This window comes from Haemaphysalis longicornis, unplaced genomic scaffold (assembly GCF_048455015.1).
Source record: "Haemaphysalis longicornis isolate Haplotype H1 unplaced genomic scaffold, Haemaphysalis longicornis Haplotype H1 scaffold_2, whole genome shotgun sequence".
NCBI classification, from domain to species: Eukaryota; Metazoa; Arthropoda; class Arachnida; order Ixodida; family Ixodidae; genus Haemaphysalis; species Haemaphysalis longicornis.
This window is the reverse complement of record NW_027526295.1, coordinates 258,081,249-258,153,337: the sequence shown is the minus strand read 5'-3', so window position 1 is coordinate 258,153,337 and position 72,089 is coordinate 258,081,249. Positions and strand designations below refer to the sequence as shown.

At 48.0% G+C, this 72,089-nt stretch overlaps 1 protein-coding gene across 1 annotated transcript; it reads left to right on the top strand.

Moving 5' to 3' along the window:
• The first annotated feature begins 30,567 nt into the window (after positions 1 to 30,567).
• Positions 30,568 to 31,509, top strand: LOC144167755 (uncharacterized). The gene has a single exon (XM_077696937.1). The coding sequence runs from the start codon at positions 30,568 to 30,570 to the stop codon at positions 31,507 to 31,509; it is 942 nt and encodes a 313-aa protein (XP_077553063.1).
• The last annotated feature ends 40,580 nt before the right edge of the window (positions 31,510 to 72,089 follow it).

Here is a 72,089-nt window from a genome sequence, read left to right as displayed (position 1 = left end):
CCGCAAAGATGGGGCTGCAGACTATGGGCTTGAGAGTCTGTTCAATGAAGCCGAACTGCTCTTGTATGTTGCGGAAGGACGTGGTGATCAACTCCTCCAGTCGCGCAAGTCGTTGGTCGGTGACGGCAGCCGTGCTGGCGTACGTGTTACCGATCGCTTCAATTTTTGCTTCGAGCTTAGTTTCCAATTCGGTCAGTTCTGTGTGGTTTTGTGATGACGTGCGTGCTCGTTTCTTGGGAGTTGGATCAGTGGTCTTCTCTTCCTGGGGCGCGTCTTGGGCTGTGTCCATTGATTGTGTGCCTTGGTCTGATGGCGTGCAGGTGCTCTGCTCGTTGGTAACGGCGGGTGTAGGTGTCTCGTTAGACTGTCGTGGGGCAGTGATTGGCTGGGCTTGTTGGGCTTGGAGTTCTTTCTTGACCTCGGCTAGCTCTTGGGCAAGCCGACGCGTGGTTTTTACCAGCGTTGCGTTGGTCGCGCGGAGTTGTTCAAGTTCCTTGTAGTAGGGGCTGGTAGTCCACGCCTGCCAGCTGCTCGGAGTGCTTCGGCTAGTAGTGGCGCTGTTGGAGCTAACGCTGCTACTTTTAACTTTGCCCCTTGCTGCGTCCGCCCAGCTGACTCTGTCAGATGAGTCACGGCCGCGGGATGCGCTGCGCGATGCACTACGGGAAGCGTGGCGTGACGCATGGCGCGATGCGCTGCGTGAGGCGCGGCGTGATTCGCTACGGGAAGCACTGCGCGAGCGGGAACGTCCAAGGCGTGGAAACGAGCTTGATTCGAGTGCTTGTTTTTGCCGTTCTTCGGCGTTACGGCGTTCCCATCGCCTTCGCCGCACGACGTATGGAACCTTGTATTTGGCTCGGCAGAAGCGATCCCCGGTGGGGTGTTCTCCGCCGCACAGCTTGCATTTGGGGACACACTTGTGGCCCTCTTTTGGATTACAAACGCCACATGTAAGGCAACCACGTACGCTTGGTGTGGGGCACACGTCGCGCCTGTGACCGACCTTGCCGCATACTTTGCAAACTTCTATTTGCTTCCTGTAAAGACTGCACGGGTAGAGCGTGGATCCGTAACGCACATACCTGGGAACCTTGGTACCATTGAACACAACGATTACTGTCGTCGTGTTCCCGATACGCTTCGCCCCTGCGGCAAGGGGGTTGTACTTAGTAACGATCTGCTGCATTATTTCGGCTTCGCTGTCCTCAAGCCCTATGCCCCTAATCACGCCCTTGACTGTGTCGCGGGCGGTCGTTCCGTAAGCGCTCACTTCGTATATTTTGCCTTGGACGTTGATAGCTTGAATTCGAGCATACTTCTCCGCTCGCTCGACGCTCGGAGTGCTGAGCACCATAATGTTCTGCTGGGTGTTGGGACACGCCATACCCTCAGCGTGATCTGCCTTCTCAATTCCTGCTGCGGCCATGATGGCGGTTGCCACGCACGCAGCTCCTGCCTTGAAAATATCGAGTCCTCCGCGGGGCTGCACGACGATCTTAATTTCGTCTGCAGGCATGGCTGGCATGCGAGCTGCCCGAATCACTGCGGTCCGAAAGTTTTTGTTGAACTTCGGCTTCTGCTGAGAGCTCGGAGTATCGGTACGAGAAGTCGACTCACCCTGCGTTGCTTGCCGGCATGGTCGGCTCTTGTGCCCGCCGATGTGCAGCCATCCGGGCGAGCGCTGAAATTCCTCGGGTGTAATTTCTTCTCCGTCTACTTGCACGCACATTTGGGAAACCTGGGAACCATGCGTCGAAGCGGCGGCGGAGCCCTCCATGTTGTGCGTCGAAGCGGCGGCGGAGCCCTCCATGTTGTCGTGGCAGAAGAACGGCTGGCTAGGTCTAGCGAGCCCTGGGTTCGCTTAGGCTTAGCGGCTCCTCGTGGCGATGAACTAGGAAAAGTCCGATAAATCGATGAAAAACACACCTTCGATGGAAAGACGGGTATCGGGTGATAGCGGATGCCTTCACGAACACATTGGTAATCAAATCTTCGGGATCCAAACTAATTAGCACTGCGAAAGCGGGCATTAAAGCCGATATGAACACGTCTGTTCACCACGGCGACCGCAGCGCCCCCCACATTTTCGTGTTAATTTCCTTCGTTTGAAGTTAATTCTCAGTGCGTCAAGCGCAGTTCGACCTAATGGTGACTGTATAACCGTATCAACTGTGGTATATTATCCGCAAAGACCATGAGCGTGGTGGTGTATTACGCATGCGACCGAAGCGTAAGCAGCGGCTTGTTTCCCCGAACAACAATGTGGACTACGACGATCGCCGATTGAAGTTTCTAGATTTCCCTTGTTTGCAAGAAATGTATAAAGCAGGAAATCGTGAAGCATTAACTGCTCGCAGAAGCACACGCACCCGCCGTGCCTGCCCGCACGGCCGACGGTGCGGCTCGAGCTGACGCAGGTTGCGGCAGCAACAACTTGTCGCCGCTTTTTAAAATCACACAAGTCGTGGAAAAGAAGTTCCAGATTGGTGAAAGTGGATGTTTGCGTGATGAAAAATTCTGATAGGTAGTGTCATCAGCTGTGGTTTTCAAAGCGATGCTCAAATATCTGCCGCGGTTTACGCCGACCGGCCGCGGAGGTCGGTCCCGGCAGCGCCGGCCCGTTCACGCACGGTACGGCGAGCGGCCGAAGGATGCTATGCTTGCGCGCAAGAATCGACCGAGGCCGTGCAGGTATCTTGATCGTCGATCGCTTCAACGGAAATCACCGCGCTTACAGAGTTCCCAGCGCGGTGAAACGTTCTGTTAGGGACTGTCACTCGCAACTCTAACGGCGATGAAATATCTGCTGCGACGCCAAGCCTAAAGTTCCCAAGATCCGATTACGTGCATCCGAAGCCGGCTGCGAGCTGTTGGCGAAGGCCCTCCCGTCGCGCACGCGCGTGTTGCGTTTGGGTTCCTCTATCTTCTTGGGGGCCCTCAACGCTCGGTTCTCCTATTCTAAATATCCCCATTACCCGAAATCATTAACGACGTGTTTCGCCTCGTACGCAGCATCGCCTTCTGTGAAAAGCCGTGAGTTTCGAAATTGATGCTTGAGAAATGCCGGCTTACTGTAAACATACAAAACACGCTGCAATTATAAATTACCACGCCGAGCACCTAATGAAAACTAAGTATAGCCTTGTCCGAACCCGCTCGAAGACGTTAAAAACTCGCGTTCATACCGTTCATACATTGCGGACAAGTCGCGAAAAGTAAACATCAGCCGTGCAGAGTACAGGCTACGGCAGTGATCGTTAATCAAATCCGGGCATGACTATAAAAACATCGTAGGGGAAATAGGCACTGATTAAGCCAAATTGCAGACCATAACAATACTTTTAAGCATGTGCGGCGAAGCAATCTGATCATTGTTCTCGCGTCATTCATTTACCAGGAAATACGAGCAGTTCGCGCGGTGAGATCATAAGTGAGCGACGCGTGTCCGTCGCTGTTACAAGGTGTTTGCTTGCACACACATGTCCCGTCACAAGTGTTTCATAATGAATTTACAGCGTACTTTTCTCGGCATCAGTTGCATCGTCCTTGGCGTTAGCTTGCTGGCTACGTATGTAAAAGCTGTGGGTCGCGATGGTAGCAACTACCTAAACGCGGCGGTGTCGCCGGGAACAAGCGAGTCGCTCATTGCTTGCCCGAATTATTTGGTTTACAGACAACTTTTTGGTAATTTGCATCAAATCCACAAGGAGCGGGCGAGACGGTGGCCACAACAAGAAAACACGCTTCCGCATACGCACGGAAAATGTGTTGTAGCAGACGACAGCACGATTCGGCGTCCTACAAGTGACGTCACTCGTAGGTGGCGCCACGGTATGTCCTCGAGGCCAATAGAGCCGAGAATATACTATTCTAGGCACTATACCTCTGGAAGCGGGAAACTCAGCTGTCCCGCGCCCTCCCATTGCCGGCGCCTGATTCGGACAGCCGGACCTCTTTTTCATCGAGCTACCGTGGCCGCGCATACCTAAGTGCCACCAACGGCGCAGACCTACTCCGTGCTCAGCTCTTCGAATACACTGCTTCTACTATAGCTCCTTCGTCGCGTCATCTGCGTCTAGAACAAAACTTCAGCAATAAATGGTGATAAAGTCGGCTGGAGCGAGCCCACATAATCAACAGAGCGTGGTCAAAGACAAGTAGTGACCTAACCGCGACAGATTTGCTGACGTTGCATCGGTGGCGTCTGCTACGTTCACACGCTTCGGTCCCGCAAACGCGTTGCTCAGTCCAGTCCACGGAGCAAGGTCCCGTTTTACCGCGGTGTGCGATTTTCCGCTCGGCGATGAAAAGACGCTCGTACACTTTATTGAAGCGAATCTTCCTATATCACACTTGTGGCGGTGTCGGAAAAACCGTATTGCAGGCAAGCCAACTTTACTCATTGGGTTTCCACAAGGGGCACACCAATCACGAACCGCACAAACAATGGGATGCCTTTACATGCATAACTGCTTCCATTTTGGTATACGAATGCAATTTAGCGCCATACGGCATAGCGCTGATGGTGAAAGCATTCCTTTACAGGCGCGCAGACGGCACGTTGATCACGCCACACGTATAACATAGATTGAAGACCAAATCAACGACAACGCTGAGCTAACCAAATCAGAACATTCGAATGACCCAATCACAAACTAATGATACAAAATCGTAGCATCACATCCGGTTAGTTCAGCGTTGCCATAGATTTATAATTTGGATGATTGGATTGTAGACTTTGCGTTTGTATAGGAGAAAGCTTCGCGTTTCAACCATATTTCTTCCAGAAAGGGGCGCTAGATTTTTAAATTTATCTTTTAGTTTTTAAGGTAGCGTAAAACTAAGAAAACCCAACATTTGGATGTCTCTAACAATGCACTATAACCCCGCTGCTTAAATGTAATAGTAGTACATTAGCCTCCATGTAATAACTAAAGGTAACACGAAGACAAAATACAGGTTCGTTTTGTTTGAAAGATTGGTGTTTTACAGTGCCCTAACGCTTGTCCGGCAGACGATGGCCTACGGAGGACCCACCTGTCAACATTCCTATGGGACTTTCTACTTTATGACCCACGGGTTTAAAAAGAATCGTGTACTAACCAAAAAAGGTTTACAAATGGGGAGTGTTCACTTGACGTCACCGCAGCGCGAAAGTATGCTGACAACATGGCCCGTGCAAGGCGGCGGCCATCACGTTGGCGGTGGTCGTACTTGGTTGGGCGCACTGGGAGACGGCATCGCTGCGTGAGTGTTGTTGTTATCGTCCGTAGCGTTGACGGTAATCAGACACGTGGTGGTGGTTCCTCGTTGTGTTTGAGCGCTTCTGCTTCAATTTGGGTGAAGTCGCTTGAAAGCGCTATGAAGAAAAAAACTCCCCCCACCTCCCCGAAGGGGATCGTGCGGAAATGCGAATGCATTGGATGCACCGATCAGTGCGCTGCGGCAAGCAGTCACGGAGAGAGGCGCGTGCTCCACTGCATTTATATATATATTTTCCGAGCCCAGCGAGCGGACAGAGGGTACGCGGAGAGGAGAGAGAGACCCGCGCAACACGCCCGCCCCGCGCGCGAGCTCTCTCCGCCGAGCTCCGCGATGCGAGCGCCCTCACACACCCGAGAGCGCTCCTCCTCTCCACTCACTCTCCGCTACTCCGCCCGAGCTCCGCGATGCGAGCGCCCTCACACGCCACGCGCGCTCCTCCTCTCCCCTTGCCCTCCGCTACTCCCGCCCCAGCTACCAGGTACTCCGGTTGCTAGGCGCGCCACAGCTGTTGCTAGGCGCACGCGGGCCAACGCACGACAACCCCCGACTAAGAAATGCATTCGCATTTAAAAGCAGCGGTGTGTGGTGGCGTCGATGTGTCACTGTTCGGAAACCGGCGCTGCTGCTTTTGTCTGGAGTGGAAGGCTCGGACAGAGAGAGAAGATTATCTTGTCCGTACGATTAGTTCCGTGGAGCATGAACCTCTTCAAGCCATTAAGTCGCTAGCTGAGCACAACCATTTGACTTATGGCTGATCGTCCAGCTGCCGCAACTGAGGCAAGTTGGCGACGACGTCATTGTTCGCAGAAAGGTGAGCACTTCCTATTTCGTTCGGGATTAGTCGCGGTGACTGTTTTTATAATTTCGTACGACGGAAACGCCGGTTCACGAAACTCGTTATCGCATTTTCGCGATCATGCGCGACTGCGCGAGGACGGGGCGAGGCAAGGAGGCGAGAAACGACAGCGCGCTTTTCCTGTATCGTTTGCTTCGTCATGTTTTTAGCTATGTTTCACGCGTTATGCTACGTATCGATGAGCTTCAACAAGCGCGTTCTCCCGCCAGCGGCTCTAAATGCACAAATGTGCTCCATCACGAGGCCTGTGTTTTCATGGCGCGTTTCGTGCTTGACAGAGCGCTGAACTCAAACGGGAACGCTCGCTAAACAGCTCCCGACCATGCAATTCTTATCACGGGAAATTGCAAGCACGTAGCGGAGAAAATTCATGGAGAGGGCAGTCAGGTGAATCAATTGCTTGGCCGCACCTCCTTAGGCAGTTTTGAACACCTCGTAAGGTATTCAAAACTATACAATAGTCCAAAAACTATAGTTACAATAGTAAATACTATACAAAAAATAGTCCCCGTAAGGACTATTTTGATTCGGCCTTGCCTTTTTCTCCTTCGCTTCAAGATACTTAATTCCCCGGTTCAGTCCAGCAATTAATATAATTATGATTGACTGGAGTAGCCTCTACACATGGGTTGTTATTAATGGCTACTAGTGATGTTTACATTTGTTTCCACTGTGCCCAATGCATACTTCATCACTCTTTAGCAACGTCATTTACATCAATTGGCGGGCGAATAATTCCCAGACACAGGTGATGGAGCCACTGGGCCCATGGCTGCTGCTGAACAGATGGCAGTTGGCTGCTGAACTGATGGTAGAGGAGGCAGTTGCAGTGTTTACTACGGAGTTACCACTGGACATCTTCAAATGAAGGCTGTACCCCAAACGTGTCTTGTGGTTCACTTTATTCGCCCTCATTGCTTATGTTTGCAAATGTGGGTGTGTAGCTTTAATTTCGTTTTAAATCTAAGTTGCCACATTATTTTGCACATATTGAAGCAACCCGTTCAGTGCGTCTTTTTACTTGTAAAATAGAAGAGCAAATGTATGCACACGCGTCTCAATGAAAAGACGAGATGGTCAGTCTGTGATCCCTAAAGTAGCTCAGCTCATGATACATGTGAAACGCTCACACTTTCCCATATTACGCTATTGCCAGGTTGAAAGCTGTCGAGAGAGAGAGAATAGTCTTTAGTGATAGTGGTGAGGTTAGCCTGGCCAAGGCGCCTAGCTTGCTACACCAGATGTATATAAAAAAATGAATTCGATGAAGAGATGATGATAATGACTGTGATGAAGATGACGCGCTCATTAAGAGAGTCGTAAACCACTGTACTGTGTCACCTTCCTGCCCTACCTCCTCAGCTTTCCAAAATAAAACTTGTGCCTCCCTTTCGGGCAACCCCAATTAGAAACATGGCAGTATTGTGATTCTTGTAGAGAGACCATGTCCTTGCTCTCGGAAGTACTGAAGACAGCATGTCGATAAATACTTAAAAACAACTTAGGTGCAACCACCATCAAAGTTCCGAATGCCTGTCCAATTTGATTGAACAACTTTTACTAAGCTTCAAGTAAAGAATGGTGCGCGCAGGCACCAGATAGGGTGGTTCTCTATTCGCGGGACCCATATGTGTCCAGTAATTCTTCTCCTAGAGCCACCAGCTGTTGCTGAATGGCGAGGTCAGAGCTGGACAGTAAGGTCTCCCATCGCTCGGGCGGGTTGGAGTTGGGGAAGAGGGGAAGGGCGTAGGGGGGTGTCTTGAGTTTTTTGCACTCCCCAATTATGTGCGCGAGAGTGTCGTCTCCCCGGCAGAACGGACATGTGTTCTGCAGGGTACATTTTGTGCAGAAGCGCCGGGTGTGCGAGCGGCCCTGCCGGTAAGCGGCGCAATATCGTCTGCTGCCGTCTGCTTAGTTGCTTGTGCGGCTTCGGAAGCCTCGTTCCCAACGCACGATGGCCAGAATCCTTCACCAACACTTGGGAAGCACAAAGTAATTTTCTTCAAATCATAGAACGCCATCTCGAGTAGAGTAGGATTTGTTCTTCGCGGCTGGAAGGGTTGAAAAGCAATAAAGAGCTACTTGGAATTCTTCTTCGGTTTCGAGTCTTGTAATATATGCAGGTATACTATTTATTACGTTAGTTACCGAGTATATCATGCTTTCAACACCGTAATCATGTCATCATTGTTCGAGTTGAGAGTCAGTTCGTTATGATAACGATATAATTACGATAGAAATTCGGAGCACAAAAGCCGCCATCGAGTGCTGTGGACACGTTGTTTAGGGCGCGATTGCGGTGGCGTAGCACAAACTTTCTCATTGTATTTGCATGTGAATAAACATAGCACGTTGCAGATATGCACCTTTTTTCACGCAGCCGTAATGAAAGCCAATTTGTGAAGAAGGGAATGTATGCCATACATAATGAAGGAAATATCCACACGAACTTTGTGAGGCTCCCAAACATCCCGAAAACTCCTAATAAGAAGTTGGTGACGGCGCAGAAAAATTAATGCGTTGGGCAGAAAAAAAAAGCAAGAAACATTAATCCGATACAAGAGAACAACGAAAGAAACAGCAGAAAGCCGCTTTATTTCCTGCTGTGCGATGATGCTGTGCGATGAGCGTGTAGAGACCGCTGCTTGGTACGTAGTATTAGACTGTTGAGTCTTCATAGGAGCATCTCAAAAATACTGCAGGGAAGCCTACGCATTTTGAATACTTATCGAGAAGCTCTGATCGCTGATCCTCGCGAATAAGCAAGAAAGGACGAGTGACATACGATCTTCTGACCGATACTCTGAAGAAAGTTGCTCTCTATCTCTTCGTGTGTTGCAAACTTGTGGGGGATACAGCTTCAAATTATTCAGATGCGTCAGAAGCTGGCAAAATAACTGAGTCGCTAGAAATACGCTTTTTAACGCACTAAAGCAAAGAAGCAGGCGATTTCTAGCCCAGGAACTGTTGCCCCTCACAAGCGGAGTGTAGCAGACGACAGCGGCGCGAATCCCTAAGCCGACGTCAGAGCCAGGGGGCGCCACTCAAAGATCTTACCGCCAATAGCCGGGTTGCCTCGCCGATGCCACGCCGGCTGGGACATTGCGCAATGCCGCCGCTGCGACGCCATTGCTGGCTGGCGAGCCACGCAGCTTCAGTACCGGCTTTATCGTAGGCGCCAGCTAATAGCAAAGTAAGAATTAGCTGCTCTTTCCGAACAAATGTCGCACCGGTGTCGCTTTATGTTGCTTCTCGGTGCCGATGTACTGTGCTCTTAGGCAGCGCGAATATCGTCAGGGAGGGCAAAAGACTTAGTTATTCCGTCCGGGAAACGCGACGCAGAAAGGAGAAAAGTTTGGTTGCATAGATTTGAACGGGCATACTTCAGGCCGACGCTGCCATCACTCTTTTGCGAGGTAAGTTTATGAATGCTTGTTCTTGCTCTGTTAAATTCTGCGCGAGCTTGAGCGGTCACTTACGAAGAAATGCGTTTTCCCTCCGCGACCGTCGTCCACCCTTTGTTCTGCGTAGGCATTGCACGCAGCGCCGAGTTCGTCCCTCCGTAAGCTTTGCTTTGGATAAGAGGCCGTGTATTTGTCATGTGTGCGCTTAACTTCCAGCATCATTATCAGCGGCGTAGCATGTTCAGTCGGTTGTCGTAAGGTTTTCGTGACGCGAGAATTGTTCTCCTGAATTCGTGCTTGTTCTGGCCGACGGCAGCTTGCGTCTGACCATGTAGCGTGTGCGTTCCTAGTGCGTGTACGCTCTTTTTGGCGTGAAGTCATGTTTTGTGTGTTAGCGACCCGGGTGGTATTATAATCCCGTTGTTACGACATTGGAGAGATTTGCTGCGTAATATGGGCTTGGTCGGTGCGGCGCAAATTGAGGCTGTTGCGAGAAAAAAAAAATGCTGCTAGGTAAAACAATTTAAGGCCAGCTAATATAGTGACCGCGCCCTTGACGTACGTTTGATTCGCAATTTATGTTATCGCTTTGTTAAATTCGCGCACTTTTGATTGGGCACTTCAAATGCATATTCGCACCGTAACGGCTGTACGCCCTTTCTTCCGTGTATGCACAAAGGAACGTTAATTACATCTTACGTTTGCATTACACGTGATGCCGTACATTTGCAGTGTGCGCGCTTACTTTATCTTAGTAGTCAACGGCGCAGCGTATCCAGTCATTGCGATTTGAACAAAAACTCACTGGGCGACTATATTATTTTCAGCAGACCTATTTTCGTCCAGCAAAGCGCTTGCTAAACGGGTTTAGTCTAAGCAAGTTGAGCGGACGCGGCACTGAGCAGATGCGCGAACACAAATTTGACCATGCTACGGTAGAACGGCCACTAACTCTCTTCTGCAATGCATTATTGCCTATATTTGCGGAGTGTTTGTGGCGCATCTCAAACTCGGTGGCGACATTTTTTTCCCTTCTCAATAGGATTATTTCACGGATCAATTTGAGCAACGGATATTGGAGAAGCTTGGCGTTAAAAAAACTAAACCCAAATGCCACTCCCAACATTTTTTCTTACAGGAAGCCACGTCAGCAGCACAAGCCACCTGCACGACGTCATTACGGACGTTTGTTCTAAGAAAATATCTATTTGGTGGCTCCAATTCATTTTTGTGATTTATTGTATTCTCTTGATAATCATCGCGACATTGGTTCTCTTTCGAATTTCTTTCGGGGATTATTCCTGTGTTAGTGCAATGTACAAATATGCCAGAATATATCCCAGCATAAAACAATTCTGTCCAGGCGCCTCCATTAATAACGGCTGTAAACGACCGCGCCCATGTGAAAAACGTATTGCATGATTAATTAACTGCAGTAACTAGTTCCATAATTTGTACCTAGAGGGACTCTATCTCTGGTTTGTATGAGAAATAGGAGGCCACAAATCTGTAATTCCAGTTTACCCGATCGATTGATCGCAGTCTTCTCTGGCGCGTATTCCCAGAATTGCACGCCTGCGTTTTTCCCTCGGTTCGCACATGAACGTGCGGCCGCGAGTGCAGTTTAGTGTATCCGGCTGCGAAATCGGGGAAGCAGGGACTTTTCACGTCGCTGTACGTGCACATACGCACAACAGCATGTGTATATTTTTTTAATCTATTCACAGCAGCCTATAACGACATGAAGGTGAAAAACATTTCTACAAAAACGGCAAAGCACTCTAAACTGCGCGGAATTAAGGTAGGCTGTAGGTCGTTAGTAAAAGTGGGCGCAGAGTGAACGCCGCTGAGGATTCACAACCATCGCAAGAAAGGCGAGTGCAAGGACGCCAGCGCAGCGCTCGAACGACGGCATTTGCGAATGAAGCGCTCTGTATACTGCCCCGAACCGTGCGCAAGACCTCTGTGCAGTGATTGCACGACCACAGTCACGCGAATGCAAGACCGGAACTACCGTAACAGAGCAGTTTGAAATGTCCACGCTCGATCCTTTCGCATTCACGAGCTATCCTGAGATGTTACAGAATGCCGCACACGTAAACAAAAACCGCGCTGTGCGTATGCGCCAGCGGCATCCGCCCCGCAAATATCCCCTTGTAGACAAAAATATAAAACAAAACACCCTCATTCAGTGCGTGTTGGTAAACCGGGGCTCTATAAATCCCATGAATGCCACCAAAGAGCGATTGCGGCGCGAAAATAAGAGCAAACTGCACGAAAAACTGCAGCGAGCGGCCCGAAGCGCTGCGAGGGCGTCTGCTCTGAAGCAGCCAACAAAAATGGCGGCACCTCCGCGGAGTTAAAGGGCCGCGGCGCCGAGGGTAGGGGAAAGAAAAAAGAGGAGGGCGCGGAGGAGGTAGCAGTTGGCGCTACCTTAGGGGGCCTGGATGTTCCTCCTCGCCGCCCGCCTGGATGTTCCTCCTCGCCCACCCGTAGGGGCGGCGAGGAGGAACATCCAGGCTTCCTAAAAGCGCTGGAACGCGTTTTGTGCGCCGACGGTTGAACAGTAGGGTCAATGGTGCGCGCAGCCGATTTCGCGACATCGTGTGCGCGCGCTCTTGTGACTCGTGCCCTTCCGATGGGACACAGTAATGTTCTAGTAATGCACGGTCGCGCTTATTTGAATAAAACGAGCGTCTGCACGAAGGAGCAGCGAACTTTATTCCGGGATGTAAACTTAAAAAAAAAAAAGGAAAGACGCCTTTCCAGGCACGTTCGCGTGTGGTGCGGTGCATTAGTACTTCGTCGGCTCTCCTATTTTTTTTTTTTAGTTTATATCATTGAATAAAGTTGGCTGTTCCTTCGTGCAGACGCTCGTTTTATTCAGATAAGCGTGACCGGGCCTTACATGCCCATTATCTGTGTCGCATCGAAAGGACACGCGTAACAAGAGCGCGCGAGCGGACGATGCGAAATTGGCTGCGCGGACCGCCGGGTGGCTACCACCGGCGCACAAACGCGCTCCTGCGCTCAGGCTCGCAGCGCACTGCTGTCGCTGCGGGGAACCACAGCCCCGCTTATTGGCAACCGGAAGCAGTAAGCCTACGGTCAACACACTCTCATCCTCGTGGTATACCACAATGCAACAGCTAGCTTCCACGGGCGTCCACGGGCGGCGCTGCATGTACCGGCGGCCAGGCGCTCGTAGTGCCGCGTTTCAATCCGTGAGCACTGTATGTGCGGAACTGTAAATAGGCTTACCAGAAACGAAATAATCACAGTAAACTTTGGTGTGTATCTTGTTTGTTGATGCCCCCGCGGTTTGCACGACGAAACCACTACCGAGTGCACTGGGCGCGACGCATCGTCGACATCTCTTTCGTCTTGCTGCATTGCCGGTGGACAGCGTCAGGCGCCGAAAAGAAGCTCACCAGCTGATCGTCTTCACATCCTCTTGTTCGCACCGACGTGTTGCGGCAGTGTACATAGTACTGAAGCATGATATACCGCCACCCACAAGCTTCAAACCGACAAGCACTCCCACAGCTGACACCAACGTTGCGGCGGATCGCCAAATCGCCCTTCCCATAACGCCTTGCGGCAGCGCGGCTGGGCCACCAGTGAATACTCCCTATAGGCACGTTGCACTGGACAGAGGTCGCTGTGAGCGCAGAATTTTTCCTACTAAAGTTGTCTGTAGCGCACGCTAGGGCATCGATCAAGGAGTGGAGGATTCTCGAGCAGTTATCACCCACTGCCTGCAGCATGCCATGCGAACGATCTATGGGGGTTGACACTGAGACACGGTGTGAAGAAAGACGGCTGTGATGAATGCATCGGTCCCCCTACCATTTGTATAATCTGCAATCTGTACTTCTCGGCTACAATATCAACAACTAGCGTATTTTCGTCTGCACCACTTAAACCGTTTTTCTCGGCCTTGTTATCATGACGTTACCTTATTTGTCATCTTTGTATGGGCGCCCGTGCTTGATTCGTGATAATCCCGGCTGTTGGTGCCTCAGACAGGGTGCCGAAACGTACGTAATATGAATGCTACAAACCGAGCCCGTGATATACGTGGTATCTTGCCTACATAAAATGACCGCCCGAACCACTAGGATATATAAAACGGCGCTGCTGCTTGCGAGGCAAACATCAGAGCAACGTGCCTATCATTAAAAGGTTTTTAAATACGTGACTTATGTCCTGAAATAAAAAAAAATTAAACTCTCTCTTGGTAGGCCGCTAGCGCCATCTGATGAAAAATATATACACCAAAATGCACTTATCAGTTATTTTGTATTTCAGTAAAGATCTGCTATATTTCTTTAAGAATTAGTGCCCTTCCACTCTGTGAAGAAGTATCACCTGCGAAGCGGAACACAGCACACAAAATGCACGAAACAAACACGTTTGTAATTTGCGATCGAGCAATTACCACTTAGCCCAACGAAACTTTAAATGGATTCGAGATTTACTCTAGTGGACAAACATGGAGCTTTCGGCTTCCCTCCAGCGTCGGAGGCATCTTACTGTCCGCGTAACACACCAGCCCAATCCGCCCGACGACTGAAAACACCGGAAAGTTCGCATTAGGGTGGTGGACGTACAATTTGAATACCCGTGTTACACGGGCACTTGCAACGACCGTTAACGCAAACGGTCGTTGAATGCTGTAACGACCCTGGGAGCTGAACGTTGCTGGCTGCGCTCACCCGGCACTTGCGATGTTCAGTTCCGCTTGGATGATTTCTCACGTGACTCTTGAAATTTCACCCGCGAACTCCAAAAATATTTTTCTTTAATTATTTTCTTCGCTACTTTACCCAGCGCTTTTTGTAACAGTTCTAGATAACCTTATTTATACGATCCCATCCGATCCATGGCGTTGCAAATGACTGCGTTTGTTGTGGCATTGATGTGGTGAAACGTCTCAATTCCCGATCCATGGTGTCTACTTACCGTAGCACCGCAGTCCGATCACAAGTTAATTAGAAAGTGCGTCAGCGATGGTGTTCACAAGAAGCGTTTTTTTGCGGCAGCGCGTTCTCCTCAAGCGGAGACACGCTGTTGCTGGGCGCAGCCAAGACCACCTACGCAGCTATCTTGCCTATTTGCCGGGCCGAACGGAGGGGCACTGGCGGAACGGAGACCGGTTGGCGCTCGCGCTGCCGTGTAACTCCGCCTAACGGCAGTTAGGGCTAACTGACATTATCGTTAACGCCGTTAAGGTGCCTGTGTAACACGGGTATAAACCCCCTGCCAGCACAACGGACATGTCATCAGTACTGGCATGGAACCTACATCTGCGCGTGTGCGCCTCCACTTCCCTCCACTCCAAACTCGTGTCTGATAAACCGATAAACCGGCAGTCAGTTATGTGCCCGTGCCTATAAGTGAAAGGCACCGCCAGAATTGTCGCTCTGAAAGCCCTTAAAGCTGAATAATAAATATTGGCTCACGTTGACGTTGCTGTTCATCCGGGAGAGATTCCCAGCTACTCGGCGAGCTGTAACTTACAGTGGAAACGGCGGCGGCAGCGGCTTGCTGTTGTTTTCGCAACAATTCGCGCTTCTGTTCCGGCAGACGCTCCTTCGATTCCCGCTGTTCTTCCTCCAAGCGAGCGACAGGCGTCTGTCCATAAGGAGTTAAAACCTGGAAGGACTCGAGCTTTATTCTAATGGACAAACATGTGGCTGTCCGTTACCACACAACTCGACAATTGAGGGCAGGTGATCGGTTGCATTCAGCCGCGAGACTTCCACATTTGAATTTCCCGTCAGCACAACGCTCATGTCATCGGTAGCGCCATGACTAAACTCGGTTACAACCATGGTCCATGGTTACAACTCAAGAACGGCACCACCTCATGTAGTGTATCACTCCGCCAAAGCGCCGGACCCGTGACGTCAGTGCGCGCGCGTTTTCAAAGGGGTTTCCAATGAATGCGTGATATCGTCTGCCTTGTCTCACGCAGTTTGTTTGTCGTCACTGGAGTCGTTTATAAGCATATTAAGTCCAAAAAATCACGGGAACGGCTCACGCCATGCTCAAAATATTCCCAGTAACGCCCTACTTGCGCCGCGCGGAGAAACATCCGGCTACGGTGATAAGGCACAGCGGCAACTTCCGGAGACAAAGGAGACAAAGCCAGTATTGATTCATACAGACCACTCACAGTAACATCAGTGGTGTATAGATTCGTAATGCAGGCGATAAAATCAGAAATTCAAGCATGGATGGAAGAAAATGAAATACTTGGGGAACTGCAGAATGGATTTAGACAAGACAGGCGACTGGATGACAATCTGTTCGTGATAACGCAATGCATTGAAATTGCGAAAGCACAGAATAGACCACTATGGATTACGTTCTTGGACATAAAAGGGGCATATGACAACGTAAACAGAGAGCGGCTGTGGAGAATGCTGAAACTCCAGGGATTAGATGACGAGTTAGTACAGTTCCTTATAGCAATCTATAAAGACAATAGAGTGTACCTTACTTGGGAAGGGCAGAAATGCGCCCAGCAGGTCAACATCCATCGGGGACTGAAACAAGGATGCCCTTTGAGCCCAATACTGTTCATGCTTTACATGGCAGGGTTAGAAAAGAAACTGGAAGAAAGTCAAGTAGGGTTTAGCCTAACCCATATGCTGCAAGGCGAAGTGGTACAACAGCATATTCCGGGAATGTTATACGCAGACGACATTGTTCTTTTAGCTGATAACCAAACCGATATGCAGCGGCTAATAAATATTTGCGGCCAGGAAGCCACTGACCTCGGGTTAAATTTCAGTGCAGAAAAATCAGGAATAATGGTTTTCAATGACGCTACCACCGACGTAGTGTCTATCCAGCAAGGCGAATTACCTAGAGTGAAGGAATATAAATATTTGGGAGTGTGGATAAACGAAGGGGATAACTACTTAAGTACTCACGAGGAGCAACTTAAGGTTAAGGGAAAGCGAAACGCAGCTATAATGAAGCATAGAGCTCTGTGGGGGTATAACAAATATGAAGTAGTAAGAGGAATGTGGAAAGGAGTAATGGTTCCAGGCCTCACGTTTGCGAATGCTGTACTCTGCTTAAAATCAGACGTTCTATCAGGCCTTGAAGTAAACCAGAGAACGGTAGGACGTTTGGCCTTAGGCGCGCATGGAAAAACAACTAACGAAGCAGTTCAGGGAGATATGGGCTGGGCGTTGTTTGAAGTTAGAGAAGCTCAAAGTAAAATATGCTTTGAGATGAGGTTGAGGGCAATGGATCAACGAAGGTGGGCAGCTAAGGTTTTTAGGTACCTATACTTGAAAAGCGTGGACACGCAGTGGTTAAGGAAGACTAGACGGCTAACGATGAAATACGGAAAGAACAGTGGGGAATCCAAAACAGCCAAGGTAACCAAAAAAGAGGCAAGGCAGATTGAAACGAATAAATGGAGGGAAAAAATGGAAGCTAAAATGTCGTTAGAGATGTACAGTGCTGAGAAGATGAACATCAGAAAGGAAAATTTCTACGATAATTCCCAGGGTAGTGCTTTGCTTTTTGAGGCTAGAGCAGGGTGCCTGCGAACTAAGAGTTTTGTGGGGAAGTATTCACAAAATGATGGGGTATGTGTGGTCTGCGGAAAAGAAACAGAAACTATGCGGCACATAGTGTTAGAATGTGAGGGTATTCATCCAAATCTACATGAGAATATTGGGCTTTCAGAAGCCCTAGGATTTAAGGGTATCAGTGAGGAAGTTAACTTCAAGGCTGTCGAGGGGACGAAAAGAATATTAGAATGCTGGTGGATGAAAAGCAGAGAGGGGAATATTGCCTAGGACAGTTACCACCTGTAACAGGGAAAAGAAAGTATTTCGGGCCTAATAAGCCTTAGGGCCTGCCATAAGCAGCGCTAGTATTAAACCAAGAGTGTAAAACATGGTTATATTAGTTCTTTTTGGTAAGATGACATGTCATCACCCCGCTTCAAAGGGGAAACCAATAGGAATCATCATCATCATCATCATCGGTGCCGTTCTTAAGTTGTCACCGAGTATAGCTGAGCATGCACGCTCTCCTGCTTTCCCCTCAAAACCAGTGCACGCATAAATCAGCAATCGTTTTTTTTTGTGTGCTCACTGGTGAAAAATACACGTGCGAAAATGTTGTGCAGAAAGGCTTTCATGCTGAAGAAGTATTATGGGCTCACGTCGGCGTTTAAAGCTGGCATGTTTGTCTCGTAACGCCTGATAAGGGCGCTACCGCCGTTATCAGCCGATTATGCAGCTTGTGAAAGAGACATCGTTGGTGGTGAGGGGAATAACAGTTGTGAAAGCGATGACGGCGGTGGCGAGGAGGAGCGCCGCCGCGGCGCTGAGTAAATAGGCTTCACCGTAATGAAAACTGGGGGGAGGGGGAGGGGGAGGGGGGTAGACATATCCTGCGTCGCAGTAAAAGGTGCGCGAGATTAACTCCATGCTCTATACAACCCAGGAAAGCCTAAATTAGAGCTAGAAACGAAAGAAAATGCCCCAATCAAAAGTAAAACCGAACGTATGGCCGCTAATTAGAAGAAGGTTCGGCGCCACGCGTCCAATTTACAAAACCTAAAAATAGGTTAGCATGTGATCTCAGGAAACAGTCACGTAAGAATAATCGGCATGGCCCTACAGAGCCACGGCAGAGCCGGTCACACAATCGCCAAAATACAGGAAATATTCAAACATTCCCCCAACATTGTAAAATGCCGATACAGGGAAGAGCAATAATAACAGAGGAAACGACAAAACTAATATGTAGGCTTGTCAATGCCTGAATGTGGGCCAGTTGGTTGGAGCAATGAAACATGATAAAAACAGCACAGCTAGAGACGGGTTTAAAGGAAGAGCGACACAGGACAAGCACTGGACAACTACTGAATAATTTTTACCACACACTAAAAGTTATACATAGACAGCGCATGAACGAACATGAGCGAAATAATCAGGAAAATGTTTCGTGATGATATGAGGTGGCTCTCTTTTTACGCACGTGGCAAGTGCTCATTGAGGTAATCTATTTCTTTTGTTGACAACGCCATTGATGCCGGGCTAACACAGTTGTCACCTGCATTTACAATACACCACGCTTGAAACAATTCACGCCTGGCCTGATCTTTGAAACTGCGCTAAACTTGGGTTTTTTCGAAAAGTGGGACGCAGCATGGGACGCACAGTTAGCGGGGGCAATGGTCAGCTAAATTCCCCCCCCCCCCCCCCCGGCGCGACCGCTTAAACAGCTGTGCGGTGCTATCGGAGCCTGTTATTAATGCCTTTACATTTCTTCCCTATATAGCACTTTCCACACGACAAAGGCACTTTATACACGACACCTTCTTTGCAACTTGCAAACTGTGTGGCATGCCTCTTAGCGCAGCGGTTGCTTTTTTTCTCGCTGTTCATAGGAGAGCACAGTCGGGCTAGTTTTTCCGGGGCGGGAAACACGACATCGGCGCCACACTTCCCAGCCACCTTTTTAAGGCGGTGGGAGAAATTGTGAACGTAGGGGACGGTCTCCTTTCTTGCCGAACTTCATCTCACACCTGTCGTCGTGTGTGTGACTTAACGTCACGCAATAGGCTTTCTACCACCGACGCTATTACTTCCCGAGGGAAGCCAGCGGGCAACTTGGTTCTTCACGCTGTGGGCGACTTGATGCTGACAGGACTACTCGAGGGCACCGCGAAGACAGCTAACGACAATACCCCTTTTCACTATCTTCGAATGAGCTGAAGTATAGTCTCAAATTGCCTTTTTTGAACGCGGTCTACACGCCCAGCACACGTGCTCGCCACTAAAAGTGAAACAAACATTCAGGAACTGCAAGCACCTTCAGTCGGTAATTCATGAGTGGATTTAAGGCCCTCGCCACTAAAAGTGAAACAAACATTCGGGAACTGCAAGCACCTTCAGTCGGTAATTAGTGAGTGAATTTCAGGTCCTCCAAACCCACCACAAAAATCTCCTTAACCGCCTTGACTAAAAGGCTTTCGTCTTCCGGCCTTACCAGCCTTGTGACCACCAGGTAGTCATCAACGTATCTAAAAATCTTTGCTATGTTAGCGGTGTCAATATGCGTCGCAATACTCATGTCACACATTGCTAAAAACAAGTTACTTAAAACGGGAACAATACACGACCCGATGCAGACGCCTTCTTTCTGGATAAAAACGTCTTCGTTAAAAGTGACAAATGTGGTAGAAAGATAAAAATGATAGCAATTCTAAAAAAATATATCTACAGTTAAGCCAGCCCGATTCTAAAAAGCTACTGGCCCTGACTCTTCAATTGCATCTCTAACTGCAACCAGAAGCCCCGTCTGAAGAATTGAATAAGAGAGGTCCTGTACGTCGATAGTAAAGACAGACAAGGCAGACAAGGCAGCAAGGAGGCCACTGGTCGTCTCCTACGTTCCCAATTTCTCCCACCGCCTTAAAAAGGTGGCTGGGAAGTGTGGCGCCGACGTCATGTTTCCCGCCCGGAAAAACTAGCCCGAATGTGATCTGCTATGAACAGCGAGAAAAAGAGCAACCGCTGCGCTAAGAGGCATTTTAAACAGTTTGTAAGTTGCAAACAAGGAGTCGTGTACTAAGTGCCTCTGTCGCGTGGAAAGTGCTATACAGGGCAGAGAGGTAGGGGCATTGATAACAGGCTCCGATTGCACCATACAGCTGTTCAAGCGCTCACGGCGGGGGGCCATTTACCTGACCATTGCTGCCGCTGCCTGTGCGTCCCAATCTGCGTCCCACTTTTCAAAAAAAAAAAAAAAACAAGTTTAGCGCCGTTTTATAGATCAGGCCAGCCGTAAACTGTTTGAAGCGTCGTGCATTGTAAATGCAGGTGACAACTGCGTTAGCCCGGCATCAATGGCGTTGTCAATAAAAAAGAAATAGATTATCTCAATGCGACTTGCCACTTGCGTAAAAAGAGAGCCACCTCATATTCTCACGAAACATTTTCCTGATTACTTCGCTCGTGTTCGAGCATGCGCTGTCTATGTCTACCCATCTGTGTTTGGAAAAAATGTATTCAGTTAATACCAGCGCTTGTCCTGCGTCGCTCTTCCTTTTTTGCGCCCTGTCTGTAGCTGCGCTGTTTCTACCATGTTTCGTTATATGTAGGCACTGATCATGACCCGGATATCCGCCACCCTGCCGTACCAGAAACATACCGGCACTGAAGACAGTCAAAGAAGCACCGTTATCGCACAAGCAGATGGGGCAACCCTACCTCTCAATTCTCATGATCACCGCAAAAGTACTAATGGTCTCTTATAATATTAATACACACAAAATGAGCCCCTGGAGGAAAAAATTCCGACCAGCCATACTATGAAATAAATGCCGTACCTCTAGAGAGAAAACGTCTGGACGCCATGATGGATATGTCATCGATCAAGGCGCTCTTTATAAAAGCCCTGCCACTACCGGAAAACATAGACCCAAACCGACCCAAGTTTTAAATTCCGTCGAAGAAAGCTCCAAACAATGAAAACACAGTGCCGACGCCTGGACGTTCGAAAAGACGAAGGCAATAATTGTCGTAGAGGAGTACCGCGGCAATCGCTGCGGCTTCACTACCCTCCCACACACAGGAACGGAGGAGCCGAAATCCTTTTTGGTGATCCGCTTAGCGGAACTATAAAATAGATGCTCAGACACCGTTAGCCTCCTACTCACAGGAGCGGAAAAGCGGAAATCCTCTAGGCGATCCGCTTAGCGGAACTATAAAATAGATGCTTAAACATCGTTACACACGCCCAAAAGGTCATTAGTCTCTTGGCTGTAGGCATGGTATCTAAACGCTTGAGGAGGATTCTTAAACCAGAATGATGATGAAAGTTCACATCACGTAATCACCCGAACCGAAGGGTCTGGGAGGGAACGACGCAGCCGACGAAGATCCACGAAAACTCGCATACCGTGCTCCGGTTTGACAATGACACTCCCCCTTCTCTCCCGGAAAATATTGAGAACTCCTCCTAAACCTGCGCCCGAGAACACAATCCTTCCCCGTGCCACACGGGGATCTCAACGGCCAATAATCGCCACCTATGCGCAGGGCACGAACCAACACATATCTACACATCTAGATGGGCGAAGATGCTAAGCAGAAAATGTGAGAGATTGACCTTATACTATGCTAAATACGGGGAAACAACCACTGTCTTTACGCAACCTGGCCATATTGAAGGATATGCTCAGGGGTCAACAACTCAAACATTGCGTATTACACTTACATCGACACATACAAGGCTGTCCTGGCCGGCTTGTCGCCTCAAGATCAGCGTCAGCTGATGCTGTGGCCTTGGTCCTCGAATTCCACCCTTGGGGTCTACCTTCTTGTCACACCCTATTCCCGAATTTCCATTAAATCTTACTCAATAAAGGTCTCTCTCTCTCTCTCTCTCTCTCTCTGTCTCTCTCTCTCTCTCTCTCTGCGCGCGTGTGTTATAAAAATCCAATACGTTCAGTCAGGCCACGACGCTAGAGAATAAACACTTTAAAACACTGACACTCACCTTCTTGCTCAAACTGATCAACAGCCCGCCTCTGCAACCATTCACGCCCACATCTTAAGCCACAAAAGCGCGAATGCCTCTGCCTACCCTGTGCCGCAGCGGTTAAAAATCGTTGCGGCCATTCTAGCTCTTGTCGCTGAACTGCATTACTTGGAAAGAATAAAGGGTAAATGCAGTAACTCCAATCCAAAACGCTCGCTCGACGCCGGTGTAACTCTATTGCGTCGTACATCTTAACACCTCAACGTGGATCTCACCTGTAACCCTTTTCGTTTATTTCAGTGAAGCTCACGCTTAAAGTGGGGTCAGTGTCGTTCTAACAAGACAATGTCTCGAATGAATCAAACTTGCATTTTTTTAAAGTAGCCTGGGGACCTCAACATCTATCCTCCTCACCTTTATTAGGTACTCGGCCTTTGCATATATTGAGATCATTCTCGTATATGCCGCACACACGCATACATTTGCGAACAAGGACTTCTCTCATTACCAATGCAAATTTGGGAGCGATTCAGTGGTTTGACGTGCCTGGAGCAAAATTTGTTTTTCATGCGTGAGTACGAATTCAGCTCAGGTTGCTGCAAAACATCACAGTTTTACTCCGCAGAAAAAAAAAAACATGAAACTAGCAATATTTGCTATCCCTTTTCCTAGGAAATTCTTGAAATATATCGTTCCGAGGCAAACCTGACCTTAATAACCACGGACTGTACGTGCACACTTCACAGAATCCCTCCGTGTAAATTTACCCCGTTCGACCGAGACGCCATCGCTGCAAGGCGTAGCAGATAAGGGCGAAAAGCGTAGCAGAAGCTGAAACTCCTGCAGACGTTTCTTGTGAATTTAGATTATTCGACTAACTCACGTTCTTTGGGAGGAGGATTTCATTTTTGTTTGGGATCTCCGTCTGGTTAGAAGGAAGTTTCAACAAACCTGCTCATGTTCCGATGCATTGTAATAGCCTTCGTCGTGGCCGTATCCTTACTGACCTGAAGAACAGAACTAGGATGGTAAGAGGCGGCCACCCCGTTCGTCTCCTTGACGCGGATGGTGGGGCCCTCTCTTCCTGAGATGCAGCGAGGAGTGGGTAGAGTACAGATGGACAGGCCCCTCTCGAGAAGTGGGATGGTAATCCATGTCCTAAAAGGGGCAATTGCGTACCATTCTCTCCTCGCGTCACGATCGGGTTGAAGGGAGAGTTTAGATGCGCTCGTGTTTACGCATTTTTTACAATACCTGCCTCACATTCTCTCCTCTTGCCTCTTCGTTTGTAAGAAGGAATTATCCCGACACGAAGAAAGACAAAGGTTTGCGCGATACAGAAGCGCCGCCTGCTCCTTTTCACCTTAACTAGAAACGAAGACAGAAAGTATAGTCACCAACTATGCACAAAATACCAAGTTTAAAAATATACACAAATTTGCCCTAAGACTTTACCAAATAGTACATGACTATGTACGTTTAATCTAACCAAGGATACGGACAGGGATTGTACGCAGACGATCACAGAGCAGTAATATAATCGAAACACACCTTAAACAATACGCAAATATACACAGAACGCTCAATAAACAACGCACAAAACACACTATGTCGACACCGATACCAAGTTTGCAAAATAACAAAGCACCATTTGCCACTAGTAAGAGCCTGAAATGTGACTTCCTCCGAATAGAACGGCCTAAGTGCAACAATTCCATTCTTTCGTATAGTCTTGGTTCTGGCGATGGGCCAAGCAAGATCTTTGCGAAGCTCAACGGTCTGTCATATGAAGACACGAGTTCACTTTGTAAACGCTGCTCTGCAGCCCCATGGCAGGGACGCTCTAAAATGAGGCGAACTATGTCTTTATCACCACTGCCGCAGGAACAGCGTATATTATGAGCTCGGCTGATTTTCCGCAGGAAATGGCTTGTGTGAGTGTGAGCTGTGCCCATTTAATGGGTTCTATAGTGCTTCTGTTTCTTTTCCTTTTATGGCTGCCCACAAAAGGAGTATTGTTTCTCTTTATGCGACGCATATTTTCTATTGTCTCCACTTCGTATCATGCAGGCAGAATCACTCATTTTGATACCTTCCCGTCGTGCGAATGTGGTTGCAAAGTCTGATGACTAGTTTTATCCCGGCTTCTGGCAATCAGAATGCAAAAATAGCATCCTAGGATCGTGATTACCGTACTCAAGCAGGCTTGCAGTCCGTAAAATTCTTGTATATAACACGGCTTTTCTTTTTTTTTTTTACTTCCGGCCTTCCGCGGTGTAGGCCTAGAATAATTTAGAAAAAAAATTAGTTCCCCACTCTGAAGTCTACGCCGACCACTTCAGTCCCCAACACTTCTTTGAAGAGTATCTGTTAGCACTTTCCAGACATAACCAGTTGAAGTGGAAATCGCTGTTATAGACAAGCGTTTTACCGAATGCACAAAAAATAGCAGCGCACTAAAGGCGATGTCTTTAGTTTGTACTGCAGTATTTTATACGCTGTTCCGGATGCGTTTTCGTTTCCTTTTTATTGGCACTGTCGATGCTGCTGCCTACTGTCATACGTGGTAAAAGCCAGAAATAATCTTTTTAGTTCGAAAAACAGAACCAGGGGAACGGTACAGAAGGGAGGTTAGAAATAATAACGACATACGAGTTCCGACTCCCAATTGTTTTAAGTGCGAATGCACTTTATAAGCGACCCTGAATTCCGTTGACCGCCGTCCGTCCACATAGCAACAGCTGCGGGTGCGCGCGCTCCTCGTCTTCCTTGGAAACGGGGGGAGATGGCACATACCCACGTGGGAGATTGGCCAGGAATCTCCTCGTCTTCCTTGGCAACGGGGGGAGATGGGCGCGCGCTGCCTGGCCGCTGACATGGCACATACCCACGTGGGGGATTGGCCAGGAATCGGGCGTGAGAAGGGCTAATGCACCCGCTTAAAAGAGTAGTGTGCGTACCTCTTGACTCACCCACTACCATCAACGGTGGATTCGTCGACCTGGCCTTTGCGAGGAACTGTCAGATACGCGCCGTCATAGAACAACCTCTAACGGTTCATTTCAGCGGCCATAAAGCGCTGATCGTGGCGGTCGAGTACATCGATAACACCGGCAGGTGCTGATGTGTAAATAAATACTGTGGCACTTTACTTGCGTGTTTGTGTGTGTGTGTGTGTGTGTGTGTGTGTGCGCGCGCGCGTGTGTGCGTGAGTGCGTGTGTGCGTGTGTGTGTGTGCGCGCGCGTGTGTGTGTGTGTGTGTGTGTGTGTGTGTGTGTGTGTGTGTGTGTGTGTGATTTCATTCCCTCGCAAACATACACTTTAATTCACCAAGATTTCCAGAGAGGGACTAACGGGGTGTGTGAATCCCCACTTGATCACGCGGGGTGTTAAATGCAACTAACGGGCGAATGCCAACACAGTTCAACATAACTCTCCCTCATAGCATCACCCGTGCATTCGCACTTCCCCATGCTCCCCTTCGGGGAAATGCGGGTGAATTTTTTAAAGCAAACTTTTTCCTAGTGGGACCGATGGCGTTCTGTCAAAAAAACTAATGCTTTTCCCCATAGACCGGTTGGGGGACCGAAAAGCTCTGATAAGATCCCTGGTCACACGGCGCATGCGTGAAATCGGCCTTCCATTCTGCCAGAACGGTTACTTAAAAAAATTACGTCCACCTCCCCTCACGGGAACCCTGGTGTGATGCGACGCTGAGGGGGGTTCAAGCGCAAGCGGAGAGCAACCGTCGACCGAAAGGCCGCCGGAGAGCAGCACACCGGTTATATGCGCAGCGCGCCCGAAGTAGAGGAGACCGCGGAGAGAGAGAGTGCCGCGGCTATGACGCAACACAATCCAACACAATCCACTTTAATCCAATCCAAACCAAGCCAAGCCAAGCCAATCGAATCCAATCCAATGCCCCTCGCGAGAGAGTGTTCGCTATCGGAGAGGAGAAGGGGAGAGTGGCTGCGGACAACAACAACGGACGCACGCAGGAAGGACAGGGCCGCCGGCAAGAGATGCTCTCAGCGTCGCATCTAAAATCGCGGGAAGGAACGGACGACAATACACCCATCGGTCACGAAAGAAGGAGTGCAATTGTATGACTTTATCTCACAAACCACGAATCGGAATACGTTTAGATCGTTCGTAGACGCGTTTACTTAATGCGAAAAAAAAAAACGTCGCATGGGTTCGTTCTTTCTTTGCGATTTAAGTCTTTGAAGGTTTGACAGTCGATTGGACACTTCCAGCGAAGAAGGTTGGACGCACTCTTAACTTTTTCGCTTGTTCTTTAGGAAGGGATGGTAAATTTTTGCTTAACTTAGAAAACAGAATAAGAATAGAAAGACATCAGTAGCAACACGTAATGCACAGGTCAGGCTAGGTCGCAAGTCACGCCCCAAAAAAACACACTAAAAAACATAATATTAGACGCAACAAAACGTTTTTCACTGAGAGTACTATCTTGATCACACTTAGGGTGAACACGGCCCCTCGCTTCATTCTGTGCGCGGGAGCCGCCTGTCGGCGTTCCGGGTACCTTCGCACGCGCATAACGTAGCCTCGTTGCAAACCATGGAGGAAATGTTGCAAACGAACCGTGCAAGGGTGCGAAGTTTCCCGGAACGCCGACAGGCGGCTCCCGCGGACGGAATGAAGCGCGCGGCCGTGTTCACCCTAAGTGTGATCAAGATAGTACATGCACAAAACGCAATCCTTCGAATCGATGGAGACGTATTCGTTGACCGAGAAATAAACGCGAGGTTGGGTAATACAGTTATTTATTATTTAGTCCTTATTTTTTCGTATTTCGAATGCTTAATATATTCCACGTGTAAATGTACGTCTGCGCTTAAGCAGAAGGAAAATTCATGAGCCGTGCCACTCTGTGGAGGTGGATGACAAGCGAAGTTTTGTAGCACACCACAAAGAAGAGACACAGAACTTAGGTGAAAGGCATGAGCAGCTATTTTTCTTGGGCACTGACGGCGGTCGTCGCTAAGAAAGACCCATGCATACAAGCGCACACTCCTATGTGTACTCTACTGATCATGAAATGGTACCTATCGAAAACTAATCTATTCAAAACGCACGTCCGAGAAATCACACCTAAAAGCTTAACGTCTAAGTCACGTTATATCTTCAAAATGTTGCCTATTGTTAGCAAATCTACTCAAAATGCATGCCCATGTAATGAGACGAATAAGTTTGCGATAAAAATCATGTTCTGACATATAAGGGAGGCTATGGTTCTGAACGGATGTCGTGCGACTTTTATCCCTGGTGCTTTTATTTTCCAACGCATATCGAGATTCAAAGAGACGTGGAGACTCCGCAGGTTTTGTTCGCAGGCAAAAAATACGCGAAAAATATGATCTTCGCTTAGGAATTCGGTCGTTCAAACGGGTACTGGAAAGTGCATTGCTAGGAGCTCCTTTGATTAGGGAACCAACTCGGGTCGGAAACATCTTCGGGATGAATCCTACCTGCTTTTTTCTTTTGAGAGCATAGAATTCGTCGCGGCTGTCTTTGTTGAAAGGCCTCAGAGTGCGCACGTGCGTAGTGAATCGCAGTTTAGTTTTCGGTTTTTTCTGTTGTGCGTGTTATTTTTCTCCCACCTTTTGTTTGTTTCTAACTGCATACAAGTTTCATGAAAATAAATAAACGTTTGTTAGTAGCGGCTCGTATTGCAAGTTTCGCTTTGCTACCCCTGTTCTCCGTCAATATCTGGGTCTTCACAAAATACAAATTAGCGTCCTTTTCCGAATTCTCAAGAAAAGGGTGGATCGTGTCGCAAACGCTTTAATCTGTCTTTCGATTTTTCATTTTTTTCATCCGGTTTACGGTGTTTCCTTTCCCCTCTTTGGCTCTTGTGCTGTTATTTATCAAACCTATCTTGGAGCCAGCAGGTCTGTAGATGCCGAGGAGGGACACCAGACACGAACCCGAGGCCCAGACGCGGACCAGATGGGAAAGGGGGGATTATTATACGCTTTTTTTTATTTCGGTATTTTCAGTGAACAGCCATCAGAACATCGGGAGCATACGTGACCGGCGTCTAACCCTGACTCCGCCGGTACGAGAACAGGAAAGACGTCCTATGCAGTCTCCGCGTCTACCAGTGGGAACACGTAAATCAAGTCAAAGTCGCCACTCCACCATATATCAAGCCACCCGTCCTTCGATTGCACGTCGAGTGGAATACTACACACTTGTGCAGGACAGATAACCTGTTCTCTCTTTTTTTTAATTTTTGTAGCTCAGTTTGCGCTGTATTACGTTTTATCTCATTCTAACGGACTAATACCGTCTATGACACTCCCCTGGGTGTCATAGACGGTAGATTTCTCTCCCCTTCAGTTCTGCACTCTGAACTGCGTGTACTTGTCTCCCTTTTTACCCACCTCTTTTTTGCAGCCTTAGCTAGGGCTAAGACGACGCCTCTTTCTCTGTTTGCCTGTTTTTCACTTCTCATGTTTATATTACTTTTTTTTGTTCTTCCTCTTTCCGGATTGTATTTTTTTCTATCGTACTTTTATTAACTCTGTAGCAACCGCAGGATAGTCTTCTTACGTCTTTAATGAAAGCGCGCCATGGGGTCATCAATGGTCACCCGAGAGCGAGCCTTGGTACGCTTTAGTTTACCGAAAACATCTACAAACACCATGAAATACTAATAAAGTCGTGTGGGATGCGTTGCATTAAAATTGGCGCAGAACCCATTGTTGTGGTGATAATTATCTCTGTAATTGGGATTAGCATCGTATACGATCTTGGGTAACCAAGGGTAACCAAGTTGACCGCAATTGACCACAGTGGGAAGGCCAGTTGACCACAGGATGTAGCCACCACACTACCTGCAGTGTTCAAGCACGGGCAATAACGAACTGATACCACACGAGAGCCACTGTGAGCACGCATCGGGGTGATGTTGGGACAATTATTCCGATTTGATGCAGTGGAGACTGCGCCGGCACCGCGATTCTGGTTGCGTGACAGCTTTGCGTAGATGAGTTCAATTCAGCCTGCCTCCTTCGCTCTCCTCTCCTCCCCTTTGCATCGAACCACCCCGTCTCGCCACTCGGTGTTCTCTACTTTCCAGGCTTCACACAGAGATGACTCGGTGCAAGAGGCTGGACAGGGAAAGGCACGCCACAAAAATGGTTAAAGGCAGTCCAAGAAATGCGATCGCATTACGCCGCCGGGTTACCAATGCCTCTGCGCATTTAATTGCAAGCAGTATTACATCCCGCCCTTTCTCGGGAGACACCAACGCCTGCGTTACGATGACATTGAACACGAACGTCAGTTACCCTCTCTGACCCGCCGCGGTGGCTCAGTGGCTAAGGCGTTGCGCTGCTGAGCACAAGGTCGCGGGTTCGATTCCCGGCCGCGGCGGCCGCTTTTCTGATGGAGGCGAAAAGCAAAAACGCCCGTGTGTACGAGATTTCGGCGCACGTTAAAGATCCCCAGGTGGTCAAAATTAATCCGGAGCCCTCCACTACGGCGCGCCTCATCGCCTGCGTTGCGTCGGCGCGTTAGACGCTACAATCAATCAAATCAGTTACCCTCTCTGAACGTCTGCTTCCATGATAAGTGGCCCGTTTTAGTGCATAAGACGTGGGTTCGATTCCCACTATTCTTTTTTATGGCTCCGCCTCAACTTTGGCTGCTTCACGAAAACGGAAGGGACACCGTAATGGCATGGAGAATTCGTAAGGAATGCCTCGCACATTTAAGTGTTGTGCTGTCTTTATGTGCTTTCATAGTAAAGGTACTGGCAACGAGTACGCATCCTGCATAGGGCCGCAATTGGGTTAGACTAACAAACTTGCGCGCTTTCACTATAATCGCTATTTGAAGTCTCATGGAGAGACTGAATTAACGCACTTCGCAGAATTTGAGACATAAAACCTGCAGACATTCATAGAATTGTGTACTGATGAGTAGCATTCTTATGCTACTTGTATAGAGCGTGACTTCATTACAGCCAATTTTTTCGGTTTTTCTAGATTCTGTTCGACTTATTATCTCAACGTACGCTATTAGAACGATTACCGGTGGAACTTCCACCAAATAGTCACATTCGCACAGCGGTGGTGGCAGCGAAAGCATCGGCCCGTCAGTAACTCCTGCCTTCCAACATTGCAGGCTAAACGTGTTCCTGCTATCAGCGGCTGCGGTGCCTACCATCGTCACCGAAGATTGCTCCGAAGACTGCGCCGACTGCGCTGCGTTCTGCGCGTGGAATACGTCACCACAGCCGATTTAAAGGACGGGGCCCATCCAGCAACTGTCACATTCGCACAGCGGTGGTGGCAGCGAAAGCATCGGCCCGTCAGTAACTCCTGCCTTCCAACATTGCAGGTTGGTGCCAATTGCATAGCTGTATACTCTTGTAGTTGCTATCGTCTGCCACCACTGCTGCAAGTGTTTCTTAGGGTTATATTGTCTTCTGGAAGTGCTTCTTATGCCAGCTGCTCTGCAATTGTTGTCCCCTTTTTCCAAATGTCCGAGTCTGATACGTGCCTCGCTTGCAATGAGCCGCTTCCTGGTAATGGTCTATACCCAACATGCTGTGAATGCAGTTATGGATACCACATCGGTACATGTTCAGGCGTGAACAAATCATCCTTTAAATCCAGTGATGATGAGGCCAGAAAAACTTGGAAGTGCCAAACATGCAGTATCATGGCAGCTCGAGGCGCTCATTGCAGTAAAGCGAAAACCAGGGAAGGAACGGCCTTTGAAAAAATTCTTGCTGAAATCAACGCCAAGCTGGCACAGATCCCTGAAATTCAAAGCAAGGTGGATGCTTTAATGCTAATGAAAGAAACAGTTGACAAAGTAGAGCACTCGGTTCAGCATTTGTCAGACCAATATGACGCGGTGCTTGCAGGCCTCAAACAGCAGTCGTCTGATATTACCGCCTTGAAACAAAGGGTTGAAAAAATTGAGTCACGCAACGATAGCCAGGAGGTTCATGAGTTGAAGCTGCAGTTGAATCGACTAGAGCAGTACAGCCGACAGCAGAATATAGAAATTCATGGGCTACCTCTAACAGAAAACGAGAATCTACTAGAAAAGCTAAACAAAATTGCAGCTGACCTTGATCTTGCTGAACTGACCCCGTCTGACGTTGAAGGCCTACACAGGCTACCCCCCAAACCGGATAAAGCACCGGCTGTGCTGGTTCGCTTTGTGTCACGCGTAACAAGGAACGAGTGGATGGCAAAGAAGGCAGAACTAAGGGCGGCAAACACAGCAGTACATTTCCTCGACAATCTGACGTCACACAATAAAGCTCTGCTCTGGATGATGAAGTCGAAGGCCCAAGAAAAGCATTATCAGTTTGCATGGCAGAAGGATGGGAAGTTGTTTGTGCGCAAGGCAACTGGCGCACGCGTGGTTCAAATTGAATGTGAGGCAGATCTTGACAAGATTCGCTGAGCCCTCGGTGTTCTTTTAAGATTTTTTTTTTTTTTTCAATGTTCGATACCCACGAACCAACGTATTATGACTGTACGTCATTTAACTCTGCTGTACACAATCGCCGTTTAAATGCCAGTAACAATATGTCAATATTCCACGTTAATGCAAGAAGTTTGAAAAACAAAGTGTTTGATTTTGAAACTGCTTTAGATTCGCTAACTCACTCGTTCGATTTCCTGGCTTTCACAGAGACTTGGTTTTTAAATAAACATGATGCTGTCAAACTACAAGGCTATAAGTCGGAAGGGGTTTATAGAAATAATCGTAAGGGTGGTGGGTCTTCAATTTATGTTAAGGCTGGTATTTCTTATGAAGTGTTGTCTGAATTCTCTTGTGTTAGCGTTCACTTTGAGTCCATCACTATTAAATGTGGCGCAGTACTTATCGCTTCAATCTATCGCCCTCCGTCTGGCGACGTTAAGGAATTTGTTGAGCATGTAAGCACTATTCTCGAGTATGTGTCCTTGTTAAATCTACACATTGTTCTTGTTGGCGACTTCAATATAGATGTTCTAACGCCTAGTACTCAACGTCAACAACTTTTGGATCTAATTGAATCTTTTTCGTGTTCAAATGTTATTTGCTCACCTACAAGGATTACTCCACAAAGTGCTACCCTAATTGATCTATGTGTCACAAACTTCGAGAATAACTCAATTTTTTCAGGAATCATGGCCTTTGATCTAAGCGATCACCTACCAGTATTTTGTTTCTTTCCTCAAGTTAACAAGCAGACCAGGAACGGCAACGACACTGTAGTTCCTTGTCGAAACTACAGCGAGGATGCCATTCATGATTTCCATGCCTTAATAGAAAGTGTAACCTGGGATGACGTTTACAGCGAAGCTAACCCAAATCAATCGTACAATATATTTTTGTGTAAAGTGAAGCAGTGCTATGACATTGCATTTCCATTACGACTTGTAAAGAAGTACAAAAAATCCAGGAAACCGTGGGTTACGCACATAGGCGTGCGCACAGGGGGGGCAGGGGGGGCGGCCGCCCCTCCTAATCATCTGAAGGGGGCGCCAAATTTGCCCCATGCCTTGCCGATGTAACACATGAAAGTAAAATTTCTGCTCAGAAATATTTTGTGTGTGTTGCAATTCCATCACATTGAAATAAAAATTTTATAACCATCCCTCTTTGCACTGCGTTCGCACCGCAAGGCCTTCAGTGAGAAGAGGTCGGGAGTTGCTCGGGGGGGGGGGGGGGGGGGGGGGGGGGGGGGAGGGGCGCAGCGGTAAGACTTTGCCCCCCCAAATTGAGAACTCTGCGCACGCCTATGGTTACGCACGAACTATACAAGAAAATCAAAGCTCGTGATAAGTTATATCACAGGTTTATTCAGGTTAAAGATTTAGCTTTATTTAGGCAATACAAAAACTTGAGAAATAAATTAAACTCTGAACTTAGGAAAGCAAGAATTACTTATCATACCAACAAGTTTGCTACTATATCTAACAATCCAAAAAAAATCTGGTGCGCATTGCATTCTCTTATCGGGAAGCCTAACGATAAAATCCCCAGTACACTTACTTTTGAAGGTACTGAATACAGTGGTGAGTCACTAGCAGATAAGTTTAATTCATATTTCTTGAGTTCTGGCGCATGCCCTCTATCACATGGACCAAGAAAAGAACTAGAACAGTACCTTTTTACACAGCCAGTCGGTTCTATCTTTCTTACCCCATTGACTGAGCTTGAAATATTATCGTTCATTAAATCATTGAACAAAAATTGTGCTGCTGGAGATGATGACATAAAAGCTGTACCAGTTATAGCTGTTGCTGATCTCTTATGTGCTCCCTTACAGCATATCTGTAATAATGCATTAACTACAGGTATTTTTCCAGACAAAATGAAAATTGCGAGAGTTGTCGTTTTACATAAGGGTGGTTCTCTTGCTAACATAAATAATTTTAGACCAATATCTGTACTTCCTCTATTTTCTAAAGTTATGGAATATGCCATGAAAACACGACTTACAAAGTTTCTGGACGGCCAACAATTACTTGTAAAACAACAATTCGGATTCAGGGAAAAAAGGTCGACAGAAATGGCACTATTGCGAATAAAAGATAAGATATGCTCAAATATTGACTCAAAGCAGTACACTATGGGGCTTTTCCTCGATTTTAGAAAAGCATTCGATTCTATTAAACATGATGTATTGTTTCGCAAGCTTCCCTACTACGGAATCCGAGGTTTGACCCTAGACTTGATACGTAGCTACTTAACTGACAGATAACAATACTGTTGTCTAGATGGGCACAAGTCTCAACTTCAACAGATAACATATGGGGTACCACAGGGTTCAATCTTGGGACCGTTATTTTTTATAATTTATATAAATGATCTTGTTTCCATACCGGAAACTCCTGAGGCAATACTATATGCTGATGATACTAGCTTATTTTTTTTCAGGTGATAATCTCGGCACTCTTGAAGCGGCCGCTAATAATTGGTTGGTGCAGTTATCAAAGTGGTTGGATTTGAATGAGCTCCAATTAAATGTAGGGAAAACTAAATATGTTGTTTTCAGGAGCAGAAGCAAACCAGACAATTATCATGTCAACATTAAATTTCAGAATAATGCGATTGAGCAAATATGTACATACAAGTTTCTGGGCGTTCTCTTTAATGAAAACTTAAGCTGGACACCCCATGTGAACAAGATCCACGCAAGCATATCGAGATCAATCGCAGTTCTGTACAGAATAAGAAATTTAGTGCCAAACTGGCTGAAAGTACAACTGTACTACTCTTTAGTTCAGTCACATCTCCATTACTGTTTATTAATATGGGGTACTACAACTAAGTACAATTTAGAAAGACTACTGGTTTTACAAAAGCGAGCTGTACGCTGCATAGAAAACCTACAACGAATGGATCACACAGCGCCATTTTTCTACAAACATAACCTTCTTACAGTTAGTCAACTTTTTCACCTTAAACTTGCCATGCATATACGAAATGAGGCTATATTGAGTCGCGCTACCAGTTTTGAATCATTATTCGTAGCAAACACCCAGTATGATTTACGACACAGCCGTTTTAGGACACCAGCCATTCGAACAAACTATGGAACACAGACACTAGCCTACTTGATACCCGATTTTTTAAATGCACATCCTGGTATATTCGATTGGATTAAAAATTGCCGTTCTGATTACAAATGTAAAAGTAACGTTAAAATGTACTTGTTATCACTCGCTCATAATTAATTTTAAAAAAGCGGACCGTGCAGCGTCTTCCGGTAACAAATATATGGTTTACTTATGTGCTCTTGTAACTTCTCTTTTTGTTCTAATAAATGCGTGTGTGTGTTGTTAAACTTGTATGCCTTATGTATAAAATGTTCGAAATGGTATAATTATCTGCTAAACATTATGTCAAACACATCCGCATGCGTCATTGTTTTACTGCCTCGTTATTTGTCGCTATTTATTGTATAATGAACCGCTAGCTTGCCTCGTAACGCTTGAATTATCGTGCTTGTGTTGCTTTTCTTGCCAGTGAACCTGTCATTTCGCTGCTTATTACTCCTGTGCAATGTACTTTGGGTGTCAGGGCCCTAGTCAGGCAGCTTTTGCCTTTAGCCCTCTCATCCTGGACAATGTATGTCTGAACGAAATCGGAAATAAAAAAAAAAATCTGTATTTTTGTGGAAATGCAAGCCGTTACACAGTTCGCCACTTTTCGCTATTTTAGGAGCAAAGCAAAGCCCCTTAGGGGCTCGGGCTGTCAGCGTTTCCTGTCGTAGTCGTCGTCGTTTCATGTAGTCACGGTACTAAATCACCGGGATACTCGTTTTCCAATTGAACGCTTCGTGCTCCATATACACGAGACGTTTACAGCAAAGCTGTATACCCCTACCCTCCCAACGGTTTCATCTTTGTGGGCGAAAAAGCCAAGGCGCCGAAAGTACACATACACTGCATGCTTCGCCCCTCCCCAGGTTTCACGTTAGTGAAGATGTCCCGTTTTTTTTTCTATTTTTCTTATTTTGTTGGTTTTTCAAAATTCTGCTCGACCAATTAACACCATTTACACTATTCTAACGATTACAGGTGGAACTTCCACCAGATCTGCACGTTTTTCTAAAGATGGGCGGCGCTACATGGTTCGCCATATTTCGCCGATTTTTGTTATTTTTGTTAGTTTTATGGTTCTCAAAATTTTCTTCAACCAATTATATCCATAACGATTACACGCGGAACTTCCGCTAAATCTGCATTCTTGTGGAAATGCACGGCGTTACGCGGTTCGCCACTATTCGCTGTTTTGTCTATTTGTCCTAGTTTTGGTTTTTCAAAATATATTGTTCAACCAATTACTCTATTTACGCTATTATAATAATGGAAGGTTTCCCGCCAAATCTGCATTTTTCTGGAAATGCAGGACGTTACACGGTTCGCCACATTTCGTCAATTTTTTTTTGTAAGGGGGGTGGGGGGGCTTCAAACTTATCTCTATTTACGCTATTTATAACGATTACAGGTAACACTTCCGCCAAATCTGGATTTTTGTGGAAATGCACGGCGTCACACGGTTCGCCCCTTTTCGCCATTTTCGTCTATAAACAGCGAAGCTGTTCGTCAAATCGTTTTTGTATAGTGTACGCAGTTAAAAATACCAAAAATATGCCGAGCGCTTGCGCACCCCGCGAAGGGTTGCCAACCGTCCCGGGTTTTGCTGGGCTGTCCCGACTTTTCACACACTATCACAAGTCCCGCGCCGTCCCTGTCGGGACAGCTATATGTCCCAGATTTGTTCTTAACCGTCCAGTTAAAAATTGGTATGCGATCCAACGCACGCTCAACGAGGCGCGTCACACTACGCAACACAAAATTAGCACTAAATTGTCCTGGAAGAGCCTCATTTAGAGCTGAACTTCCGCGTGAAGTGCGACAACATTTACGAGTACATTCTCCAGCAAGAACAATTGTGAGCAGCATTTAGCCAGATTAAGTACCACTTCAAGAGGCGGCAACAACGAAGAAGCAGTGGATTTGTTTGGGAGATACCGCAACAAATAAAACTGATTTCGTTGCCTCTCTATGTTAGAGTAAGCTACGCCCATCTCCTCCTTGCCCGTCCCAACTTCCTTCACTGAAGAGTCGGTAACCCTATGCACGCGTACCTCGAACGCACGGTCGTGAAGCCAAAAAGAAGAGAAAGAAAAACACCAGCGTTCACCGCATTCCTCGAGGGCACGTTCAAGCCAGGCATACCCACTTAGGATGATTGGCCTACATTAGCCACGAAAAAACAAATAAACCCAGCGTTCGCCGTATCGAGGGCAACACTTGCTCGGAACGAGAAAGACACGTCGTAGCGCACGCCTCTCGTTCATTCGTCCTCGTGTCGTCGAGCGCATGTGCTCTGTACCGTAAAAGAGCCGCGACTTGAATGTCGAAGCTGCTGTCGGCGATCATTGGCTCCACATGGCCCGGCCGCGGATAGTTCGCATGGCCGGGGTCAAGAGGCCGCGCTTCGAGAGGCTCGGCGTGCGAAGCATTCGCTAGAGACCATAAGTCGCGCTCGCAGAGTGCCGTACGAAAAGGTCGACCGAAACGACAAGCTCACTCTGGCCTTGCTCACCATACGTTCATTGAAATGCCATGCCGCCAACGTCAACCACAACACCACAACGATATTAAAACTCAACTTTGTGCCCTCAATGACCACCTACAACATCTTCGCCGTTCATGTCTTGTGCGTGAGTGAAAGCTTCCCAGAGTTTTTTTTTTCTGTATATTTTGGTTTTTCAAAATTCTCTTCGACAAATTATCTACAATTACGGTACTGTAACGATTACAGGTGGAACTTCCGCAAATCTGCATTTTTGTGGAAGCAGGACGTCACACGGTCCTGGCTGTGGGTTTGCTCGGCAAAGAATGCTACGCGATAAAATCATAATCTGTGTTAATTGAACCCATGCTACCGTGACTGCGAAGTCAAGAAGCTATGTACTGCCTCGGCGAGGCGGTCGTGCCTGCACCCCAAAAATACTTAAACAAGTGCACCAACAGCCCTGGGCGACGTAACGCTGGAAACCATTCCGTTTTAACATTTCCAAATGCTAGACGGAGGATTTCCCATTTAGACTGGTGAACCAGTCCGAGCTGACTTTATTAGCATTATTTAAGCGACTGCATTATTTAAAGTGGGCGGCGCACTTTAGCCGCACACAAAGCAAAAGCTTCGCCAAATTCTGTAAGCCTCCCCGGTTACATTGATTGGGAATAAAAGCCCCTTACTTATAATTCAGGAACAATTAGCTCCGCAAAAAATACGCTCCTGATTTCATTTATTTTTCACTTAAAGATTGGAACTGAATATTTCATGCGAACGTTCTTTGCGAGAACTTCTTAGGAATAATTTTTGTCTGAATATTTTACAAATTACCGCGGGTTAATTGGAACGTCTTAAAGGGGCACTGACACAAAAATTTTGCATCTTGTTTTTTTTGTTGCGATAAGTTTCTAGTGACCTACTGATAACCTGTAGAAACCTCATTTGCTTCAGCGTGCGATGGTTGTTTAATTATAGGCATTTTCAATGCGGCCAGTCGCAGTTTCGGTTTCGGCGAGTGCCGCGAAACGATGGATTTTGTGTGAACAAAGTTGACCACGTGACCGTCGGAGGGATATCACAGAGCAGAGCCGCCGTAGCACTGTTGAATCCGCATCGACGGCAGTTTCTGCGCATGCCCCCACGTACTGATCTCGTGAGGCGCTTAATTAAAAAGCGACCGCGGATGTGACGCAGGCGCTGCGAGTGCTAATGCTACCGCGGCTAAAGAACGGCGCGCGACGCCCGAGACGGTGGGTGGCAAGACGCGCGCTGGGAGCAGCCGGCCGGTCTGCCTACAGGTCCGCCTACAGATGTGCTCGGCTTAGCACTGCGGCGGATATTCGAGTGCCGCTCTCGTAAGCGGTGCAGATGACAATTTTTAATGCAACCCGCCATCGCATCATTAACTCCTTTCTCATGTAAGCCACCATGGTCGGGACTTGGGGACAATTTCGTGCAGCGGTAACAAGCTATCACTCGAGCTACCCGCGCCGGCCTGGGCCACTTCGCGGCCGTGGCCGCCGCCTGCACAGCGACCGTGCGGCTAGCTCAGTGGGCTTTTCGTACCTCCACCGCGTTTTCGCATCCAATGGTAATAAACAGTAATAGAAACAGAGTGCCTGGAATCGCTGTAAAACATTGGTCGCGCCCAGCTGCCCGATGAGCTGACGAAATCACGGCGCCTCCGCCGCCAACGATCGGGTCGTTCGTTCTCGAGAGCAGAAGCTCCGCCCTCCGGCCCTCCGATTGGAGCGGCGAGCCGGCACAAAACGCCGGCAGTGCGGAAGCGGCAAACACAAACTCGTGACGTGTTTGTATGTTGTTTATTTACACATTATCCTCGGGATGTCGATTGCGCGCGTGGTCCTCTGCTGGCTGCTCGGTTGCGTTTCGCACACTTTAAAATTGATTTTAAATATGTTCTAGGCTGTATTCGCCGCTGATATTTTGCAGATGATGTATATGTGTTCCCACCAATCTATCTCCGAAGTTATCTGGCCTTCAAAATTTTGTGTCAGTGCCCCTTTAAGGAGCCGTATTTATAATTACAGAGTCAACTGCAGTTTCACTCTGCTTTAAATTCACCCCTGTAAAGGCGTGAAGGCGCATGATACGAAAACGTTCGACATCTGGAGAAAGCCATGGACGAGCCGGTCGATAAAAGTCGGCGCATTTATCATGAAACACGGAAAAAAAGCAAATCAGGGAAGCTTGCACACGCGCGCAAGACTTGAATGGCGAAGCTGTTGTAGGTGATCAGTGACGGACAAAGAGTTGAGTTTTAGTATCACTGTGGTGTCGTGGTTGACGTCGGCGGCATAGACCTTATGTTGAGCAAGGCTGAAGTGAGCTCGTCGTTTTGGTCGACGTTTTCGTACGCCACTCTGAAAGCGCGACTTATCGTCTCTAGTGGATGCTTTGCACGCCAAGCTTCTCGAAGCGCGGCCTCTTCCTCGGCCGTAGGCCATGTGGAGTCACTCATCACTTAGAGCAGCTTCGACATTAAAGCCATGGCTCTCATCCGGTACAGGGCGCATGCGCACGACGACACGAAGATGAACGAACGAGGAGCGTACGCTACGACGTGTCTTTCTCGTTCCGAGCAAGTGTTGCCACGACACGGCGAACGCTGGAGTTTTTTGGCAGCCAGTGTTGGCCAATCTCCTCAAGTAGGTATGCTTGGCTTGACGAACGTGCGCTTGAGGCACGCGTGCACAAGCGCTCGGCCTTTACTTGGTATTTTTAACTGCGGACACCATACACCAACTATTTGATCAACAGCTTCGCCGTTAAAAATCCCCTTCTCAAAATAAACTTACCAGAAGCGGATGTATTTGGTACTTCTGCGGGCGTTGAAAACTTCTGAAATTAGAACAATTTTCGCTACCGCTGCCTAATGATATGCTCATTATTTGCACGTTTTTAGCTTCTTTATTCCGGCGTACTTCCCGCGTAAACCGTGAAGACTCAGTTGGGGCAGGGGAGGTTGTTCCGCGTCTAGTTCCCTACTGCGTGATTCCGGTTCGGCGAATTCCTTTCCCTCGCCAAGGGAAGTTTTGAAAGGCAGTTTTTTTTTATTTGTAAAAAAAAGATCCTATTTAGATTTCAGGGAATGATACCCCGCATTGAATACAAGGGCCATACACGAATATATTTTATAAGACATGACAAACATAAAAATCACTAGTCGTTTTATGTCCACAACAGGATGTATGCCTAATTGACTTCAAACCACTCATGTCACGCGCTGCAGGAATTCCATTCCTTGACCTCACATTTTCTGACCTCATCCTTACATTCAGCCATCAGGCTTTCCCTACATCTGGCACCGCCTCTAGGTAGCCATACTGCTACAGTGGTGGCCCACCAGTTGTGGCTTCTCCGCATTGCCTTCCCCGCCAAGGATATTCCCACTTCCACTCTTCATTGGAAATAAATCTGCCGCCGGAATCTCTTTCCTAAGCCACTGGCGCTCGTTTCCTACCCTAAGAATTACTCCTACCATTTTTCTTTTCATGACCCGTCGGGATGTCCTACTTTGCTTTTGAACGACTTAATACGATCCCACGTTTCTGCCACATAAATATACGCAGCCGGTAATACGCGTTGGTTGTATTCCACTATTAATGCGTACCATTCTTTGCTGAGTACCTCACAGCCAGGACTAGGTAACTCCCTGCATTTCCACAAAAACTTACAGATTTGGTGGGAGTAACGCCTTTAATCGTTGCAATCGCGTAAGTGAAGATAATTGTTCGGACAGAATTTTGAAAAAACCCCAGAAATAAGAAACACAGAAAAAAGGAAATTTTCACAAAATATTATCTTCTGACAAAATAAAAAAATATGCACCTTAAACATTCCCCTCTAAAATAGAAGAATAAACAAAAAAATCAGCAAAGGAATGTTGGAAATATAAATATAGCTAAATGGACCAACTCTGCAGTACGCTTTGCTCCTTATGAAAAAAAAATACAGAATTAGCGAAGTAAAGGCACTTCATCGCTATAATGGTATACAGTAGAATTTCGATAAACGAAAATCGCTTAAACGGAATTGCCGCTTAAACGGAACAGTAGCTTGCGAGTTTGTTGGTTTTGTATTCAGATAACGTAAAAAAAAAAAAACCTTTGGTGATCGGAACTAAAATATCCGCGTCACCGTGTAAACAGAACCGAAAATGGTACTTATTGTCAGACCCATTTGCCATTAGCATCAGCTTTTTCCGGTTTCGGCAGTGTCTTATTTTTTTTATCCACGTAAGCCTTGTCTCGTTAATAGCAGTTAGTCTCGTTAGTTAGCACTGTTGCAACCCATGGATCAGGGAATTATTCAAGCCCTCATAGCCCACTTCCGGAAGCAAGGGTCTCCTGCCGAAGATGCTGGTGTGCATGAGCCAGAATAAGGAGTACAAGGTGGACATTCTTGGCGCCATTCACCTTGTTGCCGATTCCTGATGGCAGCTGACTCATAACACTGCAGGAAATTGATTCAGGCATGCACGGTTCTCTTTCAAGTGACCAGACATTCGCCGTGGAGGATTTTCCTGAATGTGTCAGTAAAGATGCCATTGAGAGGCAGGAGGTTGTAGAGCAGCGCGCTTTAAAGGAAATCCCACTGGACTGTGATGAGTATGTGCACATCGACAGCAATGTTGCGACTTGCCCTGAGAACACAGCGGGGAACATTGTTGCAGAGGTGTGCGATGAAGAGGAGGACAGGGAGGATGAGCCAGAAGATGAATATGAAGAGATAGCTACCGTAGAACATATCACACTTCAAGGGGCGCAGTCATCTGGGCAGTATCTAAGAAAGTTTTGTCATAAAGAATCAGGATCTGAAACGTTTGTCCAAAACTTAAGTACCATGAAAAAAAAAAAAAAAAACGATCCTGAAGGTGCAGTTGCAAGGACTAAAAAAATTGATGCATTTTTTCGTGCACAGTGACTAATTGTTGCCAAATAAACTTTGTGAATGCTGTGACTAAACTTCTTGTAGTTTCTTGCTTTCTGAAACACTATCAGCTACATTCATTTTCTAGTGGTTAGAGTTACGTGAAATGGTACTGTAAGAGTGCGTGCGCACATAAATTTGCACTTTTGCACATCTCTCCCAGTAAACAAAACTCGTGTTAAATGAAGCTATTTTTTTCGGTCCCTTGAAGTTCCGTTTATCGAGAGTCTACTGTATATTGATATCACTGGCGAAAAGAAACAAAAGAAAAATTTAGAGGAATAAAGTAATCCATCGTTTTTCGCTACTCAGCCATATTTGGCTGTAAAGAACTGACGCTCTAAACAAGCGGCAAAAGAATGCTGCTCATTAGTAGACAATTCTCTGAATTTCCGCAGATTTTTTTTTGTCGTGCAGCGTACCGTTCGTTTCTTAGCAGTAATTGCGGAATGCATCCCAGCCGTATTCATCTCGCGCATGATTTCCTTGCCGTGTCTTTCATCAGCATTATCCGAGGCGAATGTATTTATCCACCAGCTGTAGTGTTTCATTACCAAGATAGATTGGGAAGCTCTCTGTGCATGTCTGTTTGCTTTACTCTGGATTTTCGTCTATTTACTGTCGATTGTTCATGAAGGTGAACAAAAGCAGGTATAAAAATGCTCGACCGTTTGGATATCACGGGCGCATCTCGTGAAGCATCCGAAGGAGCACAAGGTCAGCAAGGGCAGGGAAAAGCCAAGGTTTTCAATCAGCGTTATGGCTTGTGCTCATGCCAGAAAACGCCATCGGAAATTGTGCCCAATACTGCTTGCCCAGCACAGCTTTGCGCGTGCAGCGAATGTTGTGGCTGGGGCCGGAAGCGCTGGTTCTTATTGCAATCGCACGAAACGACGTTCAACTTTTGTGAACGTCGCATTTTTAAAATTTGTAATGGTCAATTGTTGGATAGCTCAGCAGCTCTGTCGCACACTTAGCTCGCATGGTTAGTGTTGAAGGGAAAACATTGCTTAGCGTTTAATATCACGCTTACGGGGAGAAACTAGCTTGCTCACGAGAGGTGGAAGCCATCCTGCAAGTACTTCTGACCATGCAAAAAAGTTTAGGGATTTGAGAAAACTCGTCTGGCTAAGTTAGCATTCAAGGTAAAATCCCGCTGTATCCAAAGCTTACTTTTGAAACGCCACTACCAGGTTTCTGAGATTACCACGCAATCAGCGTAAAAGCTGAGTATCGCACGACACACTTTTTTGAGTGGCCTTGCCATGTTTCCGCGCTGGCGCACGCGTTTCAAATAGAAGAAAGAAACTTTGCAAGCCGTGCAAAGCTAAACGAAAGTCGTCGACAGCGAAACGAGAAAATGGGAGAAGGAGATCAGATTCCGAAAAAAAGAAAACGTTTTTGGTAGTGGGAAACGCCGCGACGGAAGTGATAACGAAAAAAAAAGGGGTTGTAACACCGATTGTAGAAGGAGAAATAATTCCCTATTGATTTTTACTCAGAGTAGTTGCGCCATGGTTCCGAAGGCAACTCTTGAAAACAGTTTCGTTTTTTCTCTGGATATTAAAGAGAATCAACAAAAGTCGCTGGTGCATTGGTATGGAGATCGCGAAATTTTTCATGCACGATTCGCCCTACGAATACTTGGCCCTAATAGCTCAACGGTTTTTTTTTTAAATGCACTCGGAAAGAAATGAAGCCCAATCCCATCAAGTTCAGCCGTGCGCGCGGCTTGTTGCTTCGTCGATATGCATATAAGACAAGGTACACAGGGTGTTTTTGTAGGCGGAATGAGATAGCGGAGTCAGAAAGATTGCCGAAATCCTCTGGTGCCCTATATTCTCAAATTTCTTTTTCCATAAAACACAGTGGTATGCATGTTTACGTAGAAAGCGACATCGCGTGCCTGGCAAAGCAATGACTACTGCGCGTCGCTGCCCATAAAGGATATCAGAGACACTCTCCTCTAGAATGAATTCCCGTTTTTCTCTGTGGCTGAAGAAAAAAAAAGGTACCACTCTTCGCTAGAAGAATATGGAGTGAATGCACCAGAGGTTACAAAGTGAATGCAACATCAGAATGATGAGGTGGTAGATGATGGTGAAGACCTACCCATGGCCACAATTTCCCCGTCCCATAGGGGTGATTTCCCGTGCAATCCGGGTCATCGTGTAGTCTTGCACAAGGGCCGACCGCCAGCCCGGGGAGTGCCTGTACCTACTGTACCGGTAGGTGCCCGGCGCCACCAAGGCACACGAATGCACATGGTGACCTCCGCAGCCACGGTGAAAGCTCAACTTGGTGGCCGCCTGTGGCAGGACACAGCCGCCAGACTTTTTCACCCCCTCGGCACTCCGCAGTGAGATGTTGTAGATGGCCAGGGGGGCCCGCCTGCCAGGCAAGGGTAAAGGCAGCCTTCCATGCGCTGGCCCCCTTCAAGGGTGCGCGCTCGGCCAAGGACGCCCGTCGAAGCTGGTGGGTGCCCGGCCGTACGCGTATTCGAACAAGGTACCTCCCGTATACGAGGCGAGGGCCGCACCTCTGTGCCGTCGCTGCGGTAACCTACCCCATAACCTACCGGAATATGGCCTACCATATATACTCTGAAAATATAAATGCATTGCTGAATTCTCAGCAAAGCAATGATCGATGTTTTTTTTTTTTAAGTGAAGCTTATTACTACAGGTACAAATCAAGGAAACGTCTGGTAGCGTCTTTCTGTACTTCAAGGTTAGCCAAGGCCAAGAAAGCGCTTTGCGCGATTTCGCGGCGCCGATGAAAGCGCCATCGACCTCGCCCAGGCCCCCGACAGAACCAATACGCGACGTCGACGTACCGTGCTTGCACGATTCGAACGCGCCCCCAATTGTAACGCGCAGGTAAGTTTACGCTGGAAAATATGAAAAAATAACATCCCGACAGTTATACCGTGCAGACGTAATAAAAGACATGACACCAAGTACCCGACGGAAGACATGTTATTTGAAGCATGCAACAGTGGCAGCAAAAATCCCTTGTGATTCATGAACTTGCTATACAGTCCTTCTGGAAACAAAACTGGAGTAGGCAACATTGAAAGTGTTCGCGTTTTTGTGTGCCTTGAACTTCATAATTTTAGACGTGACATGCTAATTGCAGCAGCAGAAAAATGTGCAACAGCTGGCTGAGGTATGCCCATTGAGGAATGGGTGGGCCAAAATTTACTCTCGCCATGTTCACGGATTGTTTTTCATTGGTTTGCGTAGGATTTTGGGAGGGGATTGTGTCCATGACAGTACACTGCTGGTCGCTTTAAAGCTTCTTTCTGTTCTGAGCCCTGTCCCAACGCACACACAAACTTGAAAACCACTTTTAGCCAAAAAGAGTGCACATTGGAATCGTGCAAATACGGTAAGCACAACCGACCGCGTTTCCGTCCACGGCTGAACGAATTCGCAGCGACGACGGAGGCGCCACCGACGGCGCTTTAGCCATCACCTTGAGCCGAGTTTGGTGTGTTTTAAAGGTGGCCAAAGAGTGTACAGTGGAGGACAAACACATTTAATAGGTTTGTATATGCGCAGGAGGTTGTTCTTAGGACCTACACCCAGTGAGAGGCATCCTTAGTCCAAGATGCCTCGGTGCTGGCTGGCCGTCCGGGACCATTCCACCAGTCGAGGCTGGTCACGGGGCTAGGTTCTGGTCAGCTGCTCCACCCACTGCTCATAGGAAGGGTTTGTATTAGGGGTTAGAGTAGGGGTCCGTCCGTTGCAAATCCTATACCATGTGGTATATGGTGCCAGCAACAGGGCAGAAGTTAACGGTGGCAGGGTATTGGGTGGGGTACAAAGCGTAAAGTAGGGTGTTATAGGGATATAAATTGGTTTGTAGGTGCTGGAAAGCGGTTCCTTCGTCACGTGTTAGTTGTAAATGAGGTGGTGGGTAGCGACGGAGGCCGTTTTTGGGGTGGGCTAAAATTTTGGTGCATGTGTGGAGTGGTGCCGGCTTTGAGGTGGCCCGGTCATGGTGTTGTCCACTTTCTGGGAAGCGGCCTGCTGTGTATCGGCGCGGGCAGTGGCGTTGGCCGCCTTGTTCCCTTCGAGGGACTCGTAACCTGGTGACGAGATTATAAGAGGCTCTGGTAATGGTTTTACTTGTTGCACAATGCTCAGTGCCGGTTGGGAGATGCGGCCATCTAGAAAGATCCTGCATGCGGTGTCAAAGTCAGTGATGATGTCCAGTAATTCCTCCCCCTTGTGACAGCTGGAGCAATGGAACAAGCGCAAGCTTGCGCGTAGCCCCATGAATCAGATCGTCTCCGGTGACGTCAGTCTTGTCGTCGGCGGAGAGAAATACTTCGAAAAGCACCTTGTGAGGAACGAATTCGGAACTGCACGCAGTTGAAGCTTCACTCCACCTCGATTCCAACCTATGAGTTGGATTCGTCAATTTTTTTATTATAAAGTAGAGCTTATATACAGCACATCATTTCCTGCTACCTGCAGTATTTCGCACAGACAGGCAAAACATTTTGGAGGGTATTTTTTGGACGACACTGCACCAAGCAGAACCCCACGTGACTGATGAAACAAACATTTGATGTGTCACGGGACACAAATTTATTTGTTTGAGGCAACATATACAATTTCGCTGCACACTTACGTTAATTATTTCCTGATAATTTTTCGTTCATTAGACTCATTAGAGTTCATTGAATTCTGACGCTGCTCAGAATTGTTGCATCGAAAAGGGCGCGCAGGCGCCGCCTAGCTCTTTATATTCAGCTGCTATTCCATAAACACCTCCGAAGTGTGTTTTCTAAAAAAAAAATGGTATGAAAAATTATTGACGCGAATTGAGCCCATTTTTTTCTTCTTTTGATTTGGACAGCTTAGCACGGGGTTTGATTTTTTTTCCCTGAAAATCACTAGAGAGGCATTCACGCTGAAATCATCCATTTACCCGCCAGGCGTTGCCAAAACGGGCGGTTTCATTACATAAAGGAATGCGGATCTGGATGCTGATATCGCAAGTTAATATATATGCAGTTTAAGTATCGTCACCCTTCGTACACAACAAGTGCCAGAGTCTGCCTTGAGCATGATCGAATTCAGTTACGTCTGCGGAACTTTCTCGTGAGCGCACACTTACGTCAAACGAAAAAAAAAAAAAACATTGCGACGATTTCCGCCCCGGGATATTCTGAAAGTTACCCCACCCGCGCGCATAGTCATTCGCTCCGGTAATGAAATGTATGGAGGACGAACCGTCACAAAAAAAAAAAAAAAAAGCTTCCTTGTGCCGTTCAAAGCAAAGGTGTTTACTTAAGATAATGAGGAGAGAATCGTGCTGCCAGCATTCACTTATTACTTGTCGCGAACTAATTGTTTCAACTTGTCTGCTCTCGCTCCCTTCGGCTCTGAGTCTGCGACGGAACCACGGTGCAATGGCGAAGTTACAAACGGACCGCTTTTGCATAACTTCACAGGACAGACTTGATGCACATTTTGCGTCTTCCGTAAGATCGCCGCACGTGCCTCGAATGCTTGCTGTAGGGCCGTGCGTAAAGCTCAGTTTTAAAAACGACACAATTGTAAACTACAGAGGATGGGTTCCGAGAACTTCCGACTAATGGAACTTTACTGATGAGCAAAAACTACCTTGTACGCTTTGAAGTCGATGGCAGCAGAGGGGAATTCATGCTGTTTAAGGCAAAGAATTAGAATAGCAGAAGCGCAATAAAAAGTGGCACAAATATTCAGCAATAAAAAGGGAGAGAGAGAAAGAATGAGAGAATACGAATAATAAAATAGAAATTTGCCAGAGTAATGACTTGAGTGTGCAATAAGTTACGATGGCTGAACTGACATGTAGTGGACATACCCGTGCTATTGTTTTTTTTTTGGGGGGGGGGGGGGGGTGGCGGGGGGGGGGGGTTACACATATAAAAAATAAGCTGTAGTAAGTACACGAAAATGAATTATAGTGCTCCTGAGTACGCCGTGTTAGCAAAAATATTAGAAAAAAATGCAGGTTATCATTAAAGGCAACTCTTCCGAGGAGAAGAGGATTCCATTCGCAGGATTTGCGGAACCGACCGACCAGCAAGCCAGCCCTAGTCCGCGGTTCCCGGAATTGTTGACGGGGCCATCTCTGTGCGTTCAAACAGTTGTCCTTTGCACTTGATTGATTGATTTTAGGGTTCAACGCACCGACGCAACGCAGGCGATGAGGCGAACCGTAGTGGAGCGCTCCGAATTAATTTTGACCACCTGGGGATTTTTAACGTGCACCGAAATCTCGTACACACGGGCGTTTTTGCTTTACGCCTCCATCGAAAGCGGCCGCCGCGGCCGGGAATCGAACCCGCGTCCTCGTGCTCAGCGGCGCAACGGCTTAGCCACTGAGCCACCGCGGCGGGTTGTCCTTTGCACTTCCGCAATCAAGTCGGCTAGACTCCTTTCCCATGTGGGGGGTAGGATTGTGGTGGGAGGCAGCTTGAGGTTCTGTATGCACGCGTCTACGCAGTTCGGGCACTTGGCGGTCCCCGGTAATCACTGGAATCGGTGTATAAGGGGCACCGTGGGTAGCGAGTTTGTCTGAATCTGTCTTAGAACAGCCACAAAGGACGTTGGTACGGCGGACTGTCGGCATGTGGGCGTTTTGGGCGGTGTTGGGCACTTCGATCTGTATATTTTGGCGGGCTGTCCGTAGCAGATCTCTGGTGTCAACTGGTTGATTTCCTTACTGCTTCCAACAAGCCCTTGAATGCGGCATTAATTGCTAAGGCGCCCGGTGGTTTAACGCTCGCAACAGTGGGTGTGCGGTCTTATTTCCTGGCATGCCATCGGGCGCAGGCACCCATTTCACCTCGTAGCATTTCTTACTTGTAGCGAAGATCTTATAGCATGTTTTCGGGATTACTGTGTGCTTGGTTGCACAGAAGTTGTCTGCATGCGACCTGTGAGTGTGTTCATGCAGACTGTACTGGTGTCCGGCGCAGAGCTGCAAGATGATCATTATGATGATGATGAGATCGGTTTAATTCATAATTAAAGCCGTAGTGAACTGTGCTGCAAAAGAAGCATTCTCGCTCATGTTTATATATCGCAAAACCGCCGCTCGTAGCTAACGTGTAATACAAATGACCTTTAAAAATATTTTGCCTTACGTGACCATACAGAGCTGCTTCTCCGGTGTAAAGCGGTTGGTTAATGTAGACACAATAAAATTTCTCAGCTGTTCACTGCTGCGGTTCGGGCACGAAGCGGGATGCTCGCTCCTTCGCGTCGCCAAATATTTATTTTACGAGTCGAGGACAGCCCCGTGGTGTCTTCGACGCAGGCTCCCCTAACCCGGCAATGATTGGTGAGCGCACCGACGGTCTTTAAAATCATTCGAACAAAGAATTTCGCCACACCAAGAGCCGCCTGGCGAGGTTTCCGAAGGCTTCCATCAGGGTGCAGGCACTTATTCGTTTCACTTTACTGCGATGCACGCTGCACCTAACTTGCCCGAAAATTTTACTCATATAAGAGAAAAACACTAGTTTTAAGAAAGCCTTGGGCTGCTCAATATCGCCGCCCCTCAGGCGGCCAGCGCTTGTGTTGCTTGTGTGAGGGTATTAGCCAACGAAGGAAATCCGCCAACGTGTGCAGGCGAATGCTTCAGTTCTGAGTGCGTTTGCGTTCCCGATAACGCCTGAATACTCGCGCAAACACACTCGGTGTGCTCACAGATGCACGAAAGGGGAGAAAAGAAAACAGGCTCAACAGTTTCTTTGGCGAGATGAATAAAACGCGAGAAGCGCCCACAATTTTCGCCAGGACTGCTCCCTATTGGGCTTGACAGAATGCCATTGCTACGCTCCGTACCGCTCAGGCATCGCGACTTGTTAATAGGAATGTGCGGTGCGATGGGCGTCACCTACGACACTCACTCGTAAGGGTATAGTAAATGATGATAATAGCTTTGTACAAGCTGTGATGACAAAAGGGGCCATGAAGACAAAAAATACTTTGTTCAGCTTGAAATAACTAGACTTTTGTAACTCACTCAGCCCCATTCCAACTAGGAAAGACGCTTTCTAACCCCTCCCCCCCCCCTCCCGCCCACGTGAAAAAACGGAAGTAATAGTAAAGGATTTTCAAATTTCGCGCCACAGTGATGTAATATGGGCAGGAGTGGCGTAATAGAGACCAGAACTAAAACATTTTGAGTTCGGAGCACTGTAGAGACGCAGGATGTCGTCCATCTAATATCGTTATGCCTTTCCACAAATCAAAGGACGCATGCACACTTAGGGCAGACTGCCCAAGGAGAATTTGTTTTAGTCAGGAAAACCAGTTAGGTAAGGCAAAATAGGGGAGCAGAAGAAATGGTTTTCTCACTAAGTTCAAGAAAGAGAAAAGAGGAAGATGAGTGGGAAGACAAAATAAAAGTGAAACGGATCCGAATAGTCCTATCACGGCAGACGAGCCGTGATAGAATGAGCCTCAACGAATGAGTGGACGGCGTGACAGGCACACCTACAGTTGTGAAGGGGTTAACAGCGCACAAAGACGACGACTTCCTTGTGTGTCGTCGTCTTTGTGCGCTGTTAATCCCTTAATGATGCCCCACCAACCTGCCCACCAAGCCGTCCTCGTGAACTACAGCTGTGGCCCAGCTTTTTTGAGCCCCCGAAAAACAAAACCATTCGAAGATACCTCCATCAGCCTTCTCCGATGACTGATGCTGTTCTTCGCTTCGCGGCGCATACCCGTGCGGAAGACCGGCCAGAAATCGGGCGATTTGAGGGGTCATCGCGCCCGAGTTGGTTAAAACAAACAAACAAAAGCAAAAAACAGAAAAAGAAAACCTAAACACAGAAAAAGAACAAGCAACACACACAAAAAGAAAACAAGACACAAAAAAGCAAAGCATAGAAAACCAAAAGCAAAACATAGAAAAGCTGAAGATAAACACAAGGTAACAAACAATAACAGAAAAGAAACACTGGCGAATAATTTTGCTCCGCACTTCCGACAGCTGTCACGTTGAGTGGAACTGCATCAATTTTTTTTTATCGGTGGGGTAGCTGCGGGTTAGCATTCAAGTGACTCGATAAGTTGCACGCAATGTGAAATCTGTCGGAAGTGCAAAGCAGTTATTCGCCATAATGGGGTGCAGCGCCGTTATCCGCTCACTGCTGCCACTCAATGCATTTCAAATTTCACGCCTTCTCAGTGCTCGCGCGCGCCCCGTTTGGAACTGCGCCATCAGATGATCTGTTCTTTTAAAGCAAAGCTTTTTACCTCTACCCCCCCAGGTTTCTTTCGCGACCGTTGGTGTCACCAGAAAACTCCAGCGAACAAATAAAAGAATTTATTGGCACCGCCGGGAATCGAACCTGGAACTAATAGACCAACAAAGTGAGAGCCCATTGTCTTACCGATTTAGCAACGGGCCCACGCGAAGACGGGGCAGACAGGTGGTGTACTCACCAAGCACATCTACGAGTTTACCCCCTGCGTTCTCGCTGCATGCCACGTGAAAGCGTCACGCGGCCCGGTGCGCACCTTGCTCATGTGCTAAGAGTTACAAAAATTAAAAGAAGCTCACACCAATGCATGGCATCTCACTTCTAGTACGCCAATGTGCTAAAGCCTGTGACCTCCAGTGTTCACGTATAAAAAATCACAGCTCCTTGTCGTCCGCCCTCACGCCAAATCAAGAAATACATTCAAATACTCCTTGATGACCAGTCCATCACTCCAAGCCCCAGCATCAAGATCCTGGGCCTACATCTCGAGGCTAACACCAAGTGTGACGTCTCCTTGCAGCGCCTAAAACAGCATTAATCAAATCATACACATGATCAGGCGAGTTGCCACCAAGAAGCGAGGCCTAAAGGAATCCGATATCGTTCGAATAATTGAAGCTTTTGCCCTCTCGAGAGTCACTTACGTCAACCCCCTGTCTTCTTCTCGACAAGGAAGACATAGAGATGCTTTATATAATGATTACAAAGGCGGTTGAACAGGCCATTGGTCTTCTCATGAGTGCGTCCACACAGAGGCTGCTTAGCACGGGGCTCCACAACACGGTGGAAGAGCTGATAGAAGGCCATCTTTCTAACCAGAAGGTCCGACTCAGAACTGCGGTGGGTAACCGCATGCTTCACCAGATTGGCTGGGCAGCCCAGAATGTCACTCCCCTTGATGTATTTCCGGACTCTTGGCGACAAGAACTAACTATGCTCCCATTGCTTAAAAATGTGAACCCCTCACGCCACGAGGGTCGCCGACAAGCACGGGCTCAAGCGGTCAACACCACCCTCGGTGGGGATCATGCAGTTATCTACACAGACGCCTCCAAACATCGAGAGCAGCAATACGCCATCATCGTGGCTACATCCAGAAACAACCTCCTTGCGTGTTCCTCACTCAAGACCCAAGACATGACGGCAGCAGACGAGGTAGCCATCGCCTTGGCACTCACTCAACCAGGGGTTTGGGAGGTAGTCACCTATTCCTAACAAGCCTACCGGAATTACCAGTCGGGTTGCGTGTCCCGACCTGCACTGCGTGTGCTAAAAAACCACTCACCAAACGGTTCCATTCAGCTCATCTGGACACACGCTCACGCTTCCATGGAGGGCTACGAATACGTCCAGCAACAAGCCTGCGCGCTTTTACCCCCCGTGCTGTGGAGCTGCACGATGACAGTCACCCACTGATCTCGATCATGGAGATAACCCAGCATTATCGCCCTCAGAGACAGACCCTACCTTCACCTTAAACTGGCCTTTCCAGAGAACAACAAACTACCCTACGGCTCATGCAATCGGGGCTCCTTCCCACAGCCTAGGCGTCTTCACTTAATGCATCCGAATCGCTACGCCGCTGAATGTAAATTTTGCTCAGAAGTAGGAATACTCCACCCCGTAATCGGGGTGTGTGACTTTAGCCCTGAGCACCCTCCTCTCTTTCCGTCAACTACCCAACAAGAGCAATGGGAGATGCTGCTGTCCAGGCCATCTCTACCTACCCAGCTTGAGCGGGTGGACAGAACACAGGCCGCGCCGACTGCATATGGGCCCCACAGAAGAAGAGATTACTCCCCAGGGCTGCACTCTGGGCCGATCAGAGATCTGAACACAAGTATTTCTTCCTCCTCCTCCTTCTCTGCCGCAAATCTATTCGCCCCCGTCCGCGACGCAGAGACGGAGAAGACAGATCGTCTAACAGCGGGTTGGAGCTTACTTTAATTTTATAAAAAAAGTGTCCACTCTTGTGCTACACCAATACAACTCAACCAAACACCATTCATGCTTCTTGCATTGATTTAACCTTAACAAGAACATCTCTTTGAAGTAATAACTGGTGTGGTTAAGTGCATTTCACTTCTCTCTGGTTTTGCTATTTGTAGAGCGATGTGAGGGAATTTAAGTGACGTCGCAAGGGTAATCGTTATGGGTGCCCTTACAGCTTTGCTTTCCAACCACATTCACGGGGTGGATTGGCGCGATTTTTTTTTTTGTGCTTGCTTTAATTTCGTATGCCTCATTTGCATCATTTCGACCGCGTAATTTTTTTCTTGAGCGGCTGGAGCTTTTCTGCGTCATTTTGAACGCGCCGTTTCTTTCTTTCACGGGAGCGTTTTTCGCTTAGTATCGTAAAAACCAACACAACGAGCGTCCCTAACTAAATGAACGCGGTGGCTTCCGGTTATATACGCAGATTTTGCCTGAAATGTACCAGCAGTTTTCTTTGCGTTAAACAACGGGGAGATGTGTGGCAAGCACCAGCGGTTCACGAGGTTCAAGCGGTATAAGACTATTTAAACCGCGTGGTTTTCGAAGCCTCAGCGTGACTCCCTGACGACGGTACACAAGGCTATACTTGGGTCCGTTATGTCGCTGCGGCGCCTGATTCCGGCAGTCGCATCGACCGTTAGCCAGCTACGACGACAAGGCGAGCCCATGAAGTGCTCTGCACTTACTAAAACAATCGTCCAGTCGTGTTTCTTGGCGGCGGCTGAGGCCGGCGGCCGCCGATCGCGCAAACAAGATTTCGGGAGGTCTTAGCGAAATCGCGGGAGAGTGGATGGCGAGTCGCTACTGTTTCGGTTCTTTTCTTTAATACCTTCATTGGTCGTTTGAACTTTTCAAGAAATTATTATGATTATTTCCTGTATATTTTGTGTATGTTTGTGTGTATTTTGCGGCGAAGGTAACTTCTGTAAATTATTTTACTCCCACCATGCCAAGATCTTGTACCAAGATCGCAGTACAAACAAACACACAAAAATAAATAAATAAATAAATAAATAAATAAATAAATAAATAAATAAATAAATAAATAAATAAATAAATAAATGAATAAATAAATAAATAAATAAATAACAATGTTGAATGACCCTAACTTGTATTTTGTCTTCATGGCTCAGAAAGCAAAGCGTAAAAAGAGAATTAGAGATTTGGGGAAAAGCTCGAAGGTATTGAACATGTCACTGAATTGAGACTGGCCTTATTGGTGATATTATAATCTCTATCCTCATTAAATATGTCGCGAACATTTAATCCGATTTGTACGTGAATGTGACCTTATACTTGAAAAACGATATTATATATTTTTGTTCCAAATGAAAGCCTTCTCAAGTAGAGAAATTGTGTGTCTTTGGCAATACCTTCTCCAACCATTCCTCTGGCTGCGAGAGTACACTGCGTTCATGGTAATTATAGTTGTCTTTGTTCCATCGCCACTCGCTGTGGGGGAATTGGGTGTCGCTCCATTTCTTCAGGCGTAAGTTTGTTTTAACAGAGCCGAACGCATGAAAGCAGCGACTCAAATGCAGCGATTTGGAGTGCCGAAGGAAGCATCCAATTTTAGAACATCGAGTTTGCATTAAGTTGGCGCTGTGTGGGAAATCGTAAACAGATGACAATGCGACGAGTTTGAAAAAAAGAACAGTGTGAACTTCTCCTTGAAAACACGTGGCAGTGAGCCCCGGACTTTAAGAACCGCGAAGAAACTCTCAGTAATTGGGATATTTTCGCTGGAAAATTACTCGCTCTTGAAGGCGAACTTCTGTACGCCACATCCCCCACACAAAAAGTTTTATTTTGCACTTAAGCACCACAGAACCCCATTTGTTCAGCTGCGCTCGCGTCTACGACTGTGTCAAAGTATGGCGACACTCTTTTTCGTCACGCTGAAAACCTGATCTTTGTGGATGCCCTAGCATATAATTGCTAGCGAATGGGGTGGAAGCCAGAACCATAACAACACATTTCAGGGGAGCTTTAAACTTTTAAAGTGTTCTCTTTTTATGCTACACAGCGGCAGTTATCCTTCCTCTTTGAGAACGGCCACACGTGTTTATCTCAGAGATGTTACCGAAATTTGAAACTAGCTTTTTTCTATGAGGTGTGACTGTGTGAGCACTACTGCTTGTGTCGGGAAAGCATGTCTGTGGGTCAGTATGCTGAGGTCGCTGCCAATGGGAGTCGGGGTATTGGCCATGAATCTCTTAGCGCTACTCAAACATGTGATTTTTCAAACGTTTTTCAAACATATCCTAAAAGTGTCGCGGCATGCACACTGGAAAACTGAAAGGTTTCTTGGTTACGGCAAAAGGCGTTGCGTGGACTACTTGGTAAGAAACGAAGAAAGTGTAAGGACGCGCAGATATCACGTTTGATCGACGGCTCAAGTGCAGTATGTGTTTCAGTGTTGAACGTATAAATCGCAGACTGCACCAAGACGTTCCTCCCCTGATCGGGCTCACGAGCCGTTACCGTACCGGCGTTTACGTGAATAGACTGGTCACCAACGGGTGCCGACAGGGCAGCCAAAATCCTCGATTTGAATACTGCGAAACCTGCTCGCATCAGTTCGGTCTTCAACGGGGCCTTTGGTGTTCCTGTCACAAGGCGCATTTCGCTCTGCTACATTTACCCATTTACCACTACAAAATGCTTGGAGGGACAGAAACGAAAGGATAAGAACGCTGGTTCCGCTAATTAGGTCGCGTATTTTTGAAGAAAAAGCTTTCATAGTGGAACGGATGGCGTCCTGTAAAAAAAAAACTATAGACCCCATAGACCTGTTGGTAACCGAAAAGCTCTGATAAGATCTCTGAACAGACGACGTGTGCGTGAAACCGGTCTTCCATTGTGTCAAAATGGTCATTTTAAAAACGCGAAAAATGGAACTGTTCTAGATAATAGAATACACGCATCGATCATGAAGAAGTAGTACAATAGTATGAGGGTAATAATACGAGGGCGTACTTTATCTCATAAACTGCGTATCTGTATACATGTAGATCGTTCGTAGGTATACGGTTGCCACCTTCCCCGTTTTTGACCGGCTTCACCGGTTTTTTAGACAGCCGGCCGGTGGCCGGTTCGTACCTAAAACCGGCCGTCATCGATTCGCCGGTTTTCTGGTCATCGTGCCGCGATTATTTTCTTTTGTACGTATTATAAGTGCTAGTTCAACAGCTACGACGATGAATGTGTGTCGACAAGCTGCGAAGACACGCGATAAGAGAAAATACGTGGGCGAGCGCGCTACCTGTGATGTAGAAGAGGAGGAACAACGCAACGAAATGGCGCCGCGGTGGTCCAGTTGCAAAGAATAACTTTTATTGGAAGAAATATGCGCGGCTGCTTTTCAGTGCAGCACCACATTCAGAGCAATAACCGAAACCCCAGTCACTTGTAGTGCATTGCATGACAAAAAAAAAAAAAACGCCGTTTTTTTGGCGAAATTCAACATTCTGTACCCCACGTCCCCCTCCTTCCCTTCCCTTCCCTTCCCTTCCCCCCCCCCCCCCCCCCCCCCGGAAGGGCCGGTATTTTTTTTTTTCGGGGGAAGGTGGCAACCCTATTCGAAGATGCGTTTACTTATTGCGCAAAAAATCGTTCCATGGGATCGTACTTTGTTTGTGGTTTGGGTCTTTGAGGGTTTTACGGCTCATTGGGCGCACTTTTAGCGAAGGTGTTGACGCAATTTTGACACAGTTTGGATGTCAGAAACTCGCGCTTCTCTCAATTTGTTTGGAGAATAGATGGTAAAGTTTTTGTTCTTCGTAAATAAACACCCCGCACGGCGACCGCAGGGTAATACCACCGGAAGATCGAAAACCCATGGTGTTAAAAATAGTTCTTGGAGAATCGTCATTAGGTAGTGCAGGGACGTAGCACCTGCGTGCGCCCGCGTATACGGTAATTACAGTGCATGCAGTGAGCGCGCGTCGAACACCGATAGTGACGTCAGTGCGTCATGTGCTTGTGCGTGTGTGTGCGATAAATAGTTAGCGGACAAGGAACGCGTGTGATGCGTACCGAGCCCGGAACATGCGCACAACGGCCCCGTCTGGCTTAAAGGCTGCTTTCACGGGTGCGGTAGGGGGGATTTGGACGGAACAGCTCGGCGGCAGCAGAACCAGGATGGGAGCAGCGAGGGGCAGACAACCAGACCGACGACCCCTGGCCAGCTCGGACTTACCAGCACATGTGGTGGGCGCACACGGAGTGGCTTGGTACCAGGACCCGAACGTTGTCGTGAGTGTTGAGCGAAGCATTGTATTATTTTTCTGCACAACTGGTGCAGTGCGTTATTTCAGTGCCGCGTTGTTTATTTACATGACCGTATGTCTTACGAGCTGTTGTTTCTATTCATGTAATTTTAGATGCGGAGCATCTCTTGCTCGGGGGTATGTCCCACGGCGTCGGCGTCCGCACTCACACTACGCATGCGCAACTCTCCTCCTTCCCGCTCTCCAACAGCTGCGCGTTACTTTCTCCACTTCTCTCCTACCACCTGCTTGCGCTTCTCCTGCGTTCTCGCTTCTGCTCTCGCGGCGCATGCGCTACTCTCCTCCTCTAGTCTCCTCTCCTTCAAGTGTGAATATAAAGCGGGTAGAGCGCTGCGCGCGTTCAGTGCAGCGCTTGCTTCGGTTGACTCCGTTGATGCTTCCGATGAAGTGTGATGGAAGCAACAGTCCCGTCAGTGAGTGGGCTGACGCAAGCACGCGTCAGCATCAGCCCAAACACTAATAGCAACGTTACGTCTCCTCAAGACTAAGCTGCGAAGCGAAGGGCACGCTACGCTAAACGCAAACGCTTGAAGCGAGCGGCGGACCCTGAACTTCGTCAGCGCGAAGCAGCTTCGAAGCGTCAACGTCGAGCAGCTGATCCTGAGCTTCGGCAACGTCAAGCAGCGTCGGTTCGAGAACGTTGAGCGACGGCACCGGAACTTCGACAACGTGAAGTGGAACGCAAACGTACGAAGCGAGCGGCGGAACCGAACCTTCGAGAACGGGAAGCCGTTTGTAAACGTCAGCAACGTCTACATTCCCATCGGGGGTTCCGTTGCGTTCCGTTGTGTAGTTGGGTTTGGGGGAAATGTAGGTGAACCCCGCGATGCTCCGCATCCTACTCAGGGTTCCCCTCGGGAAGATGGGGTAATTTTTGTTTTGCCGTCCCGGAATAAACCGGTGATTTCTGTTTCTTTCGTGTCGGCATCACTTCGTCGGGCGGAGCCAGGGTCTCGAACCCTTCGCACATGAACGAGGTTCCTTGAGTATTTGCAAGTGGGTGCGCGAAGAACAAGTTCTGCTAGGCGAATCAGTATGGGGTGACCTCTGCATATTTTGTTTACTTTAATTTTATTTATTTATTTATTTATTTATTTATTTATTTATTTATTTATTTATTTATTTATTTATTTATTTATTTATTTATTTATTTATTTTGCACCAGGAGCGGTTTCTATTTTTTTAGAAAAACGGGCACAGCAATCCACGATGACGCGAACACAAAATAACTCTGACAAGCACGATGAAAATACAGGAAAGGCAACGGTGGAAATTACTACTATTGTCCCCCTTCCTACGTAGCGGTCTGCGTCTAAGTTGCTGGGTTACTTGGGGCCCACAAAACAATTTTCCGGACGTTCCCGTACTCAATAATGAAAAGGGCAAAACATTACGTGCTAACGTTTTAACAGGAGGCTGTAGCTGCATAGTTATTAGAAGGCGCGTCCCTGCTTCTTTAGGGATTACAATGAAGATGGGTGACTCGCTTCTCCTGCCAGATATTTTTATTCGCTGCTTTCCTCCGTGAAGCCTTAGCTCTCGCGGTCTACAGACCAAAGCGCAATTAGAGGAAACGTAGCGGCCGACGCTTAAGGCAGATTGGCGCCACACTCAGAAATTGCCGACAGTACTGCGCCGCTGGCTTTCTGGTCTCAATCCTACCATCATATAGTCAGCGCCCCCATGGGATCTCGTAGCTTGGGTGTTCAGAACTCCTGTATACGATGGCTTAAGCACACGCGCGTACTTCCGGCAAGAGTTTTCACCTGGAGATTAGACTGTGCTTGGAGGACATCCTTCTTCGCTTGGGCTTGGATTAGCGAAATGAAGATGAATGCGACGCTGACCCAGCCGGTGCGATTAGGGCCAAACCTAGGCCGCTTTTGGGTAGCAAAGGAACAGGAAAGGAAAACGCTAGAACATGACGAGGTGGTTTAAATAAAGACAGACACAAACAATATCGTCCTTAAATGTAGCGTACGATTGGTTTTCAGCAAACGTCTGTCTATGTACACGCATTGATAACAGCGCGAGTCTCATTCTCGCCCTTGTAGAGAGCAGGAAGTTCTGCTTTCCCTTCATGCCTCGGTGCTGCTCCTTGTCTCCACATCATTTATAACACGAAATGGCGATATCGATATCTGTAGGGAATGTCAGAGAGTGGACGAGCTTTTTATTAGAGGAAAGAAATGGGCGCCCAAGCGTCACCAAAAGTAGCAATGGAACTGATATGTCGTAAACATTTAGAAAACCTCGTCCTCACTTGATGTGTGGGTGACGTTTTTATTACAAGGAATGTACAGCGATATATTCTGAAGTACCCAAGCTTGGCTTCGCGGCGTGCTATTATGTCGTCATGGCGCTTTGTAGCTTTAGTTGTCTAGCACTCTGTATAGTGCTTGCGTGTACTTTCTTTTCCTACTCTGTTTCTTCCCGGAAGACGGTAAAGTTAGAAGACGGAACCTGTGTATAAAACCTAAATTTTATGCCATATTTGTACACTTAAGAATTTATTTGTATTTAACTACTTGGTATCGGCTCGCACTACATATTTTTATTACTTGTACTCACGTTTTTCTTACTGACACCGTTTATTTGATGCTTGGGTCAGTTTAAAAAAGTTCCAGTTATCCCACGGATTTTCAAATTTCAAGCAGCCTATCAAAAAAAAAAAAAGACTTGTGCCTTGCCGCCGTGAAAAACATCGCATGGGTAAGCTGTGAAGATATATTTGAACAAAACCGGCGAGGCTGCGGCATCTGCGTCGACGGGCTTCCACGTAGACGACGCATCCGCGTACGCCGCATGGATACATGGGCGCTGTTGCGACCGGGCGGGGGCACCCGATCCGAGCTCCGTGGCCTCCGACATACGAGTGGTAGCGTGTATGATGCGAGCGGCCAGCTGCTGTTGCAGCCGTGAAGAAGTCCAGAAGCCGTAGGCTAACGTAACTGTTTACTTCATAGCGAGAGGTGAGCCGAAGCCAAAGAACAATGCCCCGACGGGCGACGTTACAATACAGGACTCGAGCAGAGCGACAACATCGATTCGCTGCTCTAACAGGAATGGTTTACAACGCTTGGGCAGCTCTATTTATACCCAAAAGCGATAACGGTCAAACGCAACAGGCTGGAACACGCACTACACTCTTTCCAGAGTTCGTAAGCTGTTCATAGCCTCGGGCACGTTGAGTCCGAGAGAGGGGAGAGAGGAGGACTCCTTTGCGATCGACGGGGCCTCTGTGTCCTTGAAGAGCGTGGAGACGAGCCACGCCGCCAGCCGCCGAAGTTTTGCCGAGAGCAAAGCGTCTGACGCGGCTTTGTCGCAACTTGCCACCGACATGATTGCGCCTGTTTTCGAAGGCGCACGAGTGGCTTCGCCGCACAGCCGAGGAGTGATGCGGAGAAGTACTGCGGCGCTGGCCCATTCGTAACAGCTTCTCCACCGGGGGTCCGAGATCCCGATGGACAAGGGTCTACAACCGTTGTCCGGAGGGATACTGTCGAAGTGAAGTGTTCGGCAGACGCTCGACTCCAGGCCTGGGCTGTACGACACTGTGCTGGAGCTTCACCGGGCGGGTCACTGGACGAGTAGTGGCTCCCCAAGAACGTCTCTGGCTTGGTCAGGCAAGCAACAGAACAACACAGGAAGACACAACCGCATCGCCGGCAAGTGCGAAGACAAATCAACACTGAAGATCAACCAGGCTTTTAGTTGCGATAAAAAATACGCTAATAACTAACTACTCTAGTTATATTTTTTCCCAGCAGTACTTTAGACAAGTGAACAAACCTGAAAGTTGACATTTCGCGTGATTGGAAATGTCCCATACAAAAAGAAATGTAATCGGAAAGGGCGAAACCTGCTCCAGGAAAAACAATGAAATAGAGAAAGTCAGGCGTCTACAAGCCACTTCTCGCGCTGAGAGCTGCGATTCGAGCTCTCATCATTGCTCCGAGCTTTCCCTTTTTTGTACCGTACTTTAGGTGCACCCGTTCTCTCAACGCTGCTGCGACCGCGTGAGAGGACACCGGCCGTTCGCTTCGCGGAGGAGCGAGAAGGATTTTCCATCGTTCAAACGAGAGGCGCGCACTCCTTCTTGGAGGCGGCGTCCCCCTGGCGCGATGCGAGCTCACGGCTTTGCCCCTTCGCGTGCCTGCACTGAAACACGCGCCGCAAGTGCGCGCAGAGGTTTTCCCTCTATCCTTCTTGCTCGCCTTTTTACGAACGCGTTTGGCAAGCAAACGTCGGAACGCGTTTACGTTCTCTGCTCTGCTCTGCTGGTCGGTTTCCGACTTCGGCTCAGCCGCAGTCGACACCGCAACCTCAACTAGCTCCGCCGATGCTGGCCTATCGTCGGGAGCATCAGCTGGGAGTGACAAGGGCACGACGTGCTCATTAGACACCTGTTAGCTCCGAACAGTGACTACCTCGTCGTCCCTCGCTCTTACGGCGGCAGCCTCAGCACGCGAAGCCCGAAGCGTGTTCCCGTTCTGCTTCCTCACTGCCAGAACTACACTACAACCAGGCTGCTCTGTCTCAAAAGACGGCTCGGCCGCCCCAGACACCTGAATCTCTACGAGCTCGGCTGGCCGTTGCTCGAGGTCAGTTACCTGAGCTGGTGGCAGGACGGAATCGGCTTGCTCAGTGGCGAGATCGTGATGACTCCCAACTGAACCGTGCAAACCGTTTGCTACCTCGGCTGCAGGCTTTCCCACCACGTCGCTCGTTTCTGTGCTACCGTCCGAAGGAACAACCTCCGTTTCGGCGGACTCGTGTTGCCTTTCAGTAGCCTCATCGTTTACGCATTCCTGCGAAACGTCGCTATCTCGCGAAATGTTCACGTTCAAGTCGGTAGCCATTCCCAAGGCCTCCCGCGAATTTGAATCGTCCGAACACTCCGCCGAGATCTCCAAAACAAACGCCGACACATTATCGCACTCAGTGGACACGCACTGCCCTCTGCCGACAGTCTGAGCTAATGCGCCGTCGTTATCTCTCTCCGCAACCTTGACGCGCTGCTCGGCCGCAACCGTCGCCTCCGACTCGCGCTCCCGAGCGTCTGCTACTGGCAGCGCTGGCACGGTGCTTTCCTCCACAACGAGGTGTTTTTCGAGCAACAATTCTAACTCTGGGTTTCTCAACTTCGCTTTTTCGCGCAAGAGTTGAATTTCGTGCTCTAGGTTCTTGTTCTCCCGTTGGAGTCTCTCTCCCTCGAGCTCCTTTCTTCGCGAATCGTTCCTGCTTTCAACCGCCGCCTTCGCTCCGAGTTCGCGAGCCTTCGAGCGCGTCAGCGCGAACACTATCCCTTCCCCGAAAACGAGTCCCCTTTCGCGCAGTAGCTGATCGGACCTGTTCGAGAAAAGATACGGATACTGCGCCGGAAGGCTGGGAGAGACAGCGGCCTCGGTTTCGAGCTTTCCGAAGGGACCATCGATGGTTATCCTGGCGATCGGAAGACACACGCTTTGTGCTTCTACGGCCTGCTTTATCCACGCGCGATCGCCCGTGAATTGGTGCGGTTCGACATAGGACGGGTGGACCACGTCCATTGTTGCCGCGGAATCGCGAAGCACTCGGCACGGTTTGCCGTTAACTGCAAGCTCGCGTACGTAGGGCTCTAAAAGTTGTCTGCTCTCCTCATCCTGGTCTACTATATGAAAGACAAGCTTGCCCTTTTTGCAACTAGCTGCGAAATGCCCTGTCTCTCCACAATTGTAGCACGCGGACTGCTTGCGCGCTTCGAAAGCCTTTTTTCGGCGCTGTGCCTCTGCGTTTGCGCTCTTTTCGTTTTCCGAGCCCGTTTCATTATTCGCGGATTCGGTCACTTTTGCTCTGCTCTTTTCGTAGGGAGCTCTGCCTTTCGGCCCTAACTTATCAGGCTTCGGCCTGAACTCTTTTTGGCCGTCTTTCGGCCCCTGCGCACCTCGACGTGCGATGAACTCGTCGGCTAGTTGAGCTGCCTTATCCACAGTATTTACCCCTGGCCTATCTTGCACCCAGAGTCTCAGGTTTTCTGGTAGACGGCGGTAAAACTGCTCAAGACCAAAGCACTCAACTACCTTGTCGTGCTCTCCGAAAGCCTTTGCCTCTTTGAGCCACTCTTCCATATTTGCCCTCAACTTGTAGGCGAACTCAGAGTATGACTCGCCCCTGGCTTTCTCGGCTTCACGGAACTTCTGGCGAAACGCCTCTGCTGACAGCCTGTACTTACGCAGGAGGCTAGACTTGACTTTCTCATTGTCCTCCGCCTCCTCCTTTGGCAAGCGGGCCATCACGTCGGATGCCTCACCTGGCAAAAGCGTAAGCAGCTTTTGCGGCTTTGAGTCTCGGCTAAACTGGGCCCTCTCACACGTACGCTCGAAGTTGACCAAAAAAAGACCGATGTCTTCTCCTACCTTGTAGGGTCGCATTAGGTCACACATTCGCAGCGTAGGCCGCTCAGTCGCCGCAGACTGCACGCCGCTGCCACTCTGACGTCTAGGTCGAGACGCCTCGACGTCTAGACGCTTCATTTCCAGCTCATGCTGTCGCTTTTCTCGATCGAGTAGGAGCTCATGCTCTCGTCTCTTTTCCTCCTGTTGTTCCTGTTTCTGCCTCTCGCGTTCCTCACGCTGGCGCTCAGCCTCTGCCTCTGCAGCCTGGCGTTTAGCGGTCTCCCTGTCATTGATCGTCTCAATGCAGTCAGACAGCTCGTCATCGTCAGCGCCAACAGCGAGGATAGCCTGTATCAGCTCTGGCTTTCTCAGCGCGTCCGTAACATCCAAGCGCAACTCTTTTGCAAGCTCCAACAACTGCGGTTTTTTCAACGCTTTCAAATTTATGGCCGGTCTAGAGTACTGCTTTCCCACTGCTCCAAAAATGTTTTGCGCGAATAACCCACGCGACAAAAACACGCCCTACCAGCTATCCTCAGAAGCCTGGTAAAACTCAGTGAAGAAAAGTCCCGCACTCACCCTTGACCGCCGTGAATTCTGCGAAGTCCGAAGCCGCCTTGACGTCCGTGGTGTTGGGTCTCGCACCGCTGGCTTCAGGTGTTACGAAGTTGCCATCCGACCGCTGCCAACCAGTTGTTGTTGCGACCGTGAAGGCCGACTGCAGCCGGGAAGACGTCCGGAGCTGATAGGCGAACGTAACTGTTTACTTCATAGCGAGAGGTGAGCCGAAGCCAAAGAACAATGCCCCGACGGGCGAGGTTACAATACAGGACTCGAGCAGAGCGACAACATCGATTCGCTGCTCTAACAGAAATGGTTTACAACGCTTGGGCAGCTCTATTTATACCCAAAAGCGATAACGGTCAAACGCAACAGGCTGGAACCCGCACAACACTCTTTTCAGAGTTCGTAAGCCCTTCATAGCCTCGGGCACGTTGAGTCCGAGAGAGGGGAGAGAGGAGGACTCCGTTGCGATCGACGGGGTCTCTGTGTCCTTGAAGAGCGTGAGGACGAGCCACGCCGCCAGCCGCCGAAGTTTTGCCGAGAGCAAAGCGTCTGACGCGGCTTTGTCGCAACTTGCCACCGACATGATTGCGCCTGTTTTCGAAGGCGCACGAGTGGCTTCGCCGCACAGCCGAGGAGTGATGCGGGGAAGTACTGCGGCGCTGGCCCATTCGTAACAGCGCTATCATTATTCACTCATAATCTTCATACGCGAAGGGAGCGTTTTCATGTTCATCTAATCGCCTTTCATCAGCAACTCGTACCCCCCTTATATATGCACTGAGGCAAAATAGACGATCATGAAAAAAAAAAAACGAGTTGAATAGTCGAGGGGAGACCATCATCATCGTCATCATCATCGTCGTCATCGTCGTCATCATCGTCGTACTCAGGTCTACTGCAGGACAAAGGCCTCTCCCACTGACCTCCAATCACTTTTGTCCTGCGCTGCTCGAGTGCACAGTTTACCCCCGAATGTCTTTATTTCATCCCAGAGCTCTGCACGGGGCCGGGCTCGACGCTGTGGGCCAGGGCCGGGCTCGAGCTTGTATTCATGTCCCCGGCTGTTTGTAGAAACGGCGCAATGAAAAGGAATGTTCTGAGTTTCTTATTACGCGCTTCTTGATGTTGGTTGTACGCATTGTTTAAAAAACGTGTTTTGCTGGGTCTGATATTCACTATACTGTAATTTTTAAGACATTTCAGGTGCTGCATCAAGATTTTATATTTTGGGGTATTACACGCCGAAGATACGATTACAAGGAATGCCTTAGCGCGGAAGGGAGTAATTCATACAACGTGGAGTTATGCTTCTATGTCCATGTACACGTATGTTTTAGATGTCGCACCCGTCGAAATGCGGCTGTCGTGGCCTGGAATTAAATCGCATGATAGAGAAACACCACCGCTGAGCAACCACTGCAGGTAAAATATTTCAACGCACGTACACCCGCCCAATTTTTTACCAATATCACGGGAGCGTCGACCGTTCCGTCGATCAGCGCCGTATGATGGAACGATACGACAAACTCGGCGAGAGTAACCGCATGCGCATTAAGCAAGGCCGCTGCTATCGTTTTCTGCTGGGCTGTTCTAAGAGCAGACAACCACCCCCGATGATTTTTTTTATTCGCTTATCACACTGCCCTCCAACCCGCCGTTAACGGGGCGAAGAGGGCAAGTGAAAGCGAGTGGTAACAGCAGTATGGGGTGGCTGTCGGCTCTTGGAACAGCCTAGCAGATGGCGGCAGCAGCGGCCTTCTCTTAGTGCGCATGCGGTTACTCTCGCCGAGTTTGTCGTATCACCCCATCATACGGCGCCGATCGATGGAACGGTCGACGCTCCCGTGATATAGGCAAAAATTTGGGCGGGTGTACATACTCGTGGATTCAAATGCGGAGCTAAAAATTTCGGCAACTACAATTTCTGGCCGAGACAACCACATTATGTTGCCAAGAATCTGGTCATCAAAGGTGATGACCACATCTCTCGCGTAAGAATACGATCTATTTTTACGCCGATGTGACGTGAACTGCAGACGGTGCTACCCGTGCTACACGAGCGTTTTGAAGGCCTTTGAACGGAATGTCACTTGGCTCAAATGCCACCTTTGAGCCACCTTTGAGCTACCTGACGTTTTTTAAATGCACTTCGTTCAAATGCCGCTTGAGTCCAAAGATCATGACAATCTCGACCTTTGCGAATCTCAAAACCCCTTAAGACGTGAACGCCTGTTCTCTCCCACGCAGGTTCTGTATGTGGCATTTACAAAAATAATTATTTACGAGTAAAACTTGTTTTTTCAAAGAGCCCGGTCTTAATACCTTTACTTTTATTTTCGTTTACTATCACTTAGTCTACGATTACAAAGTAGCCTACGATTGTAGCTTAAGTGATCTACGATTACAAAAAAAATGCCTAAGTTGTGCATGTTTTGCTCGTGCTTGTAGTTTATAATAAAGTTTACCACTAATAATTGTGTTGTTTCTCTGCCTTTTTTAACTCGAAAATTTAAAATTTCGGGATTATACTGGAGCGATACTGGGCAGCGGTAGTGACACCAAAACATGGCGGTGGACGCAAAACTCAGCTGCCTTCGCGAGTTGTCGTGTAGATCTGGGGAACTCCTTTCTGTTCGAATGGAATTTGAAATTTCCAAGGCCATTTGACTCAAGTTTCCTTTCAAACACTCCTGTAGCACAGGTAAAAGCTAAAGTATGAGCACTTCTTAACCACAATTTTTTTGCAATTAAATACATGACGTGCTTGTACAGACAAGATGTTCCGTCTGATTGCGCGCTATGAAGACACACAACGAAATATATTACGGAATCTCTTCGGCGTCTAAACGCGGGCCTGGTCACACACGCACGGCCCCTCCCTAGGCTGAAAAACAAATGAACGTGCCCGGTCCGGGCCTGGGTTTGAGAGGAGCGGCCCAGGCCTTGCCGGTCTGGGCCAGGCTCACTTAAGAACGTCCGGGCTGGGGTCGGGCTCCGCCTGGGTAGTACGGCCCGTGTCGGGCTCGGCCGGACCCGAGCCGTAAAATCAGGCCACTGCAGGGCTCTGTTTTATCCCTCCATCGGGTTAATAGCTTTCCCCTTCTTCTAGACCCATGTCTTGGTATTCCCTCTGTTACCCTGATTGTTCACAGGTTGCCGGTTCGTTTCACAACATGGTCAGCCTGAGCCTCTTTCTTTTTCTTTATTTGAACTATGAAATCTTCTACTCCAGTTTGTTCTCTGATCCAGGTAGCTCGTTTCCGATCCCTGAGTGTTATTTCTAACATTATTCGTTCCCCGCCCGCTGAGCCAAACTAAGTTTGCTTTATTAAATATTATTAGTAAGGCCCCATGTTTCAGCTCCGTATGTTATCACCGGCAGTATTTACTGGTTATAGAATTTTTTTTGAGTGACGAAGGTAGCTTATTTTTCATTATTTGGAAGTGCTTGCCGAGTGCTCCCCAACCCATACCTATTCTGCGCTGGATTTCTCTCTTGTGGTTGGGGTCAGCTCAAACCAGCTGTCCGAAGTAGTTATATTCATTTACTTCTTTCAACGTTTCGTTTAGTAAGCTGAAGGGGACGTTCTTTCCATGATTATTCCTCATAACTTTAGATTTATTCACATTTATTTTTATGCCCATGGCCGTGCTTTTTGATTTTAGTTCCCCAAGCATTGTTTGCAGGTGTTCCGCAGTATCACTCAGCAAGACTATGTCGTCCGCAAACCTCAAATGGCTCAAATATTTCCCGTTTATCATTAATCCTGTTTTCCCAGTCCCCCTCAAGACATGTTGTGAATAGTTTTGGCGACATGGTCGGGAATTTATCGCTGTGCTTGTGGAGGGTTATCCTGCCCGTGCATTCCTTATATATGTCTTCTAGAAGTCTTATGTAGGTTTCCTCTATTCGCGCGTTTTTTAGTGCTTCTAAAACTGCTGCGGTGAGTTCTGAATCGAACGCTTTCTCGTAATCTATAAATGTCATGTAAAGGGGTTTAGTGTACTCTGCGGATTTTTCTATCACTTGATTGACGACATAGATGTGATCCATGGTTGAGTACCGTTTCCTAAACCCAGCCTGCTCTCTTGGTTGTTGGTAATCCCGGCGGTGACCTACGCGGCTAACTGTAACTTTGTTAGAAAGCTTTAAAAAAAACTGAGACTAGGCTGATGGGTCTATAATTCTTGAGGTCCTTCGTACTCCCTTCTTATGAATCAGAATAATGTTGCGTTTTTTCAGGCTATGGGCACTTTTTTGAATCTTCAAGCATTCCGAAATTCGTGCAGCAAGCTTTTCCAGTACAATATCTCCTCCCTTCTTCAAAGGATCCACGGTTATGTCATCGTCACCTGCAACCAGTCCTATTTTTATGCCTTTGAGAGCATTTCTAAGTTTAGTTACTAGTGGGAAATCGCAAGTTGAGCTTGTACTCTTAGTAGTTTCCTATGGTCTAACGTCGCTGGCAACAGCCTGGTGTAGAATCATTCTGCTAGCTTTATTATCTTATCTAAGTTGTGCGTAATGTTACCCTGCTCGTCTCTGAGTGTGTACATCCTGTATTTGCCGATGGCTAGCGTTCTCTTAGTTGCTTTATAGCTCCCCCATATTTGCAACATTTCCTCGATCACTGCCATGTTATATGCACGAACGTTTGTTTGCTTTTGTTAATCAGTTTCAAAAGCTCGGCTAATTCAATCCGATTCACTGTGCTTGACACTTTCAGGTTCTTACGTTTGGCAATTAGTTCCTTCGTTAGTTTAGTTTTCCGGTTTGTTCCCTAGTTGTTACCACTCCCACAGCTGTTGCTGATTCACTTACTGACGATGTTAGGTTGTCATTTAGCCTGTCTTCACTGACCTTGGTCTGCTCCTTCATAAGGATGAATTTGTTTTGAAACGTTATTTTGAACTCCTGCGATCTGGCCCTGATTGACTCCATGCGGGGCTTCTTAGTTTACACGAATTTCCTCCTTTCTTTTATGGAATTTAACCTTAGCTTGCATCTACAATCCTATGATCGCTGCTCCGAATCTTACTTATCCCCTCTACGTCATGCACGATGTTTGGTTTGTCACTCAAAATTAAGTCAATTTCGTTTTTTGTTGTACCATCGGAACATTTCCATGTTCATTTCCTATCATTTCGTTTGCAGAAGAATGTGTTCATGAACTTCAGGTCATTTCTCTCTGCAAATCTTACCAGTGTATCTCCTCGACTGTTCGGATTGTCTATTCCGAAGTTTCCCACTGACCTCTCACACACTTGCTCCTTACCGATTATGCAGGCCTCACAGGCAGCCCTCGACTCACGCCAAGAACGCCTGCTTTCCTGATTGATGACGACCGAACTGACGATTAAAACCGAACCTTTATGATAAACTGAATACGAATACACATGGGGGTTAAAATCAACAGTCCATGCCGCAAAAAGGCAGTGGTGTGCGACCAGCTGCCACACCTTGGCTCATTGTCTCTGAAGTGCAGGCTGCCACACCCGGGTTCATAGTCCCAGCAGGGCGAGGGTTTGTCCCAGTGTTGTGTGCCAGTGGGGGGAACACGCCAGATGGCGGCAGACAGTCGGAAGAAGGTGGTTTCTGTTTCGTTTGTAGGATTCGGGTGCTCTTCGTAGCGATGGGCAGCACACCGATCTTTGCGTTAAAGTCGCCCATAACAATCGTGAACTGTGCTTTTACCTTCTTCATTGCTGATTCGACATCCTCGTAGAAGGAGCCTACGGCTTCATCCATGTAGGTGGTTGCTGGCGCATAGGCATGTACTATCTTTAACCTGTATCGCTCGTTTAGCTAGATCACAAGAGCCGCGACTCCCTTGCTAATGCTGAAAAACTCCTTCAGAGTTCCTGCTATTTCTCTGCGGATTAAAAATCCCACCCCGTGTTCTTTCTTCTCTTGGGGTCCACTGCAGCACAAAATATGCCTGCTAGTGAGCTCTATGAAGCTTTATCTTGTCCTTGTAACTTCGCTAAATCCTATAATATCCCACTTCATGTCCGAGAGCTCCTCTAATAGCACAGCTAAGCTTCCCTCGCAAGCTTGAATGCGTGCGTTGAACGTTGCCAGGGTCCAGTTCGAATGGCGGCCTCTCCGGACCCAGAGATTCTTAGCACCTTTTGCTGTATCGCTGTTCTGACCACCGTCGTGGACAGGTGCTCTACAGCTGCTGGGGACTTAGGGCCGAGAGTTTAGTTGGTCCGTCAAGGGGGGTGGTGGCCATCCACTACTCCGGGGTGGCCAGATCCTTCTCTCGTGAGGGAGGGCTGTTTGTGTCCTTAAGAGCCTTCCTAGCATGGTGTAACCTCTTTAGTGTAGCCTCTTAGGCATCTGGGATGATGGCTACTACCGGAGCAGGCAGCACTTCGTACCTGCATGGGTACGGCACAGAGCCGAGTGGAAAAACTACGTTACTTTTTCCTGCTTGTGAAAGTAATTGTTCGTAGTGTTGCTTTCTTATTTTTTTAACACGTCGCCAGCGCTATCTCCAAATTGTGCATCTGGCCGCATTATCCCGCTCAACATGACAAGTATGTGCAGGGCTTGGTGCGAGCAGATGCTTACACTTTCGATGGCTGTCAGTGCTACCATGGATCTGCTTAAGTGTCACTTCACGACCAGAAAATGGTTTCAATCCACCGCAGATACGCTTCGCTAAACAGGAGCACGGCAATATTTTCGTGATCGTTATTCCATGTGATTAATTCATTCTTCTAACAGGTTCCAAGATCAAATTTGTTTAAACTGCCTGTAAAGGGTACACCTCCGCCTAGTTCGCCTTGCTGCGGGGAAGCGCGTGCTTCGCGGCGGCAGTTGTGTTTGGTATGTTTTGCCATGTTCTGGACAATGCCCATGAAAACACCGTGATCACATGACCACATTTTGCGTGATGAAACTTTAAAGGAGATGTGATTGAGTTAGGGCGAGGAAATTCCCGGCGCTCCCTGCAAGGCAATGTCCGCCTGTTTACTCACTCACTCACTCACTCACTCACTCACTCACTCACTCACTCACTCACTCACTCACTCACTCACTCACTCACGTTCTTTTGAACGGGTAGATGAGAGCCTACACGACGACATGTATCACCGACAAGCACCGACATGAGACGTTTCCAGTGACTGTTTGTATCAGCGACTACATCTGAACGCAGCGCCCACGAAGTCATACCTTTTTCGACTTGTTGCCACACAAAACCGTTACTGCGACAACTGCGGATCGCTGGAAACCGTGGAGTATTTGGTGTTGGAGGACTCCGCTTAAGATGCAGTCTTGTGCAAGAACTAGAGCCCCTCAGTCCAGGACCAATGACCTTAACAGTACTTCTTGGTCCATGACCCTCTCCACCAGCTCAACGCGAAGTACTGGCGGCGTTTTTCGATTATATGAACGGGATTGGCTCATTGGGATTGGCGACGAGCAACGGACGTCGATCTGATTCACCCGTACCCTTTTCACAGGATTCGGCGGCCGAC

Bases quoted from the DNA above. Each gene is read 5' to 3' on its own strand.
- LOC144167755 (XM_077696937.1), top strand. From the start codon at position 30,568: ATGTCCGAGTCTGATACGTGCCTCGCTTGCAATGAGCCGCTTCCTGGT.